The sequence below is a fragment of the Pagrus pagrus genome, assembly GCF_965226575.1.
Source record: "Pagrus pagrus genome assembly, chromosome: 9".
NCBI classification, from domain to species: Eukaryota; Metazoa; Chordata; class Actinopteri; order Spariformes; family Sparidae; genus Pagrus; species Pagrus pagrus.
In genome coordinates, this window is record NC_140193.1 from 19,660,766 (window position 1) to 19,732,854 (window position 72,089).

A 72,089-nucleotide genomic window follows, 5' to 3' on the forward strand; every position below is an offset into this window, starting at 1 on the left:
GTGCAGGAATGTGTTATTTACTGCATTATGGTGTCAGTTTCACAGAATAGACCTTTTTCACGGCAGCCATTTTGACATGAGATAGTAGGACAAATACAGGTGTTACCAATGATAGTAATTAAGTTTCCATTCCATTCAGGTCAAACAGAGTCAGGGTGCTGATATTGCACATGTTGGCTCATTAGAAAAGCTCTGCTACACTAAATGGAACAGAACCTTAATTAGTATCATTGGTAACACCTGTATTTGTCCTACTATCTCAAGTCAAAATGGCTGCCCTGAAAAAGGTCTATATGACACAAACTGAGATGAAACAATGTATAAAAGTGCATTGAGTCTTAGCGTAGTGCCCGTTTATCACACAAACACGCTGACTGCAACTTGTCCTTGTCCATGTATGTCGTCTTTCCGATGTTAAATATCCATAAACTGTAAATAAAAGGACAAACTGCCAGAAAACAGTTCTGGAGTTAAAACGTTTAAAGGAAGGTCTCAATGTCTCACTAAATTATGTTCAATCTGTGTGATTATGTGTACAGAAATTTACACTGCAAGAAGTTATGAAGTAGTGACTCCGGTAAGTCAAATTGTCAGGGGAAACTGTCTAGAGTACGTGCATGTTCTGATAAAAACATCAATATTTGGCACCAGTGTATAATGTCACAAGGGGAAGTGATACATTTTTAACACAATGAATAAGAACAGATGAATATTTCCACGCAGACAAAGAAGTGTCGCCAACAAAAACGATCAGGATATTGTTGTTCAGGAAAGGGATGCACACCTGATCTAAGCAGGTCTATTATTATTATGTACTTTTTCAAATCTTACTTTATTCAGTCTAAACTGATTTTATTTAATTTGCTATTGCTTAATGTTTCTGAATGTCATTTAATGCTTGACATATTCTGGGCCTGCGTAAAACACTTTAGTCCACTGGTGGATACCAGGCCAGTGTCAAGTTTTACCATGCCGACCTTACCTACACACGAAAAGTACACGTGTGTCAAGGTGCAGCACTGAGCGTACTATATAGAGAATGACAGAGTTTGCATAGGGACGAGGGTGAAGCAGATGGAAGGGTAATGTCACGTACATACTTACATTACTTAAAATGATGTTTCCCTTAAAGTAACCAGGTAGTTTTGGTGTCTGAACATAACCAAACTACAACAATGACCTGAATGTTTGCCAGCAAGCTTTTTTTTTTAAGTCTAAATGGATGGTGCATATTTACCATTGCCAACTTGACCGCCAATGAGAACGTACTTTTCATGTCTAGCGAGGAAATACGTGACACTGTCACAGTTACAGAAGTAATGCTGCTTTGCCTCACATGGTTGTCCATTGATCAACCAAATGACTTTTTTTCACAGCAGACATTTTGGCATGTCACACAGGAAAAGCAGGTGTTACTGATAACATTACAAAATGACTGCATTCCTTTTAGATGAGCTACTTCCAGGACCCATTGTGCATGTTGGCTCTCTGGCATGGATCACCGGGACATTTAATGGAACCACGACATCGTTAACGAAACTTGTTTCACCTGTGCTTTTCCTGCATGACAAATCAAAATGTCTGCCGATCTTCTACAGGCTCCTCATCCCTGCTCCACATGCAGTTGAATACTTTCAACCACAGTTAAATTTGAATCTACACTCAAAAACTCAGCAAAGACGCTTCATCCCAAACCTGTTCTTTTACCACTATGGCATTTTCGATCAGGACACCGACTGGATTTAAGTTTGATAACTGTCCTGAGGGCTTAGAAACAAATTGCTTACAGTCCATCAGACTCATCCATTTGTAGAGTATTGCTCATAACTAATACAGAAAAAAGAAATACAAGCTTTGACAGTAATAACTGAACTGACTGAACTCTCGGTAGTTAACAGTGGGAATTTCACACATAATGAAGAAACACATGTCCCAGGTGTACATGTTTATTAGCAACTTTCATATTGCTTAACTGCTAACACTAACAAGTCTCTCTAGCTTCAGCTCACATGAGCATAATCAGCCATGATAACTAAAGACAGAGAAAGAGATTTTAAAAACACAAACTTTCTCCAGAACATATAACTTACCTGTACACTTACCTTTATACTTTCTACACACACAACTAGTTTACTCTGATGAGGTCCTTTCACAGCTATGACTGGTGTGATTGTCTGCTGAGTGGCATCAGCTGACGTTGCTATGGTGATTGATTGGCTCAATTCAGAGTATTTGATCCACTGGGCTCACGTTAACACAGGTGTGTGTAATGTAAAGTACAAATACTTGAGTACAGTTACACCCCCGAGTCACAAGTGGTGTTGTATCTGAGGAAATTGTATCACTATGACATGGGTCATTATGGGAAACATTGATGAAATCACCGAGTTGATGAGGAAATCTGTGAGAAAGTGGCAACAACAACAATCAACACAAAGAAAAGAACACAAAACAATGCTAATATACAGGAGTCTTAGCGTGGCCGTCCTCCAGCTTCCTGCCTGTCTCCAACCATCATCTCAACTCCTCTGTAGTCATCCTCTCATGTCCAGACACACACAGCACTTACATCCTCCCTCCATTAACGCCTCCCGTCTGCCCTCCACCCAACCTTACTCCATTGTGTGCACGCCGATTCTCCTCTCCCTCCCATGGTGCCCGCCGTTGCACAGGGAGGAAGCTGCCCTTCCACTTCCTTCTTCACTGGTGAGAACAATTCATGGCTGGTCTCTCACCCTCGTCTCTCTCTCTCTGTCTCTCTCTTAAACCCAGACTTCATGAAGCTGCCAGGTTACTAAGTTTCCTGATGCAGAGTCTGGTTCTGTTCGACTCTAGAGGAATTTAATTACAGGCCTCAGGCTGTGACACGCACGTCAACTATGACTGAGAGAGAAAATAGTTCTGGGAAAGTATGTGCAAATTGTAAACCACAGCAGTTTACCAGAAACAAAGTACAATATAACATAGTAATGTGTGAGGTTGATTATAAACTAGTAAATTAATTGTTAAATCATTGGTTCAACCTGGAGGTTGACACCCCCAAGAGGGATAATTGTAGAGAAAGAAATAGAATAACACATTTACATTACACTGCCTGTAACAGTGCTACCATTTGACTCAAAGTCCCCATGAAACAGCTCATCGAGTGCTATTTGCTTTGGCATAGTTACAGGCAGCAGCCAGTTGCATGGAATGTATGTTATGCCCCATGACCCCCCCCACCTCACCCCCTAACCATCGAGCTGCCGACGCTGACTCTCCCCGGACAGTCAGCTCACGGCTTCTATGTTACTTCAATTTGGTTGCAATTTTTAAGTATTCTCAGACAGTCAATGTCAGATACTCACAGTATTATACTCCCACAATGACATTTTAGGAGATAGAGGCACCTTCATATTTTTTTGGGACTGTAGCAAACAGCATGTTTGAGGAACATACTCAGCTTTTTTTTATGGGTGTAATGCACTGGTGCTAGAGCCTCAAAACTGACACATAAGGAAACTCAAATGTGTGTACACCATGACTTGTGCTGAAAACATTTAATGCACACTAAGCCCTTCTCCAGCATACCTAATGTCAGGCATCAGACCACACACAGGTGGCAGCAATACACAGTCATTGAATTGATTAGTCAACAAGATACATCTGGGGCAGTTAGCAGCGACAGGATCAAGAAATAGGATTGAAGACTTTTACAATGAAAGCAAGTAAATAAACAAATTAGTCAAATTAACACTGGTGTCCAACTTTTTTGGCTTTTACGCTGACGCAATACTCACTGATGAACTTTCAACACTGGTTGCATCTTAAACAATCTGAACAAATTTGTCCTAACAAGGAATTGCATTTCATTACAAACTGGCTGCTGCATGAGTCACTTGATGCACTGAGTGACGGACAAACACAGACATTCCAAATAAATGTGCGTTTTGAGCAGTTCGACCAAAGAGGCCAAAATAGGATAAACATTAGAGTATGTTTTTGTTTTCTCTCGGTTTTTCCACCAGAAATAAAAGGCTATACAAGAATCATTAAATGACACTTTATACCCTTTACGACCCATAATAATGAGACTGTACCAAATGGTGTTTAAAGCATCGACAGAAACTTACTTTTGTGTTGATTCTGGCGGCCCCTGTGGAGAAACATGGTATTTTCTTTAAACACAGTTTTTTGCAGGATCCATAGCAATGATGTAATGCCTGAATTTGTGGCTATATAAGATTTGTAACTACTATAATGATGTTGACACAGTTAACTTAGCAATGGTAATTTTGTTAAGCTAAACTTATCATCATTTCTCTTAACGTTATACTGTATCTTCATAATAATAAGCCAGCAGCAAGATATAGCTTAGTAGCAAGACCAGCATAAAAGGTTACGCTATAAGCCTGTTATTCTACTGCTGTCTGGCAATACAGACGTCTCTGCTGCTGTACCACTAGACTACAGGGCAGCTTCTTTCACCAGGCTATGAGACTCCTCAATTCATCCTCAACACTCTTCCTCAAAAATAGTTTTAATTTCTTTTAAATGTGTCCTATAGCGGCTTCAGTATTAAACTGAGCCTGTTTAATAAACAGTTTAAAGTCCCTTGCAGTATGTCTAAGCTCTCCCAAAGCTAGTGTTTGGAGGTGACGGGGTATCATATCGTGCTTGTTGCAGGCTCTCAGAAAGTGTTTGAGATCTGAGCAGACTCACACACCCAAACACATGCACAAGACAATAGTGGCTGCTTTAACAACCAGAGTCCCCTCTCGGACACAGGAGGGTGCTTTGGTCTGTTGTAACAGGACATGGTAGGGGAAACCTTAAGCACAAATGCAGGTAGTGAGTCCAAACACTCAAACAATCTTCTCACCATTTAAACACACTGCTCTCTTTCGTAATCTCCCCAACGATCAATCTGTATTTAACTCTCCAACAAACTGTCATACAATAGCCGGTGGAAAATATTTACAGAGGAACAAACTTTAATTTTTTAGCAACACTTTTCCTTCGTAATGACGCATTTTACTTTCTCAGCTCGAGAAATTTTAAGTACGTGAGTGTTTTTGTGTGCTCCAGTTCCTGTAGTAAAGTTTGCTGGTTATGTACTTCCAAGTTCTAAATGACCCATGAGACTAACATCAGCACAGGAGGGACGGCGGGCTGGTCCAAATGCAACAAATCTGACCTCCTGAACACAATGGTCAAACCCAAGTCCAGCTGGACAACAAGAGCTCTGCCCTGAGACACAATGTTTTGGCCCAGGACCAGATGTGACACATGTTTTAGGGCCTTTAGTGTGTTTGTGTGCATTCATGTAGCTTATGTGAGTACATATAAGCAGGAATTTAAACTGATTCAGACTGACTGGAATACATTTTAGATCACAGGATCAAGCTCCGAATCTTTTATGAATCTTCTCAACAGTTTCCTTTGGCTTATCTTAAATCCCGGCAGTGTCACTGTGGTTGACTCAGTGAATTTTAAATGCCTTTGTGAATGGCTTCAAACTTTCTCACCGTCGCAGGAAAGAAACAAGTGCCTGGTTCTCAGAGGAAATGTGAAATTGCCAGGGAGGGATGAATGTTCACACTTGCAAGTGAGAGTGCAAGGTCAGTGCAAAAGAAAAGTAGTTGCATGACAAAGAAAGCTGCTGGTAAAGTGTTCGGATCTTGACGTCTAATAACAAAAGAAGTGGCTCTAAACAGATGACTCATGAAAAAAAAAAAAAAACTCCACAAAGAGGAAAAATGAAGGCTTTGTCAGTGAGGCAGTAGGTCACTGATACACAAAGGGAAATGATGCGACTCACACATAAGGGCACAAATATGAACAGAGTTATGTTTGCACGCTGAACAAACAAGTGTTTAGAAACAAGTGTATCTCTGTCTTTAAGCGTAAGCCTTGCGCCATTGAGGTCTTAGTGTTGTGCTATGTCATGGGACTCAGCGCTGCCCCCAGGTCATGTTGTATCTGTGGAGGGCATCGCTGATACCATCTCTTTAAACCCGCCGTGAATGCCTCCTTTCTGTGTATGTGAGACTACGTATGACATGGACGATTCATGTGAAGTCCATGAGCTTGAAATAGTGAGGGAGAAAAAAGACACTAAATCATCATGAGATTGATAAGAATTTCCTCAAAAAGCTGTTTGTTCATGTCAGTTTTCAACACTAAAATAACAAATCCATGGTTTTGTTATAATATAATATAATATAATAATCATATTTCTTTTAGGTTAAATTAGCAATATCTAAGGGCAAAAATACACCATTTTTATTAAAGGGGCACTATGTAGTTTTTGGAGAAGAAAATCAAACTGAGAATTTTAATATTTACAATATTGATAAGGACGGTTATGTTGTCCATAACTGTATAAACAAGCTGTTCTCAGAGGAAAATAAGGTCCCCATAACAGTGTTTGAAGCTACAAAGGTGGCAGGGTCCGCCAAATATAAACAAAGTAAAATTGTATAAAACTGTGTTGTCATTTGAGGTCAGTTTGTTGATTCAGTCGTGAAAACAAAGAGAGTTTGTTTATTTAGTTTGTTTAGACATAAAAAAAATCAGTCAGTGAAGATCTTTCTCTTCTGATTCCCAAAACTACATAGTATACCTTTAAAAGTCATGCATTCAAAAAGTTAATTAAGTACAAGTACAGAAGTTAAAGCAGCAACGTGTTAAGGTTTTGATGACTAAAGCTTAGTTAACTTTGCTTTTAAATGCAGAGAGGTGATGGCATTCATTTAGACCAAGCGCCAAAACTAAAAGTTAATGGTGGGCCGTAGGCCAAAAGCAAAAATGTCTTGGGCTGCATCCAAACGTCTGGACTACACCGGACTGACAGACTCTCACTCTGTAAGCACTTGTGGACTTCCTGCGAATGCGCCCGCAAAGTCTGCGAGTTCTGAGGTCTGTCCAAACCCACCAGTCATTCAGTCCACAAGTAGTGACTGTCTGCAGATTTCCAGAGAGTCCGCTCTGGGCGCAGATTTCTACAGACTTCACTGATTTAATTACCCACAGTTCACGGCAATACGGACATGACATTAAAAAACGTACTATGAACGTGTAAAACAATGCAACGTTACTTGAATCGTGTAGCGAATAACATTGTTCTACATCAGAACAGAAATATGCGGCAGTACAGACTGTAGAGGTGATCAAATGCATTTAATTATTGTAGTCTTTAAGCCTTGTGGTCTCTAAGCCTGTCTATCAGCAGCTCACAGTCTCAAGACTTGACGTGATGACAGTGAACATGTCACAGTACATTTGACTGAAGACAGAGAGAGCTCAGACTACAAGTCCGCAGGCTTCACATTTGGCTTTGGCCTACATATTTAAAAATATTTTTTATCTCACAAAAAAATAAACAGAATAAAAAATGATAATATAATAAACAGGGTTGTCTTTGTTGTCAGAATCACATGGTGAGCCAAACCAAACCTTGTAGTGGGCCCCACTTTGGGCAGACCTGATTTAGATTTTCAAACTGCTGAACTGTGAGCTGAATTTTATTTAACTCGATGGTAAAAGAACCAGTCTGTCAGAGGCGTATGCGTCGAACTTAAGTGAAATGCGTATGTGCTTTCTTCACCTTTCATTTTTAGGCCTTGGTGTCAGTGACATCCGTGACTCAAGGTTTGATGTTTTAGGGTTATCTGTCTGTCTGGTCCATTCCCATGAAGACAATATCTCAATACTGCCTAATGGAATTTCTTCAGATTTCCACTTGGACTGAACTGACTACAGTTTGGTGGTCAAAGTTCTGGAAACACGTTTTGGGCCATAACTCAGGAACTCATATACACTAATTATGAAAAAAAAAAAAAAAACTTTCTCAAGGTATACAATGATGAAGTCATGACATTTTATATCCAAGAGGTCATAGGTCAGCTTCACTGTGGCATCATGATGTTCTGCAAACACCAGAACTCAGGAACAGAACTGGAGATTGAAACCATATTTCACATTTCGCATAATGAATTGGTGATGCTAATCTTTGGTGTAATCATTTTACTGATTTGCTGCCGGGTTGAACGTGTGGATGAAGCATCCACAGTTTGTCCTCTGTAAAAAAGTCTCTAAGTGAAGACACCATATTTCTTACTGGAATCAAGTTAATATAGTGAAAAAGGCACACTCATTTTCACTGGTTGATAGTAATTCTATTTTAATCTATTTTCTATTGCATTTTTCTGCTTGTTCCTCTTCCTCTGCTATCAAAAGATTTTTAACACCATCACGTCGGCATAGCAAATATGGGACTTCAGTCAACCAGTTAGCAAGTTAGCCTAGCACAAACACTGGAAACGGGGCAGTAAGCCTGGCTTTGTGTAAAGATAACTACCAACACCTTTATTATCAGGTATCTTACCTGACTACCACATGTTCTCAATACTTCTCAAAAAACAAAAAAAAAAAGAAAGAAAGTTGGTTGGCTGTATTCATCTATAGTGGACTAACAAGATGATTTTCTTATCTAACTCTTTAAAAAAAACAAATTGGCTTGTGTCAGAGTGTTATAAATATTAACTATAACTATTATTGCTGTTAATGAGTTTTTTTTTTATCGTGTAGTTTGTTGCTAAAGCTAATAATATATAGCTGGCTGGTTTAATCTATAAAAATGCATCATATGTTACAAGCTGATGAGATGTTTTGTTTGTAGAATTTAATCTGGACAGAACTCCGAGATTAAATACTAATAGAAGAGTAAAAAGTACAATATTTCCTTCTGATCATTACATAGAAATACTCAAGTAAAAGTACCTCAAAACCTATAAAAACCTACAAAATATAGTATGTGACTGTGCTTTGTTACTTTTCACCACTGATAATATAATAATATTTGATGTTATAATAAATCATCATTTCCGTCGAAATTCAGCAATTAATTCTAAACTACCAGAGCAAAAAACAGGTAATATTTTGTGTTCTTGCCACACTGCATGCAAAAACTTAATTTTGCAATGCCACAAGAAAATGCAAGACTTAGATAAACGAAAGAGTAAAAAGTGATGATGATATTTGCCGTTACACATATATATGTTTTATTTGCACTGCTGTGCCGGCATTCATTCAGTTGCAGTTGATAGTGTGCACAGCGGGCTCCTTCTCTCAGCTCTTCCCTCTGCTCAGAGGAAGAGAGTGAATACAAACTTCATTAAAAAGCGATGAATCACTGACTTCACTCATCTCAGTCTTACAAACTAATACTAACTCTCATTTTGACAGGGCTCAAAATAATTGCTTGAAGTGAGCATCCTTTGAAATAGTCGAGAGGCTCACATCTGCCGGTTATAAGTCCTCTATTGAGTAAAGGATGCCCCCTATCAGCTTCAATAAACTATTCAAATCAAGTGTAAAGTGTGTAATGCATTAAGACTGCTTATGACTTCAGCATTTTCAGCTGACAGCAAAACCTCAAGGTCTTTAATGGTACACCCTTAAAATATACAGAAAGAACTAGACATTTTAAGACTGTGCAGTACATTAGATTAATAATATATCATTCATTAGAAAAAATGTGAGGTAATGCACAAAAACAATTGGTAACTATATGAAACCTAATTTTTAAAGACTGTACACAACATTAGTGTCAATTTAAGTTCACACGCACAAAAAAAAAAAATTCAGTCATTAAAATGTAAAAAACACAACTGTAGTCTCCAGTCTCCAAAAGCCCAGAAATCCCAAATTGATTTGAAAAGATGTTATTTACACCATTTTTAAAGCCAAAATCTTGACTGCATCCACTAAGCTAAAAGTGTTTGCGTACACCGTGACTGAAATGGGTGCACAAGATCAACTGTGTGTTGGAGGTGTATATAACTTTGTTTTTTCAAATAAATTTGGGATCTCTGGACTTCTGGAGACTTGGATCACGCCTGAGAAACTGTTTGATCCATTTTATATTGGTTTTTCTTTGTTGTTTTTTTTTACATTTTAAAACAAATCCCCTTCTACTTCAGTTGTTTGCGAGAATGAAGCAATGCTGTTTTGCTGTGGAGCCCCACAAATGTTTTGTGGACTACAAAACTTCACCAGACTTTCAATCGGCATGGGGGTGAGGAGATAATGACTGAATTTTTATTTTTGGGTGAACTTTTTTAAGTCCAACATTTAGCATTGGGCAGGTTGTGTATAGCTCACTATAAGCTACAGAACCTCTGAAGTCCTGAAAGATAATATGATTTTGTTCTGGTACACCAGAAAACTAAAGGTGATCATGCTTTTACTGGTGTTGCTCTTCCTAAAACCTACATATTTCTTTCTATCTTTCTCTTGATTTTATACAGTTACATCTGCTTACTTATTATCTATTGTCTTCTCTTTTCACCTTCTGTTTCATAAAGCTTGCTTGCTGTTTCGGGCTGTGACGGCTGCCTGTGCTGCAGTCCTCGATGCTGATAACTCCCACTGTTGTCCAGAGAAGAGGGCAGATGGAAGGAGACAGACCAACCATGTGCTGCGACCAGGACATGATCCCTTGATGTGGCCAAACCAGAGGCACTGCTGCCAAAGTTAACCATCACAAGGCGTACTTCAAAGGACGAATTACATGCTCGGTTAAAAAAAAAGGTTATTTCCAGCACAGAGACGAACTCATCCTGGAAAATGTTTTTTCCTCAGGGAGTGGTGGGAGATGTTCATTGTGTGAGGGGTAACCAGGGGGCCAAATCAAACCAACCCCCTGCCAACATGTGTCAGATCACATAATGCATATTGTTAGATGAAATACACGTCTTAAATTGCATCACATCGATAAGGTCGCTACAAAAGTAAGATTCCAGTTACTTCCTGTCTTTCAAAGGCCCTGCGTGCAGGAAGCGCGTGGCACCATCGCGCCGTAGGCAGATCGCCGTACGATATGTTTGTTAGCGTGTTAGCATTCTGATTAACGGCCAGTTGGTGCCCTGCTTCGGAGGTCTAATCTGGCCTCACGCCTCACTGCACGTGCTCAATAGGGTCCGCACCCTGCATCATGACATCATGTCTTTGTGTGAAATCCCGGTGCCATTCACGGGCCCACCGTGGGGCTTAGCATGCAAGCGTCCACTATACCAACACACAGCTCTTTAAAGGGAGTCCCCTGGTACCCCAGCTCAGTGGATACACCCTGATGCCTCCACAGAGCTCTGAACATGGCCTCCGACACAACGGGCCGAGCCCATGTGCCATCCAGAGGAGAGCGAGCATTTGAGCTTTTATTTTGTTGGGGACATTTTTTATATGAGAAGATACCACTGCTGCTGGATATGCGGAGGCTAGTTCTAGCTATCCAATCAGCTAGCATAAAACACCTCCTGGACGCCAAAGCGTGTCATTCAGAGAGAAACTGTAGCAAATGATTTGGGGACATTTGACACGGCGTGATAGTGCCTCACATTGGGTTTTTTTCTCTTAGATTACATCATCCGTTTGTGAAAAGCTGTGGGATCAGTGAAGCTCAATGCGGAGGCCAAACCTGCCACTAACCAACAGATCAGAGAGCGGGCATCAAGAGGTGGACTTTCCACTTCACCAGCCCAGTGATGTCACCTAAGACAGAGAACGTGATTGGTTGAGAGGCAGCGAGGGTGGGCCGTCATAAGATGGGCAGAGTGGAGACACTTCCACAAAAAGAGTGATGACCTGTGTTGGTTAATGATCGTTGATTTTGACCAATGATATGTGTATGTAACACATGGCCTGTAGTATGAGGTCACCTCTGTTGTCCTTCTGAGAAATAAATAAAAATATTTTGAGGATAATTAAATGGTGGTTCTTTATGTTTTTCTTTATAAATTGAAAAATGTCACTAATGCCTGTAAATTAATCATTCCTTTAAAGACAGTAATTTATCACAAACAGCATTATTTTTAATTTATAATAAAATATTAAACAGAAATAGGTTAAATATAAGCATTTTATATGAGTTTTTGTTCATTAACAGTGTTCAAACTTCATCCAGGGAATATCAAACAATTGTGGAACATGGAAATTACATTTTGTGCAAAGGGAAATGAGTTGTGTAACTGTAAACAAACTGTCTGTTTCAGACTGCCATGTAATTGTTTTGTTCCTTCCTCTAATTTGGTGCATCAGTGCGTTACCGGGGGAGCAAGTTCTCAACAGTTTAGATAACAGACAAACAAAAGCTTTCTTCAAATAAACTTTTCCACAGTCCCAACTGGGGTTCATAATGAGAGTATAACATGCTGGTGCAGAGAAATCACGATGTTGACACACAGCAGGTCTACTTCAACACAATGTGTAGTATTCGAATGTATGGAACATAAACGCCCTGTTCCCCGTTTGCTGATGGGCTGATAGACTCATATAAAGGACAAAAGAACAGTTTTGTTGAGCATTAATGAAGCTTTAACCAACAACAGTCGCTGAAAACTGTGAGTCACATTTCCAAGTTTAACAAACAAACCGGTTATGAAGGTAGCACCTGTAAACTTCCAACACACCTGTCCAAACTACTCTCAAATATTATCAGCTGTCTAATTTTTTCAATGATGCTGATGAACAGGTGTATATTAGATACTAAAAGCAGCGCCCAAAGGTCATACTTGATTAAGAGTCAGGATTTGGTGTTAAAATATTACTTTGGTAAAGTGAAAGTGTCTGAAATCAAATGTACTTATCACATATATGTATATACTGTATACTGCGGGTTGACTGACTACCAGCCTGGTCGATTATCAGATCAGATATTCAGGATTTTGCTGATAAAATAAATTAATTTAAAAAATCCTCTACTTTGGCTCTGATGCAGAATTAAATCTTCAAAATGACTACTAACTAAAGTTATTAAATAAATAAAGTGGAGCAATAAGGACAATATTTGCCTTCAGACTGTAGTGGAGTGGAAGTAGCAGAAAATGGAAAGTAAGTACAAGTACCTCAAACTTTTACTCATGTGCAGTACTTACTGACTGCAAGAGCAGTTAGCTTGATGTTGTATTGTTACTCCATTTTATATATTAGATAATACATGTTTATGTATAATTTCACTCACATTTTAGCTTACATGTACACTCACCTATTTAAATGCTCTTTAAACAATTGATCTTTTTTAAAAAAAAAGTAACAATTCAGTCATAAGTTGAAGAGGTAAACATGTGACAGTAGTAATATTTACCTAATACATTTGAATTTGCTCTAAAACATCTTAACAAAAATATTGATTTGATTATTGTTTAAATATATATTTAGTTTGAAGTAATACTTGATGATTGTAACAGGTTGATTATAATTCCAAATCAATTGTAACCCCCCCAAAAATGTAACTACTAATATAAAATCATCAAAAAATAAAATCATATTCACAAAACTTTATGTTTAAAAACATTTGTGAGGTCGAACATGCAGGTGTGACCCATCATGAAGCTGCGCTCCGTCGAGGTAGTGAATCTGAGCTACAGAGACAGAATCCAAGAAAAAAAGCATGTCAATCATTTTGTTTCTGATATTTTCAGTTCCACCGAGGCTCACAATGTTTTTGACTGTTTTTGTGCAAACCTGGAGGTCATTTCATGATCAGATATTCAAGATATTCAGGCAGTGGAAACAAGTCTCTCTGGGCTCTGCGAAGCTTTTCCTCTGTTCAAACATCTGTGGAACGATTCAGAGATCAAAGATCGCTGCTCAGTGTTTTTCTCCTCTGAGCCGGGAAAGTTTGACTAACCTCGCTAATAGAGACATTTCAGTGTGTCCTTTCACTCAATGGTTCACATACTTCACATTCCAGCTAAGTGACACAGATATGATGAGCGCACACACACACAGAGGTGGACTCGGTTATCTGCTATGTTAGAACTCACGTTTGATAACAGCGAAAACTGCACTGTTGACTAAGAACTACAGATAAAATACATGTATCTGTACATCAGGTAAACGTGACGATAAAATACAGAATACAACAGTGAGCACAGAATGTGTAAATGTGATGAAAAGAAAACAGGTTGGCCCTGATCATGTTCACTGTCCTCTTTAGTTGCACAGCTAAACGCTGGCATTCTTCATTTATTATTCTTTCCCTCTATTCAGGTTTGCAGATTCAAATATGTCAGTGTTGTAAAAAGTACCCAAAAGTCAAACTCGAGTAAAATTGAAGATATTGTGCTTAAATATAACTTTGCTAGAAATGAAAGTCACCCATACGAATAGTACTTGAGTAAAAGTCCTAAAGTATCTGATATTAAATGAACTCAGTAATTTTCTAGCAATACATGTACTTAAAGACTAACAATACTAGTAAAAGTAAATTATACAAATATTTACATGTATTGTATACCATGGGTTGTTCAGTTACACACTTGGAAAATGATCAGATCCAATATTCAGAATAACTTCAGAACTAGTAACTAAAGTTATCAAATAAATGTAGTGGAGTAAAACATGCATTATTTCTCTCCAAAATGTAGTGTAGTGGAAGTATAAAGAAGCAGAAAATGGAAATATTCAAGTAAAGTACAAGTACCTCAGAGTACCTCCATTAACATTTACATTCCACTGTTGAAAAATGACCCTAACCCCATAATGATTAAAAACAGAATATGCGAGTTGTGGGGTTTTGCAGAAGTGGAGTCCTGTTTTTATTTTTACTGAACATGGATCAACAAAACCCTCAGATTCTGGGGTAAAGAGTTGCTATTGATGTAATGATGCGCTAACTTTGTCTCAAAAGCCTGGAATAAAAATAATTTCTCCAGTATTATATAGTATTTTAAGATATTTTGTCTGGATTCATTGCTTTTGTTGTGGGTTTAAAGAAGTGTGAAATTCTGATTATGAATGACAATTATTCAGTGTGTTTTTGGACTTTTTTGTAGCACTGTTTGAAAATGTGTTTATGGCTTATTTGACTTTATAGTGTCTTGTAAAACCTGAGCAGAAGAGGAAAAGCTGTACAGATGTCAGTTAAAATAAAAAGAGAAAGAAGTGAGCACCACCTCCTTTAAGCAAAATCAGAATTATTTCCAAGGGTCAACATATTTATACCCTCAGTTGTAATGAACTCGCTGCTGCCTGCATAAACAACAATGTCCAGTGTTAATGCACGAGGAAATAACCTCTCCATCCCTGCCTCATAGCTTGTCACTGACCTGCCTCTTTGCTCTCATGTCGGGCATGGCAGCACAGCTGGAGGCCTAAAGCTGCTGTTGTTGTCTCATCTACTGTATGTGTGCTTGTACATACAGTATCTATGCGTGAGGAAGTTGCATGCATGGAGCTGAATGGCTGTGCTGTGGACTCGGTGCCCTGGCCGTACAGTGTCCATGTTGGTGTGGGAGCCTGAGGCCTGCTCCCATACATCCCCGCTCTGGCTCTGTTGATCCTATTGTCTCCTGCGTCACCACACGTCGCCCGGCAAATAAAGGCCGTCTGGCTCCAAGCTTAAATATTGCAGCAAACTAAAAACCAACCATCAGAGCCGATTCATTCACATCTGCTCAGTGGGGCGACAAGGACGGGGCTTTAGGTGGGATAGAGGGCAGAAAAAAGTTCACTTTTCCCTGCCGGGTGCCAAGAGAACGGGACAGGACTCAACTTCGCCGGAGCCGCAGCTGTGGCAAGTTGCCCATTTGATTACATTTAACCTATATCATACCTTACAGAAGAAGGGACTGTTAGTTGCTTATTGATCTCTCTTTATGGGGTTTTAGTCGAGAGGTATTGTGTGGAATTTTTTAAAGAGGTAGAGTGAGAGTTTTTTTGACTTGCAGCACTGTTAATGTTCAACACAGTTAATGGTGTTTACGTCGAGAACAAGCAGCTTTCTAAGAGACAAAATCAACACCTTGCTTAAAATGTTTATTTCATATTTGACTAAGTATGGTGTTTTTTTTATCGAACTGTAATGGACTCGATGAAAATCTTTAGAAATTTCAAAATATTCAGGTTTTCTCTTAGAATTGCATGTAGTAGCCTGAAATTTCGACTAAGGTTTGATTTTCGACGAGTTTTCCGCGTTTAATTCTTATTTTTGGCACTCTATTCCCCTCCCCCTGTCTGTCCTGCCAACCCCACCCTCCCTGTCTGCCTGCACCCTCTGTGTGCCTTCCTACCCCACCCTTCATTTTTGCAGTGCTACGGACCGATCATGGGTGACTGGAGCTTTCTGGGTAATATTTTAGAGGAAGTTAACGAGCACTCTACGGTGATCGGCCGGGTGTGGCTCACGGTGCTCTTCATCTTCCGTATCCTCATCCTGGGCACTGCGGCGGAGTTTGTGTGGGGCGATGAGCAGTCCGACTATGTCTGCAACACGCAGCAGCCCGGATGTGAGAATGTGTGCTACGACGAGGCCTTCCCCATCTCCCACATCCGCCTGTGGGTGCTGCAGATCATCTTTGTGTCCACGCCGTCTCTGGTGTACGTGGGCCACGCCGTGCACCACGTCCACATGGAGGAGAAACGCAAGGAGCGCGAGGAGGCAGAGCTCAGCCGGCAGCAGGAGCTGAGCGAGGAGCGTCTCCCTCTGGCACCCGACCAGGGGAGCGTTCGCACCACTAAGGAGACCAGCACAAAGGGAAGCAAGAAGTTCCGGCTGGAGGGCACCCTGCTGAGGACCTACATCTGCCACATCATCTTCAAGACACTGTTCGAGGTGGGCTTCGTTGTGGGCCAGTACTTCCTGTATGGCTTTCGCATCCTGCCGCTGTACAAGTGCAGCCGCTGGCCCTGCCCCAACACGGTGGACTGCTTTGTGTCCCGCCCCACGGAGAAGACTGTCTTCATCATCTTCATGTTGGCTGTGGCCTGTGTCTCGCTCTTCCTCAACTTTGTGGAGATCAGTCACCTGGGCCTGAAGAAGATTCGCTTTGTCTTTCGCAAGCCGGCCCCCGCCCCAGCCCAGGGCGAGGGCTCGGCCCCTCTGCCGCTACAAGTGAAGAGCCTGCCCTCGCTGGCTGTGCCCTCCCTGCAGAGAGCGAAAGGTTACAAGCTGCTGGAGGAGGAGAAAGCTCCCCCCATGACTCACCTCTACCCGCTGGCTGAGGTGGGCATGGAGGCTGGCAGAGGGGCCCCACCCTTCCATGGGCTGGAGGAGAAGGCGGAGGAGGTGCTGCCCATGGAGGACATCTCTAAGGTGTATGACGAGACTCTGCCCTCCTACGCCCAGACCACTGAGACAGCGGGGGTGACATTACACGAGGAGGAGCCCGAGGAGGTGCAGCCGGCAGAGGCAGAGGCAGAACCAGAACCAGAACCGGAGAAGGTGGAGGCGCCTGCGGATGAGGATGTGGAGGTAGAGGAGGCAGTGAACGGGGAGGGGGTAACTCCGGCGGAGGCAGGGATGGAGGCCGCGGATACGATAGAAGACACCAGACCGCTGAGCCGACTGAGCAAAGCCAGCAGCAGGGCCAGGTCAGACGATCTCACCGTATGAACCTGTGAGAGAGAGCACATGTACACCTGCACACACCCGACGTTCAACACATAGAGAGAGAGCACACACACACCTAACTCAAGACAACGCACACTCTTGAACAAGCAGGTCACAAAGCAAAGGATGAAAAATTAACAGGGATAGATTAAAACCTTTTAAAACAGTTCTACGAAGCGACAAAAAATCTGCGTGTTTGTGATAAAAAAAAAAAGACAAAGTAGAAGTTAAAGAGGGGAGGAGTAGTTTTTTTATTAAGCGTGTTCTTATATTTAAAAAATGTGGAAAGGACACATGCAGGGGGGAAATGTTTTTACTTGATGAAAATCCATGTTCAATTTTTAGAAACATCTTTTTCTATTGAAAGAGTTTTAATCATATACAATGGAGGATTAGACATTTTTACATGGGGTTTGAGTAGATAGGGGAAAGAGAGTTATAATATACTTGTGTGTCTGCGAATCAGTAATTTCGCTGTAGTTAGGCACTGACTTTCATTCCCATTCGGACGGCGACACACTGCAAATGCAGCATGTGGCTGCACACGCCGCGGGTGAGAGGGCTCTCGCACACATGAATCACACGACGAAGTGCCACTGCATTTACAGGTATACAGCTCTTTGAGGAGTAGAAGGAGAAAAGTCCATTTCCAGGTGGAGAAGAGCGTACCTTTTTTTCTTTTTTGCACAGTCAGAGGTTTAGACTCTGTGCAAGGCCTTTAACCCTCATAACACCTCATCTATGCATCCATTTACACAGGATTCTTTCAAGTGAAGAGAGATGTGCATCAATTTCAGAGCATTTCTCTCCTTTTCATGTTTATATACCATGTAGCACAGCCAGAGCTGAGTTAGTGAGGAAAAACAAACCAAAGAAAAAAAAAAAAAAAAGACCACATGTTGAATGTCTTTTTCAATGTGATTCTCTGCATTTTAGATTTATGTCGTGTAGCCTTTAAGTAGAGCTGTGTACTGTGACAGTCCATTGGAAGAGAGCAGGGCTCGTTTTGCCCTATCAGAGAATGAACTATAGTAGCGACCTCAGGCCAAATCCTCTCTTTTCGCGCTGTACAAACAGGCGTCCGGGCGATAAAGATCACGCACCATCAGCACAAAGCATTGTTTGAGGCGAGACAATAAAAGAAACCGCGCTCATCAATGAAAACAAGCATCCTTGACCTGGCTGTGAAAAAAAAATCTTTTTTTCGACTTGATTTTTATGCGACCACAGAGGGTTACTTACCCCACAAGAAAACACAATAGTCACGAAATTTAGAGAGAAACAAACAACAAGGGGCAACTCCCGCTGTACATAACGCCCCATCTCATGTCTGATAGTGTACATAATGTGCAGAACAGCTGTTTTTTTTGGGTTATTTCACTGTCTAGAGGAATCACACAAGTTTTAACTGTGATTACAACACTGATTTATTCTCACGAATCCAATAGAGTAAAGAGAACATTCGTACATCCATCTGAGGAAAGATGAATTTAATTGCAAATCATTAGCGAGTATTGAGATGCAAAGTGCGTTAAGCCTTAAAGTTTGCCTTCGCTTTATCACAAATCTACTACTGTATGATTTCCTGTGCCTTATCTGTAAATGTAAATTCTCAAATGTTGTAATATTGTAGCAAGTGCTTATACTGCTCTGGGACCTATGTGAACTTGATGTTTTATTTGCTTTTTTTTTTTTTTCATTTCTGTATGCAACCCCTCAGCACACCCACACCACACGTGAAATGGCTCTGTTATGCAGCACATATGGCTAAATAAATGTTTAAAGTGATAATTCAATGATTTTAAGTAGATACCAGAGCTTAAATCTGCAGGCTAACACTCATACATGTGCATTTATGTGCACACACACACCACACACACACACACACACACACACACACACACACACACAGTGTTGGTTTTGGGGGTATGATCAAACGGCTCTAGAGAAACTCAGAGAGAGAAGGCAGCTTTGACCCCTTTGTGACCCCCAACCATCCCTTCTCCTCCCATAATCCAATGCTGTGGAATCTGAATCAGAGAGCCTTCAACAAATCACCAAATTGTCGAACACATCGAAGCATTTAACAGTGTTACGATCAAAGCATGACGCTGGTCCTTGTGTACATCGATATGACTGGTAATGTATGATTTTTTGTACTTTAAGACTGTCGCATCGCCTGTATGTTTGTAAGAAGACGTGATTAATCTTTGGAAAGAAAAAAAAAATCCTTTTTACTAACTTGTAGTCTTCTTTGCTGATAGATGTGTGGCAGTATCTTCTTTTGGAATGTGAACCAACGCAATAAAAAGTCACACGTGGTCAAGAAGTGTTGTGTCGGTGTTTCTCTGCAAAGTGCACAAACACACACACACACACACACACACACACACACACACACACACACACACACACACACACGTACACACACACACACACACGTACACACACACACACACACACACACACACACACACACACACACATAAAAGTGATCAGGAGTCACTGTAGCACTGGACTTTATTATCACTCAAGGAAAAAACAAATCATTAAGGTTCACATTGCTGTATGATTATATAACTGACAGACAGAAATGTTTTGTATCAACACATTAAACTAATAAAACTTTTAAAAGAGACTTGAACAGTGTCTAAACCTGTGGCATAGAATACTACAAAGAAACCTGGGTAGTTACAGTGATTGGACACATGCAGTACGTGTAGTTGAAGTGGGAGTAGCAATTCCACATTGCACAAATACTCTGTTTCAAGAAAATGTGCTGCATTCAATGTCATACTAAAGCAAACACCAAAAAGTCACAGCATCATAAAGTACTTCAAGAACCAGAATGGCCTATTCAGGATAAATTACAGTGATGGAATGTAACTAAGTACATTTACTCAAGTACTGTGCTTAAGTACAATTTTGAGGTACTTGTACTTTACTTGAGTAATTCCATTTTCTGCTCCTTTATACTTTATACCACTCCACTACATTTTGAAGGCAAATATTGTACTCTTTACTCTTTGCTACATTTATTTGATAACTTTAGTTTCTAGTTACTGTTGCATGCTGCATCAGCCGAAGCAATGCATAGTGAAATTAATTAATTTCATCGGCAATCAGTTAAAAAGAAAAAACACTGATTCTGATCATGAGAAAAATTCAAGAAATCAGTCAACCTATGGTATACATACATGTAAATATATGTTTACTTTCACTTCTCCTTTCGATCAGATACTTTCAGACTTTTACTCAAACACTATTTGTATGAGTGACTTTCACTTTTACCAGTAATTACCAGGAATATGAAAATGTATTATCATATTACTATAATATATGATGCAATAATGTGTTCATCAGCCTTATGTTATATTTGGTCATTTTAACCACTTTATATAATTGTGGCTAACTTGTGAATTTCTCTCAAGGATCAACAAAGTCTTATCTCAACCTATAATAATAATAATAATAATAATAATAATAATAATAATAATATATGTTGTATTTCTGAATACTAAATCTGGAACAAAACTAGATACTAAAGCCATCAGATGAAGTGATTAGAAAGAACAACATTGCACTCTTGAAGTGTTGGGGGGTAGAAGTATAAAGTAGCAGATAATGGAAATCATCCATTAAAGAAGAAGCACCTAAAGATTGCACCTAACAGTACGTGAGTAAATGTACTTAGTTACTTTCCAGCACTGATTTTAGTCGAGTAGATTGTATTTGCTACGACCCGAGACACATACTGACAAAACTATTTCTGAGACAATGTGACAGAATTCAAATTCACCAGAGGCATGGAGTAACAAAATACAAATACTTTTGAACACATACTGTATACATGTACTTTTCTACTCCTTCCATTTATATAACAGGCTCATTTCTTTTGATGCATTTCAGTGGAATAATGGATTATTTCTCTTTTACTTCATTGCCAAAACCTTCCCAACATCAGTGCATATCACGCACGGCAGACACAGCAACAAGAAGCGACGTAAAAGATGTAACAAGACGGAAACAGAAGCCTATCCATGCACGGACTGGACGAGACGCTAGTACAATAACAGTCTGTCAAAGCACTAACACGCAACGACAAGCAATCACATTCACATCTGAGGGGGAAAAAGTTTACATTTGACCTAATCTGCGGGTCTTTGGACTGTGGAAGGAAGCTAATATAAGCACTGCGAGACCATGTAAACTCTACTTCAGCACTATTACACTCACGATGCATGCTGCCTCCGGACTGAAAGTCTTCAGTCAGTGTGCAGGGCTTTAATTCTTTGATTAAAAGAAATGTGTTTGGTTACAACAGGATATGCTAAAGGTGCACTATGAAGTTTGGGGGAAGAAATTTTGATCAGAAGAGAAAGATCTTCCCTGACCGATTTTTTTTTAAAGCCTAAACAAACTAAATAAACAAACTCTCATTAATATTGTAAATATCAAAATTCTGAGTTTGAGGGTTGAGAGGATTATGCTTAAATCACCACTAAGGGGCAGTGTTGTACAGGACGTGTTTACTCCTGTCCTGGACCGAGCCTCACAAGGTATCAAAGGCTGATGTGGACGAGGTTAAAAAGTAAAGAACTGAGATAATATCTATTTGAATGGACATTATTCCAACTAAAATCAATCACTTACATAAAAATAAAAATAAGAGAAGAATAAATCATGCATGCGTGCTACTATAACATCATTTCTCACATAAACCACAAGCTCGGTTTTTGAATATCCTCTGGTGGCGTCACATGATCCCTTTCTAAGCTCTCAGCCCTCACTTTACTGTACTTTGAAGCTGCTTTCAATGATTTTCAGCCACAACAGGGCAGGCGATTTCCCAAACTAGCTGGCAGTCAGAAAGCCCAAACACTTTATCCCCATTTTGCCTTCACTTCCCGGCAACAGTAACATCCTATTGGAGTTTTCCTGCCACTAATGTAAATCATTCACTGCCCTTTTTATCTCCTGCTTGATTCTGCTTTTGCACAGTTAATATTAGGTTGATGATTTAATTTGTAATCAAAATTTGATTTACTGCAAACCTTATTCATTGCGCTAATGTAACAACTAAAGCCTCGAGTTAATGGGACATAGAAGAGGACCAATCACAGACAGACAAAATGACACAGGATTCTGCAGAACTCACAGCACAAAGCACCATTTATGGCCACTTCTGAGCTCACTGCATTAAACACAGAGGAAGTTAGGAGCCAAAAATAGAAATTTAGACTGTGATGATATCTGTAACAGAAACTATGACTATTGCACACAATCCTTATCAAGTTTAGAAGTGGGGGAGGGAAGAAAGAATAAAAAGTAACATGCCACATGTACTGTATGCAAACCTCTGTTAATCCACTAACCCTGCTTAAAAGTGTAGTTACCTCGATAGATACTTGATACTTTAGAATTTAATGTTGTTGCTGATGTTGTTCTGAGCTTTACTGTCTTAGTTTTTAATGTTCAATTCACAGCCATGAGTTATGACTGCGGTCTTCCTCCATAACCCTGAAATCTTACATCAATTAACTGGTTGTAGCCTAAAAAGGCAAAACACAGGGCACAAAAAGTACTCAAGACACTCGCTGTTTGTTAAGATAATAATTGCTGAGAAGGCCAGGTAATAACTGAAGGCCACTTAGACGAGCATGTTGATATTTCTTCTCAACTACTGTCTTCTCTGATCGGAACATTGAAAGTGAGGGACACGCCCCCCCCCCCAGTGGAAGATAGACTGGTACTTACTGGTAATCATCATGGACCTATGATGAGAGCTGTTGACGAAGGTTCTCGGTCATCCAGGTCGTGGTAATTCAAAGTGCTGTATCGCAGGCAACTGGACTTGTTTCAGTGACCTCAGATGTGAATGGTTGTTAAGCTGTCTGGGGAGGGAAATCAGTACAGCATTGTAGATTGGTGATAAGTAATGTCGTATGCCGAGCTGGAAATAGTCTCCCGTCACAGTCGCCTCATTATTCCAGCAATCAAATGTTAGTTTAACAGCTCTATCAACGTATTGTTTCCTACATGCCTGCAACCTACCTTGTCTTACCTTCTATCTTATCACTGATGGCCTTTTAACAAGCTTCTGGCAGGGGGCCTTCTGAAGCCGATAGTGCTGAATAATATGCATTCAAACAAGGTTGTACACCTGCTGCTGCGCCACTTGTGTGTGGTGCCTCCACTGCCTCAGTTAAGGGAGTAAACTAGCAGGTGAGTTTGCAGATTTCTGACTTTGCCTGCTGCGGTGTGGAACCCAAAATACTTCCAAACATGCTTTTTGGATGTTTTCCTGTCGTTACTGTCCACTCAGGATGGCTCTGTTCGCTAGTGTCCTACATTTTCGTAGCTAAACAATATAACATTAACGTTAGCTTAATTTACTGACAGGTCAATAGGGCCATAGGTCAAGCCGATAGTAAACAGCGTCTTCTGCTGGATCACAGGGCAAACTACAACAAATAGTCTAATGCGCTTATAGACTGTACATTTCAAGTAGGTTATCACAGCTCAAATATGAACCCTTCACCCCACGTTTAATCGAATGTTCGGATTTCGATAAAAAGTGACCGCTCAAAAAATATATCCACTGTTTTACAGCCACGTCTTTAATAATGTAAACGTATGGGAAAATGTCTCCTTGGGCTGCATCACGTGACAGTGTAATTACACAGTTTTGGGGGTTTGGTAATCGTTGATGGTTAAAAAAATCATATGATACAGCATTAAACGCGGCAAGGCTGGTCTTCAAAGAGAAGCCTGTGGACTACAATGAATTTGGCATTGTTGGTGGAAATCCCACATCATTTGGACGAACTAAATCATCTACAGGAAGGAGCTTTGCCTGACTAGGTCGACAAATATTTGTGTTGGCAAAAAAAAACCAGGATCTAGTAAAGTAAACTGCATTCCATGTGTTTCAGATTTTAGTGGGAAAAACAGCTGACAAGCTACAAGGAATGTAAGTGGTTGTTGTGTCCACACGTGTATGTAGAAATGTGCGAGAGACCCATCAGTGGCAGATGAAGCAGAATCTCAAACAGAGATGTCTAAAGGTGACAGACTGAGATCTGTTCCCACTGAGAGGAATACTGTATCATGATGTCAAAGAGACTGCAGTGTTTTGGGTGATTGCTTTTTTCTACTGTGAAGAAAGTGAAATGAAAAGCATTAATCTGTCAAAAGTGACCCATGTGAAAGCAATCTTTCCAGTTTCTGTAACAGGACATGAAGCGGATTGCCAAATGATTGTGGAAAACATGTAACAGAAGGAGGCTGACTGAGTAGGGAGCAGCTAAATACACAAAAACACCCACAGCAATTATGTGCTAACATGCATCTTATGAAAATAGGTGTATCTGCTGGAGTATGCTGGGATGTGGCGGGGAAAGTCCAAACATGGTCACCCTTGACCTCCCATTGGTGCATTTCAGCTGCTATATATCCTGCCCTCCAGGATTTGAGTTTGTGGTGTGACTCCATAAAATAAGCTTTTGAAAATGTTGTCACTGTTAAAATGAAAATGCAGCCTGTCATTTCATTTTCATTTGATATGAGATGACATGATGGCGTCTTAAACTTAAATGCAGGCTTAGTTTGCATTTTCATTTTCAAGGTGTACGATGTCTGCCAAAATAAAGATGCAAGGTCCACCTCAAGCTTCAATTTCAAGGTTAGACTTGACATGCACACTGAAAATCATTTGTCATTGGATTTTTCAAACATGAAAAAAAAAAATGAAAACGTGTCTTGTGATTTAAGGCCTGTCACGCTCGCTCAAAAATGAGAATTCAGTCATCATCTTCTCACCCTCATGCAGATGGAAAGTTGAAGCCAAAGGTTGCAGCATTCTCCTAAACAACTGAAGTAGATGGGCACTTGTTTTAAAACATATTAAAAAAACAACCTAAAAAAGGAAATAGCTTGATACAGCTCTTACTGTAAGGTGTAATCCAAGTCTCTGGAATAGTCAAGATGGCAAAGTGATTTGAGCCATTTTTTTTGCCATTTTTTATATATTTATGTTGCTTTAAAACAAGTCCCCATTTACTTCAGTTGTTTTATGAGAATGCTGCAACACTGATTTGCTGTGAAGCTCCAGAAATGTTTTGTGGATTATGAAACTTTACCCGACTTTGCATCATCATGTGGGTGAATACATAATGATGGAATTTTCATTTTTGGGTGAATTTTTCCTTTACGGATACCGACTTTATTACGCCACTACTACCAAGTACGTGATTCTTGTTAAATCGAATCATGTCAAATTTTTTCCCCTGGGACTTCATCTGGATGAGAGAGTGACATAAAGTATAAATAGAAAGAAAGAGAATGAGACTATGGCCTGAAATAAAGTTTTCCCAAGGCCTTAGCCAGGATTTTAAGAATACTGAGGTCACGATTTCCAGCCCTGCTAGGGTGGTTCAGGGGACATGCCCCCACGGAGAAAGAGCATAAAGCTAAAAACATGTAATACTATCAAAATAAAATGCAATCTAAGTAAGTTTTAAGTAAGTTTTGTCTTTCCTGTAATATTTTTGTTTCAGTCTGCTGTGTAGTCACTATTATGCATGTTGTGCGTGCATACATCATCCATGATTAGTTTGAAGTTGCAAGCTAAACTATCAGAAGGCGAAGAGCGCAGCCAAAGGAAGATATTTTGAGGATTCCCCTGTTGACACTTCAGTTGAAACTAAAACTGAAACTTCAGTTTCAACAAGGCTGACGGCAGTAGTACTAGATATAATCTCTGTGCAAACATGAACACACAGATGAACATTTAACTACAATTCAACATAAAATAAGCCACAAATATGGCCATTTTGAAAGGACTCTTTCGATTCAGTGTCAAACACATTGAGGAGAGGAGCACAACTGCAGTATCATTCAGGTTTTGCACTCAATAACCTGACAAGTGCTCTAACAGTCACTACTCAAGTTCATCCAAACAATACGCCACAATATAAAAGTTAAACATGGCATGGCAGTGAAAAATTATGGAGTATAAGAGCATAGAGTACAAAACATAGGAGAAGAAAGGGGGAGACTTCAGCTCAATCAAGATAAATGGCTATTTAGGCCTTTCAAACCAATTACACATGAAAAAAAAGATATGTTTAAATCACAGGGTGAGCATAGTCTTGGCAATACATTGTCTCAAACCATCATCTGGGTAAAAACCTCACACAGTGCTCTGCAACATCACACACACACACACACACACACACACACACACACACACACACACACACACACACACACACACACACACACACACACACACACACACACACACACACACACACACACAAAAGCACCTTACGTGTTTGGTCGTCGACCACTGCTGTCACAACGCTCACTTCCTGTATGGAAACCATCTAGTGTGGGTGTTTTGGGCCTGGCCGGATTTAATCTTCACTCTTCACATGAATGACAGCTACAGTGTCACTACACAGAAATGTGAGTATTAATCATTAGTTATTATCATATATACGTAATTTACTTGATTTACTTGATTTTTCTGAATGATAGCAATAGTTCAGAGATAAGGAGGAAGAGAACAAGACCAAAGAGCAGAAGCAGATACTCACTACCGGTAACTAAGTGTAGTTACTATATTAATCATGCTGTATCTGGGAATAGGATGCGATCCTCTTTACGATTCTTCTGATCACTCTTCTTTCTGATTTTAGAAACCATGTTTGCATAAATTCTGATCTTGTGACTCATTTTGTGTGATCTTTTATTTTGCTTGTCTACGATCATTATCGTTGCTGCCCATCTTGGCCAGGACACTAAACTTTTAATCTTACTGAGGCTTTACTGATAAAATAATACAAATATTTTCTGACTTGACCACATTACAGTATATTCCCATGTTAAGATGTTTAAAAATAGAATTATCTTTCTTTCAAGGCGGGATGGAGTATTTTTCTAAATATCTGGGCATCAACAGGACCCTTTCTCTGATATGCTGCATGTTCTGGATGTTCTCACCAGCAGGTAACAATAATTTACAAACCTGTTACTGTGACAATGAGTATGAGTTAGAAGAATAGTTTGACACTTGGGGAAATGTGTTGATTCTAGGATTGTCAATCGATTAAATGTTAACTCACGATATATCGCAAATTAATCGCACATTTTTTTATCTGTTCTAAATGTACCTTAAAGGGATATCTTTCAAGTTTTTAATAATCTTAACATGGGAGTGGACACATATGCTTGCTTAATGCGAATGTACGTTTATTGCAACAATCCAAAACAAAGGTACTTCATGCTCAAAAAATATGCTGAAACCATAACATGGCAAACTCAAGCCCAGCAAGCAACAACTGTGAATGTAACATTCCTTAGTAATACTAACACAATGTTGTGTCTAACTTCAAACTGGTAAAGGTTCACTAATGTTAATGTTAATTGGTCTGCAAGCTGTAGCCATCCATTTAGCTATCGCTTTTTAAAGTTTGTCAGGTGTTTCCATCACAAACTATCTTGCGTGGTCTGCCTTTGGCGAGGGGGAGGAGGCCTCTCTGTATCAATCATTAAAACTGTGTGCTTGGCCAGCAAGTGGTATTTCAGACTCGATGTACTCCGGTGGTAACTCAATTCACATTGACACTAAATGTAAATAACTTTGTTGTTGTCGAGAGAACCGTCTGGCAGGGCTTTGAAGCTGAACTTGCCATTCAAAAGACCCTTTTCTTTATCCATTTCTGCTTAAGGAGGTCAGGCCACAACGTTACTGCTGCAACACTTCCTGATTTCCCAAATTACGGGGCAGGCCTAGGATCTAATCGCGCGTCAAAACAAATGACAGCATTAAGAGGAATTTGTGTTACCACGTAATTGTTGCGTTAACTTTGACAGTCCTAGTTTATTCGCTTCCTTGTCAAGAGTTAGGAGAGAAAAATGATGCCTATCTCATTTCTGTACAAGTTAATCTGCAGATGAATGTGGCGTTTTAACAGTTTGGATTTTGTACTGATTGAACAAGCAACATACTCTATAAGGTGTCAGTTGGTGATCTTAAGAAGTCAATGGAGAGATGAAGGCTAGCAGTTTACCCGTTTCCTGTCTTTATGCTAAGCTAAGCTAACCGTTAACACATAAGATATGCGAGAGGCCTCAATCTTTTCATCTAACTTTGGCAAGAAAACAAATACAAATACATTCAAATACATTCATCATCTGAAATTTCCCTCACAGACGGAGCCACTGTCTCAGAGGTGGTCGGCAACAGAGTGATCCTCACCTGTGTTAACGACACAATCAGCACGCTCACTCAGCTGACATGGAAAAAGGACGGGGTTACCCTGTTCAGTCTCAACCCACAAATGCCCATCCACGTCAGTAAGGAAGCTCAGGAGCTCAAGATAAATATGTCAGTGTCAGAGAGCCTACTGTACCCACTGATCATAGAGAGTGTCCAGACGTCTCATCGAGGAAACTACACCTGTGAGACCAACACAAAAAAAGGACCTTCAGAAGAGAAATGGGAGCTGATAATTACAGGTGTGCTGCTCGGTCCTAAATTATAAGATTAGAAAATGCAACAGATGTAATCCCCGTGGCAACAGCAAAGAAAATAGGATGTGAACAGGATGGCAGGGTTATTAAAGATTAACAGAGCCGAGATCAACTGTGCTTCTGTTGCTATAGGTACCTGCAGAATCTGTGTGTTGTTCATTATCCACAGCGTAAACACAGTTGAAACACAGCTACACAGCTATGGCTGCACTGGCTATGACTCCATAGTTGAATACTGGTCAAGAACAACAGCCTGTGAGAGTATTTTTAGCTACAATTCTTATTCTCTTTACTAATCCTTGGAGCGTCTTTAACATGATTTTGGTTTAACATATATAGCTTCTTAAAATGGTCTTACTACATCATGGAACTGAGTGAACATCGCTGTTTCCTTTATGAAACCAAGATCTCCCACCAACACAAATAAAAACTGCGTATGAGTTTAGGGGACTGCTAATTGCTCAACAGACACAAAGTTCACAGCAGCTTTTATTTAACTGTGTTTTAGACTTTGGCCTTTTGGAGTGAGTTTAATACTGTTTTTTTTTTTCTTCCCAGAACATGTGGAAGGGGAACATCAGTATATGACAGTGATTGCTGTGGCTGTGCCTTGTGTGTGTTGCCTGATCTTAATAATCACTTTGACTATTCTGCATGGAGTCCGCAAACGACGTGGGAGGTAGGTTGCAGATGCCTCTAGTCAATCTGATTCTATGCTCAGAAATATGCAAGTCTAATGGCATTATACTGCTAGAATATAATCAAAATGTCACTCTCTTTCACAGAAATAGCAGTCATGCTCCCACTGCTGAAATGGTAAATATAAAGATTCTCACCTTTTCATTTGAGATCTTACTTTAATTAAGTTAATAACAAAGTGAAGTAAATTTCTACAACAATGTTTTGCAGAGACACTGAAATCACACTGAGCTGCAGTAACTTGTCATGTGTTTCTGTTCTATTCCTTTTTCTTTCCAGTACCAGGAGAAAGAAGAAGATATTTATGAAAACTGCCTGGAAAGTCGACAACGAGGCTATAATCAGCGTGGTCATTCCAAACCCAGAGCTCACTGATATGAAGTGCAGTCCAAAAAACCGCTAAAAGTTAAGGGGACTGCTAAAAGGAAGTGAATACCGCAAGTGGGTAAATGTGTGTAACTACTCGCGAAATTTCACAACCATCTTCACTGGAAACAGACGCATCATAAAAAAAATATATCTTTTTCACATCTTCTTTCTACATTACATTATTCACCCTGAATAATGACTTCAGTCTTCTTTTAATATATTTTTGTAAAAAACTACCTTAAACTGATTTTTCAATAAATACGCTGTATGCAATGTAGAACATGATCTTTGCTTGAAGCTGCATTTTTTAATGTTTTCTGGCCACTTGGGGGCAGCAGAACAAGGTGACAACACTTGACATGACATCACTTTATTGTTGCAGTAAATGTGTTTGCAATAGTTGCACATCTATCCATTTTTTTTTAGGAGTCTCCACCAACTCTTGACTGTCTCATTATCTGCTAAATGATCTCCCTTTTTCACAAGCTAGTTGCTAACGTTATCTGTCTGGTGTCTGTCAGAGCAAAATTGCTGGCCCAAAAACAAAAGCAACTGGCTCAGAGAGAGGAGAAGAGGCTAAAATGCTCGGTAGAGCTGAGGGGAATGGTAGAGTCGGATAATAATTTTCTGTGAGTTCTACATTATACAGTAGTTTGATTCAGTCTCAAATAAAGATCAAGTCAACTGCAGCTTTAATTTTTTGTAAAGAAATGTGTTGACACAGCAGGATAGACCAAACACAAGCATTCTAAGTGCTGTTTCGTTGGCAACTGGACTTGTTCCAGTTCCTTGAAAACATTTCCTCTCATCCAAGAGGCTTCTTCAGTTCTAACTAACTGGAGGGGAATTACAGGCTTTAAACTCTGTGTGGGTGTGTTCTTACAGATTTTCAGAGTCGTTAGGGACACTTGTAGGTCGTTGACCCAACCGGCCGTCATGTGGGTTGCTAGGGCTAGGTGAGCCCAGGTGTGAATAGTTGTTAAGCTGTCTGGGGACAAACACATGCAGCAACTTAACTGAAAAATATACTGCATTGAGCAGCAGTATCAATCATATATGGCGATACATGTGAACTGTGGTCGATGCTAAACTTAAAATAAACTAACCACAGCCATATACCATATTTGATGTGCCTCTGACCCTCTGAGTAAACTGCAGTGAGGCAGCTGACAATGATAGGAGTGGCAACATGTTTGTCATCATAGGACTTTTCGTTGAGTTCCTGATTATGGACCTACTGGTTTAAGATATAAACATCTGAAAACATGTTCAAAAACACACATTAATATTTGGAATTAAACTAAAACATGAAATATGAAACAGTGAAGAGAACACTGCTGCTGCAATCAACTCACTCAGTTCATCAAAACGAACTGTTACAACATTGAAGATATAAGGAGGCTACAGGGAAAGAGAGAGCTGAGGACCAGCTAATGTTCCAGTAGAGCTTGCTAGTTAAAGGGAAGCTTTCTCAACACTTGATTTTACAAGACTGCAAATGTCCTGGTAAGTACTGTTGGTACTTTAGTACTTACCATGTAACATATTTGAAATTTCTTTGAAATGACCTCCCCAAATACAACAATAATTACCAAGAAAATGACCCAAACATAATTTCATAATATCTAACCCTTTTTCTTATAAGCAGTTAATAAACAACTTAATTTCTAACTACCTTCTATCTGACGTGCCCTCAGCAGGCCACTAAATTAAAGTCAGTTGTCACAGCTTAATTTCCAGCTAGTTTCTCAAATACTGACTTTTAAGGGCTTTTTTTTATCAACTACTATTGTTCTTCCTCATGTTCCGCATGTAAGGACACCTATGTGTGACGAAAAACTTGAGAAAAACACAAAAGGTCAACTCTTGAGTCAGTGCTTGGTTTGTTTGTTCTGGGCTATTGTAGAAAGATGGTGCAACATGGCAGACTCTGTGGTTGAGGACCTGCTCCCTCTGCTGATAAAAAAGGCTCATTCTAAAAACAAAGGTTCCTATTTTAAGGAACTACAAAAATAACTATGACTATTATATTCCATTTCTGCCAATAGACCTGGGACCTTTAAAGGCTGACTCCCCTCATTTAGTATCACACTTGCATAAAGTTCAGGGCCTGCTGAATTCAAAGCAGCGGGCGGAGACTTCCTGACTTTTAATCTCTAGTACCCTTGTGAAAAAGAAGTTTATTCAAGTGTGCTAACAAAATTATACTTGGCTTATACTGACAAGTATACAGAAAAGTCTAAGTATATTTGGCCTATACGTGTACTTAATCTTTTGATCGAGATATAAAAGTATAATTAAGTATTCTTGCCTGTGCTTACTCTTATGATAAATTAGCCTATTAAATACCTTTGCATGCATATTGGCTTCTTTGAGGTAGTAGGTACTGTTTTACATACTATCTTATAACTTACATGTTAAAGTTTATAATAACAGATCAGCTTTGGGGTGGAATAGCTTGGAGTAAATGGTACACAAGTGGAACTGAAACTGATCTCATACTGTTATGTCCCACACAGAAACAGATAAACATTTGCCTGATTTTATTGACAATTCGTAAGGTGAGAGTATTGTAGCACATTTAATTATTATCATATCAGGCCAGATGGCACTGAAGTTTACAGTCTTCCTAACCTCATGCATGAAAGTACTCTTTACATTTCATGCATTGTTTACATAAAGACCTGCTAAATTATTACCTAAACACAACTAAAACACAGCAATGTTTGGTACATGCACAATATGCAGGACTTTGCTGTGCACACTTTTGTAAGTCATTAAATACAATGTATCATCTTTCAAGCATACAGCACTGTTTCTTTTCTTTACAGACCTGCCAACCTTGAAGAAATTTCCTCCCTTATTTTGACACTTCCTGTTAAACCGATTTATTTTATTTTGAAAGGTTTTGGTAAACGGAAAAGGAGCGAATGGACGGTAAATTGATTGCGGAAGGTAAACAAGCGTCACACGCATAGAAGGAAATTCACGGACAAAGGAAAATAACTTCGGTGTTGAACTAAACTACAAGAGTGATTTATTAGCCCGGTTGAAAGTGGCAACAATGCAAAGGCTTATGGTACATTTATGTTTGTGTTGAAATTTAAGTTCGTTTTATGTAAAGTAAAGCTAAATGCCACAAGCTAATTATAGATGTAGCTATGGACTAATGTTGTTGTTGGTCATAAAGAATTGCTTCGCGGAATAAAATACTTAAGACCTCCACCAGTAAAAGCTTCATTCATTTTAACTGGCGCTACACTATTTGCAACACACACACACACACACAGTAACTTTGACGAGTGGTTGACAACGTCTTAATTTTACCTTTTCAATGCGGTTATCATTGGCTGAGAACTATACACGTGGACTAGAAGTATATAACTAGTGAACTAACAGTATACATATAAGTTCATTTGCAGTATACTTCAAAGTATACTTTCATAGATAAAGTTTTCTTGGGAAATATACTTGAACTTTACTTAAGTTTACTTTATAAAATAATGCATTATGCAAATAAAAATAATCTTTTAAAAGACCCTTCCTAATTCAATGCCAATTTCTTTCAAACATCCCAACTCCAGGATTTCAGAGCAGCGGTTGTAATGGTAAGTCCCTGTTATATTTATAGTGCACACTCATCCACAGGCGGAAGCAGGTGGGCAGTACCGCTTTGTTTCCAATGAGCTGGTGACTGACAGTTAGAAACAGGGTGAAACAAAGCAGAGTTGAAAATGAAAAACTTGACAGATCCTGTTGATCAACCTGAAGAGAGAACTGGTCTGTGAGTAACCAGAGTAACCAGAATAAACAAACATAATTGCTTCACTTGTAGTGAACACACCACAAATAACCACCAATGCTTATAAAAATCTATATGTGTTACTCAGGCACAAATGTTCACGGACGAGGTAATGTTTTAAAGTATTATTTATGTTATGTTTAGTCTCATTTGCTGATTTCCCTATACTGGAAGTTACGGCAGCGACAAAGTGAAACACACAGTTATCTTCAGTAAACTTGTTGATTTCCCTGGATTTGAACATTGTTGGAAACAACTGTTGTAATGTATCTCAACAAAATATATAACAAAGATCTTGTCATTTTAAGATATTTTAATACAGGATTCATATATATTATATTTTTGATTCTCAATCCAGAGCAAAGATAACCTTGACTACATTAATGTTCTTAAAACTTCGGAGAAAGGTCCAAACAAGAGCCACATTATGCAACTGTTTTGATGGACTGAGTACAAGTAAAGTGAACAGATTTTCTATCTAACCACAGTACTCACATGATGTATGAGAGTTATGGCTCACTGTAAGCAATCTTCCTGTTTTAAATCCAGTTTTCTTTCCCGTTTTAAAACTTGATATTTTTGATTTCACGGGACTGACCTTGTGACAGCTACTTCTGCCATCCACATGGCCGTGAAAATTGAGTCATGAGGCTGCGGTACGTTCTGCCTAGGGCTGTATGTTTGTTTTGTCTGCTGAGTGAAAAGGGGCGTTGTATGTGACTCAATCCTGCATCCTTGAAATTCTGTGTGAGACTGTGTAAACTCTTAAACTAACCAAAACAACAGATAAGGTATCAAGGATAATATGGACATACTTGAGGCAATTGCAAATGCTTTATTTAAGATACACTACAAGAAAAAAGCAAATATCTAGATCAACATTAAATCTCCCAGCAAAAAAACAAACAGTCAAAATAATATTATTATTAAATTATTATAAAATAATAAAAGTATGGCAAAACTACTGCACTGCTTATCTTTTTTTAGTCTAAATTCTAAAAATCATCCTTATGAAAAATAAGAGAAAAATTGCAAGAAATGTGCACCATGCACATGAACTAAAACGATACATACTAGTATAGTACAGATAGATTAGTACATACTATAAAACACTGCACACATAAGAGTTCAAAAGAAGAAGCTGCCGTTCTAAAACAAAACTTTTGTACAGATTTTAAAAATACCAGTAGCGCAGCCTCAGGCAGCAGATCGTCTCCCTTGGCTTGTATAAACACCATAGAAGTAAAATAGAACTACATAGTGAAAGCAAACCTGTCTCCCATTCAGTCAATTAAAATCTGCTCGCCTAGTGTATATGCCAACAAAGTTTACTTTCTGGTCATGTGGCCAGCTAAATATTATCAGTAGTGTAGGCCAAAAAAACAAAAATAAATTTTTTATTATCAATCTGAAAGGCCAGGATAACTTATAGTTATCAACAACAATTTTCAAGCGAGAGAAATCCCCCAGACTCCCTTATGAAATCATTCCATTCATTTTGTGAGTTTCTGACTGAGGACAAACTTTTTAATCTGTGTGAAACGCTGTCTATGGAAAAATTCTTAATAAATAATATATAGTGAATTTACAAGAAGGCCCAAATAATTAAGTTATTTCTCTCTTTGTGTAAAAAACATCATGCCCGTTTGTCCCAGCTAAGCATACAAGTGAGATCCAATCACCTAATGCCAGGTGTGTACTGACGAGCTGTCTCCTTGTGATCAGATAACCAAAGACACATGTTAATACAAGGGATAAACAGCCTGATAGCTCGCAATAAGGCAGCGCGGTGAGGAAACAGAGGAGCGTATATAACACGGCTCTAACCTGTTTTGGTTAGACTACAGCCTGTAGTATAGTACTTACACCAGATTGATAAACCAATTGGGGAGTAACTTCAGGCTGAAAGTTAGGCAAGAAAGTATTTTTCATGTGGACACTCCTGTTCATATTCTGACGTTTCCTTCCTCGCTCGTCTACATAAGCACCCTCTCCCTCTCTCTTACTTTTTTAAGCAATTGGTGTGTGAGCCCTGAGAGGGTTAGCTTGTTGATTTGAGTTTTGAGTTTATTGCTTTGCCATGTTGCTTTGATTAAAGATTTTCCCCAGAGAATCACTAATTCTTATCATCCACGATACAAAGGTAACGGAGAAAACTAAACACACAGATTTCAAGTTTACAGTTGTTAAAATACACATCGGTGTACAAATGTAACTACAGCTTAGAATGTCGAACCATTTTGTGGTTGGATTACCATGTTTTGTGCACCAACTCATGGTCTCCAGAGGATGACACCTAGATTTACAGTGATCCTTTGATTTTTCTCTAGTGTCCATGTTAGGTTGTGCATTTTTGGTTTTGTTTGAAATGTCTCGACAACAATTACATAGATTGCAAAACAAATTTGGTACAGATGTTCAAGGTCCCCAGAGGATGAATCCTAATAACTTTTCATTAAGCGCAATCTGCAGGTCTCAAGTTTAAACAAGGCAGTGAAATATTGCTACATCTGCTTCATGGATCAACACACATTTTGATGAAGACAGTCATGGTCCCCAGATTATGTATCTTACTAACTTTACTGGTCCCAAAATGTTTCCTCTAGTGCTATTAGCAGATTGATGGTGACAGTAATGAGACTGATTTATATATCAAGACCTACAGGAACATACTTCATAAGACAAGACTTCATATTCATTATGGAATGTTATTCTACAGAACTTATAACTCAGAACTTCATTTGACCTTCAGTGAACTTGAACATGTCATAAAATCCCACTTTTGCTGACTCTAGTTCAGTCTGAGTTTACACAAAAACAAATACCCAGGTGAGTAACACTGACGTCTGCAAGATAAAAGCCTGTTCCACACACCGCTTTAGTGATATTATTACAGAAAACAACTTAAGTAAGGAACCCAAACAAAAACAACATGATTGGCAAATACACTGCTGACTTTCAAAACTGCGCATACACATTTTTTCTTCCAATTTTTGGGTCGCCTTTATATGATAAAATGACTTAAATAGTAGAAGTATAATATTACATTTAATGCTTTATGGTTTCAGACGTTCAGCAGCTCACTGCATTGATTGTGCTTATTGATTTTAATGGTACCTTCAGAGCATTGTGCAGTGTCATGCACTTGAACAGATTAATGAAGTTGCCTAAGTGCTGATATACAGTAAACTAAGTCTGTTGGGGACTTGAAAAAGTGAACTACATATATAGCAGTATGTGACATATATGCTTTATATGTGTGTGTGTGCCAATATAAGGGGTGTTAACGGTACAACGGTACATATATTCACGTCACAGTTTGGTGCATGCAGCACAGAACAGAATATTTTTTTTATCAGCCCTGTATATAAATATGACAGAGTGTATGTATGTATGAGTGTATGTTCACTGTTCAATGCTTAATGCACTACTGGCTGTACCAACTATCTCAGGTGGAACTAGATGGACCAGCGGGAACAAACTGTAACTTTCACTGGACTACTGTCGGTTGAAAATAAATGAAACTATAGATCATCCCACACGATGGGATCAGACCGGCCGTGAAATCCTGTCAACGTGTTCATGTTCCGACCCATGAGTACTCAGTAGTCATTACTACATGACCACAGGAGTACTCAGTACTCACGAGTAGGACCACACCCATTTTTGAACTTCAATTTGATCTCAGCTACACACTTGCAAAGCTTTCTGACTAAAAGACTCAAAAACATTGTTTTGGTAGCGGGAACTGCCATTATTGTAGCCAATAATAGGTGTTTCCAGGACTATGAATGTAGGCAAGTGGTTTCAAGTAGTAATCTTCCGGCTCCCTCACGCAGACCACTCCCATTTTGGGACTCGGCTTTCATTTTGATCTCAACTACCCATCTGTAAAGTTTCCTGTCTGTATCCTACCTAATAACAGCTACGCCAGAGTGGAAAGGAATATGGGTTACAGTGATCCTCAAATTAAAACTCAAATTAAAAATGTTGGACAGGGCCGTAGAGAACAGGGCAAATGGTCCCTTTCCAACCCCTACCTCCCTAGTTCTGGTCCACTTGCTTGGACTACACCCATCTTCGAAGTCAACCTTTTGCCATTCACAGAGCAACTCAAACAATGAAGAATGGAGTGAGTGTGTGTCAAGGTTATTATGGTTTTTAAATTGTATTAGTTTTTATTTTAATTTGTTTTTTCAGTTTGCTTTTTATTTCAGTCGAGTTTTAATTAATTAAAGAAGTGATTCATAGTTTTAGTTTAGTTTTTATCTAGGAATTTAACCTTATTTAGTTAACTCTAATAACCCACACTTTTTAAAAAAAACTGCGCATGCATGCGTGCACACACAAACACACACACACACACACACACACACACAAACACACACACACAAACACAGTGTTCCAAATCCAAAGCACCTCCGCTTTCAACGTCGGAGTTGAAACGAAGATGGTTTGCATGTTGCTCGACTGCAGAGGCGGCGCAGAGTTCTTATATATCACTTATACATGAATTTAAGACTTTTTAAGGATGCGTGGACACCCTGCCACAACTGCTTCTGTGTCAGTCCCCGCCACCATTGGATCTCTCCAGGACCTTATTTTGTCACAATGACACACACACACACACACACACACACACACAAAGTAAAACCATTATCACCCGATGCTGTCGCAGCTGGTAAAGCTCAGCTTCTTTGGGAATTTTTTCCCCATTGTACCAAACTCGTACCGTTACACCCCTAATATACAAATGCACACACATATTCTATACACAGTATACATACTCACATTTACACCGGGCAGCCAGATCATTAAAACCACTTACAAGTAAAGTGAATAACATCACATATAACATAATATAACATGATCATCTCACGACAAAGCAAAATTGAGCAAAAGTTCTAGTGCCATTAGGGTGTGGTACTTGTTCAGCAATGGTGTTTGGGTGGGTGGTGCGAGTCAAGTAGCATCTCCATGAACGCCAGTACCCAAAGTTTCTCTGGAAGAACATTTGATTGTAATGAGATGATCAATGTTATTCACTTCCCCTGTCAGCGGTTTAAATGTGATGGCCGATATATACAGCATGTGTGTATGTATGTATGTGTATCAGTATGGTTATACACACATTACTAATTAAGTTACGGCCATCTTTCGTCAGTAATCTGGTGAGGTGAAGTAGTTTTCCTGCTAGAGTATCCTGAAAAACACTGAACAACACTGAACACTTAAAGCAACACTAGGTAGTTTTTCGACCTTAAAATAATATTTCTAAACTCAGTTAAGTGGTAGAATGACGGTTAATAGGATGAACGGTGACGCCTCTGCAGCCTGAGGGGGGTCGCGCCGGCAGAAACCGCACTGTGTAACTTCTCAGAGCAGGTAGCTACATACCTGACATAAAGGCATCTAGTGCGACCTGCTTTACGACACGTTTATTCATCGGTGGATTTAGCCAGCAGCTACTTGGATTTTTTGTAAACCAACGCCATGGCCAAGCCAGCTAAAAAAGCCAAGAAGGTTTTGTCTGAGGAGGCAAAGAAAAGAAAAAGAGAAAGTGATATATCATGAGCCAGACATGGATAAATATTGGACCAGCTTACACTCGGTGGTGCGAGCTAAAAGAACTGATGGCGACCTACCCTCGATACTACTGGATTTGTAAGTCATATATACATATTTATTATCTTACCGACTTTTACTTTGAGTTGATTTGTTGTTATGTGGTGTTCATTGGGGCTCTATTTGTCCCCAGTTTATAACCGTAATAAAGCCGGGAGATAATGGTGTCCATTTCGATAGCTTGCTTGTTTTTATGTAGTGACTGTAAACGATGACTAACTTACTAAAACACTATGAACGTCTTGTCTTGTAAAGTTGCAGATTCCTTAGTTCATGCAGATAATCAACATAATTGTTGAACAGTGTGGTCGGAAGGTAACGTCAGGCTATTGTTGTTATTGGAAAACGTTAGCATGCTACTTAGCTACTGTTGTCGTACCGAGTTGGTTGTAGTTATTGCACCAAACACAACGTCAGCTTGCACGTTTTCATGTAGTGACTGTAAACGATGACTAACTTACTAAAACACTTTAAACGTCTTGTCTTGAAAAGTTGCAGATTCCTTAGTTCAGGCAGATAATCAACGTAATTGTTGAACAGTGTGATCGGGATCGGGAGGTAACGTTAGCATGCTACTTACTGTTGTCATACTGAGTTGGTTGTAGTTATTACGCCGAACACAACGTCAACTTGCGATTGTGTTCAGTAACTCCCGAAAATGTAGTTATATTTTCAGACGTTACTAAACACATTCACTACCAAGCGTTGTGTTTTGGAAGTAACTTAGTTCTAACTTAGTGCAATCACTACAACCAACTCAGTATGAGAATAATTCTAGTAAGCTAATGTGCTGTGCAGCCTATATGCTAACAAACTACCAACTGCTATCTCTGAATCTAGCTTGTTGTTGGCACTCGATTGAGGTTTTTTCAGACGATTTCGTGATTCACCGGCTCCATCAACAAATTTACGCGTATTCATTTTCCCCAGGGATGCTCATACAGCGACAGAATTTACGACTCTAGTAAGAGATAATTGCGCTTCTCAACCAGCCGGGGGTAGTAATGAGTCCAAACTACCTAGTGTTGCTTTAATAACAGGAGAGGGGAAAATTTTGCTGCTTGTAAATGCTGTTTTACAGTAACCACATTACTACAGTGCATGCACATGAGTACTTCAATTTTTGTTGCCCGATTTGGCAGAGTAACCTGGTTCTTTCTTGTGTGCGTGTAAACAAGCTTCATAGTCATCTGCCATTATCAGAAATTAATGCTGTCAGTGGGAAAAAACGTGTGGCTTTCAATGATAGCGCCAGTTGGAGCTGTTGCTGATAAAGCAATTAGACTGTTAAAAGCCACACCATAAAGATAACTGACACAGAGTGACACTTAGTTAGTCTGACTTCGCATTCAGTTCAAGTTTTTCTATTTTTCCTTGAATGCTCTACTTACAGTTTGCAATTTTCAGTCCTGTTGTCTTCTGCTTCTCTTGATAGATTTATATTACTGTTTTTGCTTCTAGCAGTAGACATTACTATTAGAGAAGTTATCAAAAAGGTTTTGTTTTTAGTCTCTGCCAATTGGAAAAGTTATTTGAACCCAAGAAACTGATATGAATGGATACTCAGGACCTGGGTTGCTGCATCTGCTCACTAACCAGCTGAGTCAGGGATGATACATGAGTAGACGTTGGAGAAGTTATGAAAAAAGGTTTTGTTTTTAGTCTCTGCCAATTGGAAAAGTTATTTGAACCCAAGAAACTGATATGAATGGATACTCAGGACCTGGGTTGCTGCATCTGCTCACTAACCAGCTGAGTCAGGGATGATACATGATTGCGGCGAAGCCTGCAAATCAGCACCTGTCCAACTCTGCTCCATCTGTTTGCTTCATGGAAAGAGATCCCTAAGGCACACAAAAAAAAAAATCATGTGAAAGAGGGTGTCTGTAGATTTCTGAAAGAACATCTTTTTTTTTTTTACTGAAAAAAACAAGAAACAGCAGTAATACTGTTAACAAACATTGTAGGAAGATAGATAATGAAAATGCTTATCCGTCCAGCTGTTTCTAAAATTTAAATTTTTTTTTAATCAAATACGTTGTACTATTACATAAATAAAACTACAGTATAGCTGTAATTTAGAGCACACATGTAACGACTCTATCAGAAACAGTTGTTTTACTTTTTAAGTACTTAATTAAGTCATCATCCAAAAAGTTTTAGGCACACAGATTTAACAGAAATAGAAACGCGGTCTATAACAAACTGAATATTTTACATAATTCCTCTACCTCTGCCTCTGCCTGTAGTCTTCATAATCCACTGTCAGATGTGGTGGGAATTCGTTGGACTCCCGGCCTAACCCCACTGTCAGATGCACTGGGACTCTGTTGGACCGGCTCCATATCCCCAGATATCAACTCCCTAATCCTGGATAATGAACCAACAATTAATTTTAAGCCAATGTTTAACACAGTGCATACAACATGTTCTTATATACTTCCCAGCAGCACTGTAATTTTCCATTTATGTGCATATAGTACTACTGTACCTGTTACCTTTGCAATTTTCCAGACTTATAAAGGTACCAGAGTGCAGCAGCAGCAACATTCAGGATAAGCAAAAGACTAAATAAGGTCCAACCAACAGCGCAGCCTCCTGTAGAGAGACAGGACACAAGAAAGAAGAGATTTTAACAGGAAATTGATATACACAGTCATTGTATGAGGTACACTTACACAAGTTTGATATTGCCCAGTATAACAGCACTGCAGTTAATCGTAACTTAAAGGAGACGTACAGTACTATGCTTTTCCCCCTTTCCTTCAGTGTGTTATATAGGTTCTTGTGCTTGTACAGAACAGAAGCTCCTCTCTCCCACAGAAAACACTGCTCCTGAGACGCCTCGTCAGTAGTCCTGCCTTTAATCATGTGTCTTAATGACATCACACTATGTCATCATGTCACACATTACATAATTAAATGCCGAGCAGCTAGTTTGTTACGTAATAATCATTTTATTGAAGTGGCTCTGTTGTTGGCGTTACTGGCACAGGCATGTATGAGCTGACCAATCAGAGGAGACTGGGTATTCAGGAGGGGGGGCCCTAAAGAGACAGGAGTTAAAACAGAGCGTTTCAGGTAGAGGGGGAATACAGAGCAGCGGCACTGGACAGTGTGTTTCTGACTGGTTTAAGATAAACTCTGTTATCAGTGATTTCCTGATCAATGAGTGCACATCCAGCCTTGTAGAGTTTCACTGTGCAACTAAGTGACAGCTGTGACCAGAGGACTGTACACTGTAGTCTTCTAGTCACAGTGTGGGCAGTTTTTCTTACAGTTGTCTGGGTTGTGGTGGGAAAAGGCTAAGCAGCATGCCTCTCAGCTTAAGGAATTCCCCAGTGTGTCCTGGGTCGACCTGTCAGTTGTACATAGCTGGAATATCTTCAAAGGGAGGCGTCCGAGATTAATCCTGACCACATTCAGCATGTTTAGGCCAGGTCTAGATGTCCAAGCTTCTCATCATGTCCTTAAGAATGGGTCAATGAGTAAAACTTGTAACAGAAAACATTTTTTTTTTTTAAATTAAGAGATATAAAAGAATAACAAATTCAAACAATCGCAACACACTGAAATTTAAAAACAGAGGGAAAAAAATGAAAAAACACAAAGTCAAACCTGTCCTCACCTGAATGAACATGCAGATAGAGGTGACCCTGTTTTGTTCCATAAGGGTTCGAAGCTTCACACTGGTAGAGTCCATTCAGGTCAGAGGTCATGCTTAGAAACTGTAACGTTGCACCTTCTACTTTGACAGCAGACTGAGGCCACGGGTTGTTAAACCTAAAACAAACGAACAAGGCCAAGCACTGAAATGTTCAGCTTGATATACATGTACGAGAAACTGTAGAGACATTTAAATGAATTACAAATATCAGAACTTGTTTTCTTAAATGACACAGATGTTACTGTGGGTTTTTAACCACAAAATCTGTGTATAAACTTTAATTCACAGTTTCTACACAGGGTTATGTGCTATGGAGGCTTGGATCTACATTGCCCAGCTCATGAATTTGGAAATGTCCATTTTTGAGCATTTTAAGGACTTCTCCTCCATGTTGGTTTAAAACACTGAGGTGCACTGTTCATTCATAACCTTGGAAACTGTAGTTGAACAAATGGTCCCATTACCATGTAGTCCATATAGAAGCTAAAGCTTTCAATTTATCACGTGATCTTTGATCACCAGATGGAATCCCAAGTGGACCAATCCCTTCTTCCCAATTATTCTGTTTACCAGGACAAGAAGTTCAGCCATATTTCTGAGATCAAGAGAGATTATCAACCAACTCTGCAGTACCCCTAATCCCAGTTCTTCAGTTAATTTTTGGGGGTTTGCTGGTTCGCAATTTTACACTGTTGGTTTATTCTCATACTGTTTTTTTTTAAGCGCCAAAAAGCTCTAAAAACTAAAAACTCACTATTCACTACATGCCCAGAACCAAACAACAGACAAATTAGCAACTAGCTGGAGAACATAGAGGAGCATTTAGCTGTTTCTCTATGTTCACCAGCTCCAGCAGTTGGTAGAAACTAAAAGTAAAACCAATAACTACTGTATGATGTTACGATTGAAAATTGCGATTTAATGTATTTAACTGTATGATCTTATTTAAGATATAATAGGTAACATTACCACATTACCACAAAATGTGTAAAAGCAACCAGACCTTTGGTAAATATTTTTGTTGAGTTGCGTACTTACATTATCCCAAATGTTTCCAACAATGTTCAAAGCCGTTGCTCAAGGTAATGGTGCGTTTCATTTAGGTGCCTGTTGCTATAACTTCTGGGGAAGCACCAGAAAGATTTTTTCTCAGCAACAGTAGTTGTGGATCAATGAAGAAATAAATTGAACCATGATCTCACGTACTTTACAATATCATCAAAGTTAGTCCTTTTGTTTTTATGGTTTTGATTGAAAGACCCTGAACTGTACATTTAGAAAAGCAAGTTTGTTTATTTAGTTTGTTTAGGCATAAAAAAAATTGTGCACATTTAAACAACTCTTTACCATAATGCTATTAGAAGTTGGAATTTAACTAAGTAGAGTTAATCAAATACTGCACCAAAGTACAAATTTAAGGTACTTGTACTTGAGGGCTTTAATTGTATGCTACTTTACACCACTTCACTACAATTCAGCTGGAATTATTGTACTATTTTCTCCATTACATTTATTTAACAGCTAGAGTTGCACGTTAATTCACAAATAAGGATTTTATGTCAACAAAGGATGATCTTACAAAATTTAACGCTCTATTAAGTTATAATAGTAAACGAAATCAGCTCAGCTTCAACCTATTACAACAATAAAATGCCATTTATATATTAATGCCTCAGAAATAACTAATTGGATAATCTTATAACACTGAATGGGGACATTGCTCTGCATTCTCTTCCTTTTACTTGTAATACTTTACGAACCTTTTGCTAATAATAATTGTATACTTTTAACTAACAACATTTTTTTTAATGCAGGACTTTCATTTTTCAGTATTTGTTCATTGTGGTGTTGATACTTTTACTTCAGTAAAAAGGATCTGAATACTCCATTCACTATTGGCTCATTCATAGTATAGTAGTACAGTATATCATTATTAAGTTAACCATCTACTGATTTTCATTTTGAACTAAAGAAATGTTACCAAACTACCTTTTACCTGACTAGGCAATAAACTTTGAGTGCCTTCTCCTTTTATCAACATTATTATCTGAAGGTGTCAAAAAACACAATTTTATAAGATAGTCCAACAACACCCCTTTGAATCCAGTTTTAATTGAGTGACAGCCTCTGTCAGTCTTTTTGGCTCCAGCACAAGGCTTCTCCAGTTGACTTCACAACCACAATGCCGTTCCAATGGTAGGTATTAATCAACATGTCTTGTGTTTTCACGCTCAAATGACTTGTTTTGTTTGTTTAGAACGTTTTCTAAAGGCTACTGCACCATTTATCTTTCTTGATTTCTTAGGGAGTAACCACTTTGATTGTAAAGAGCTACTCTGGTTATTCAGGGTTTATCGATGTTGAGTACCTCTCTTTGTCTCATCCGATTCACAATTTCACAGTTTTACAGTTATGTCTTTTGTGAGGGTTTAGTGTGTCGATTCATGTGTTGTCTTTAGTCTTTGCTCTTCTGTTGTTTAGTTGTTTTATATACACAAATGAATGTGTAATAATGACATTTTTTTGCTTTTTATACGTCTAATATGACTATTAGATAGCTTGCCACTGAGAGGACTTTCCCCTGGTCATTGTACAAACTCCAATAAAAAAACTGATTGATTAGTGGTCTGTAATAATTCTCACATCATAACATTGAGATGCATTTTCCATCTCAGAAATACTCAGAAAAGCAATGCCACTTTTCTGGTCAGTTGTTAATGGCTTTAAAAACAGCTTAAATCTACTTTTTTTCCAAACAGTCAGACATGTTTAAATGTTCAAAAATAAACAGACCACCCAATGCGTTTGTGTGCAAAGGATTACAGAAAAAAGAATACATAGATAATTAATAATTACAAAAAATAATTAATTAATAAATACAAATAAAAAGAAGAAAGGAAAGTCTGTGTGTGTGTGGATGTTGGTGGTATATATATGATATATACAATAAATAAATAAATAATTAAGAATTAAACAATTAAGTTTCTCAGGTTCCACTGGCTGTCCTTAGGTCATGACAAGAGGTGATGAATTTAACTGCAATGCTCTCACTTTTGGGCATTTCCCCAAGTAAATATGGGAGTTTCTCTGTGTCTGTTAAGTTTTCGAATTCAGGGTGTATTTTTATTATATTGGGAAAATATTCATTTCTCAGAGCTTGGTATTTGGGTCATGAGGTGAGGAAGCGTAGCTCTGACTCTACCTCTTGTCTGTCACAGTGGGAGCAGAGTCTCTCCTCCTCTGGCAGCCAGCTCTGTCTATGCCAACCCTCCTCTATAGCTAGGCTGTGTTCACATAGTCTGTACATAGTCAAGGCTTTTCTTAATTTAGGATCTTTTACTGTGCTTAGATAATTTGTTAATGTGAAGTTTCTTTTTAGGGTCAGATAACATTTTAATTTACTCTGTGTTTTGGTTGTTTCCTTCCAGTATGTGATATAGATTCTAAATTTGGTTTGGTCTGATTGGCTTGGTGTTGTGGTCCCGAGGCTGTCTGGGGCATGTTAGGTTGTCTGGACAGAGCTGGCTGAGGGGACTCTTCTTTGGCTTCAGCTCTTGGCGGGTTAGGGCTTTGTGATGGTATGTCTGGGGTGTCTTTGTCTGGACATGCATGATGAGGCCATAGGGCCACAACTACTACAGAAGCAGAACTTGGCATAATACATCACTTACTGTGAAGATTTTAGAAGGTACCAAACTTTTTATTTTACGCTCCATTTGATGTGAAAAAGCCCTACATTTTCAAAATGGGTGTGTCTTTGATACAGCAATTTTGTAGTTTGGTGTCTAAAATATTGTTTGGTGACAAAAGAAGAAAAGTCATAGCCATTTTTCAGTGCGTTTTGGCATAGGCAAAGATATTCACAATAGCAACCAGAAAATGTTATTGTGAACGTTTTTTCCTATAGACCGAATCACAATGTTTGTTTACAATAACTTCCGGGTAAAAACCCCTACATCACGCATTAACTTACATACATCCTAGTTGTCTTTTTCATGATGTTATTTCAAAGTGTACATCTTATTTATCTAAAATGCATGTTTGATTCTATATGTTATTAATAACACCGACTTCTGGTTGGTCTTAGCCGAAAGTGACTGTTGTTGTTAGCGCGACATCACAGTAATTTGGTATACAGTATATTACAATTTTTTTGAGAAAACTAGCCAGCTAATGTTTAGTCCTTGACTTCCTCCGGCTGACCTCCATGTTACATCGAGGATCGACACATCTCGACTGGCAGGACGGCTAAGCTAACTTAAAAGTGGCTTTTTCGTCGTAATTATGCTTTTACACAAAGGTTTGACTCGTGTTCATTCACGAAATAAGCTGAGGTTGCATTTTGGCAACAGTTACACATGAACATACCGGTAGCCTACCTACACACACAGCCAAACAAGACAAAAACGATTTTTTTTTTTTTTTTTTTTAAACACCGAATATACCGACATGGGCAAAATGACGTTGGTTATCGTCGTAAATTCCGGTATCGGTAAATTTTCGGTTTATCGCCCAAGCCTAATAACTACTAATTCACTTTTTCAGAGCTTTTCATCAGAATAACATCAGTGCATTTAGAAATGGTGGTTTATTGCAGCTACAGTCATTTCAATTTCAGAACGGACATTTCAAAGCATACAAATTGATTTGGCTGATGACACAACTCTTTCACTACTGTAAAAGGCTTATGACAACAAAGTAAAAGTTAAACATAATAGTGTTTGATTAAAAGTGTTTACACTGAAACCGGTTAATTCAGCTACTTTACCTGCTCCATGTGAACTTTGCATCTGGATTAGCTTCAGTCACACATTCAAACAAGTCAAAAGGCTGTTCACTAATGTTCACTTTAGTGGGGGGGACTGCAAGAGAAAAGAGAATGAGCTGTTATTGCTGTAACTGAGAAAATGTTAGTTTCAGTACATCAGAATAATACTGACCAACCATATTTGCTTCCCATCCCCCTCCCCTCTTTTTATGACACCTGACGCACCTGATTTTTCTGTAGTGTCAAGGTCATTTTGGATTAGAGAACTTGAAAAACAGTTTTTTAGTTGTATCCTGACACTGCTCATGTGTGGACATCACTGAGGTTTTATTTGATACTTGGGATCTTGTTAAAACATGATAAAGTCACAGATTTCTTAACTGCTGCTACAGGAATGACAGATTCTGGTGCTTGTATAACAAACAAATTACTCCATTCATTTAAAAAAAAATCTTTCAAAGCTTGTATTCTTAAATTCACACATTTGTACAACTCCTACAGGACCTTTAACATTACACCTGGCAGGAGCAGAAGACCATGTTTACAGGTTCCTGCAGTTTCTGGGCATTACAACAGAGTCAGTAAGGAAGGAAGGTTGCTGTTATACACACATACCACGCATCAATAACTGACAACAGATACTCCAGCCTGTTTCCTGGCTCCAACCTGTTTTATGGCGGTGCTAGCAGACAATGATGTCAGTGTTAACTATCTAAGTCAAATAGGCGGTTGGAAACAAATGAGGAGTGTTCAGTGTGAACTGTGAGTAGGCAGCGGAATGCCACTAGCAACAAGACCAGTTTTCCATGTAGACTGGAATGGGCTCATAGCACAAAAGAGGCTCTATTTTGCTTATCTTGACTACTTTCTGCACTTGAATTGGTAACCATTGGTGCCTGCCCTTTATGGTGAGCCTAATACCACTCTTACACCAAAATTAGCATGTGTATGGAGGTTTTCATATGCAGGTAAACCTGATCAAATTAGATGATTGACTACTTTCTCTCATTGTCAGAGGACAGGTTTACCTTTCCATACTGTTTTTCCTTGTGTGTGACATTTGTCAGCAAGTAGGTGCCAGAAAAACATGGAACAGTCGTGAGCAGCAGGCCTTATACCTCATCAGACTACATTCAGAAAAATCTGAATCAATGATATTCTCAATTAGACACATCGGTTTTTCCTGGAGATCATAATGGAAGGAGTGAGACAGACATCTTCTAAGTGTGACATTTTGGTCACGTGATATTAGTCAAATTAACTAAAATTACAGATTATTACAATTATTATAAAATATTATGATAGAAAGATTAATACCCTCAAGAGCACCAATAGAGCCTGGGTCACCAAAATGTGCCTGGGCCTCTTGATCAATCTCTGAATATCCACTGATTCCTGGTAGACGACTCTGATACCTTCCAAGTTGAAGATGAGACTGGTTACTTAACTTCTGCACTAAAGTAGGGTAATCCCACTTTATGTGGAGTTCACACTACAGGATTGTAGCCCTAATTTTAGCCCCCAGATTAAGAGACAAATTGGTGCATGGTCACTGGGTGTGAATTGTTCAAAGACGGGATCTGAAAGCTCCCCAATGCCTCACAGATGCTCAAAAGCTTCGCAGTTATGTAGTGTGCAAACCACAATGACTTCGAGATTCCAAGTCATGTGCGGTGACCAGGGCGTTGTTTAGCTGTTACTTGTCTTTAGGCGTTTTCACATTGAGTGGTTTGAAATGGAATCCATTAAATGTTTTCGTCAAAAGAAATGTAGGTGTGACTTAGAAAAATGATCCCATAGTGGTTTGGGGTTTTACATTCAGTGAGCTCAGTATGTTGCCTGCAGCCTGGGCCAGATGTGAAAAAGAAGCACTGCCACTGTACTGCAAGAAGCCTTGCATGATAAAAATACTCTTCACTAGGACTGATTACAGGTTGATGCTAGAATGAATAAGCTTGAGGGAAACTCTGCTGTGATTGGTTGTTGCGTCATAAATTCCCAGACAGTGAAACAACCCATTACAGCAGCGTAGAGGAAGAGATTCTAATTGTATTTGAAAGGCTCCAGAAACTGGTGCAGCTGCTCCTGCATGGGTTGCTAGATGCCCAATCACTCTCACAGACCCCACTGTGAGCTGGCAGAGGTTCCACCAATAGACCTGCCTCATAGAAAAGAGACTTGTATTTCTCTGTCGACTGATGGTTTGTTTAAATTTCACCACTATTATGGCTGCCAACACTTAAGACATGGAGCTGAGCTGTAGGGCGAGGTTCTTTGAGTTTGGCAAGACCAGATTTGTTAGGGTAGGGAATTAGAAATGTGACAGCCGTTTCACCATTTGTGTAGAGGTGGGGCACGATCATGTGAACAGCATCCAGCCCCAGCAACACTTGCACACCCAGAACTTGTGTGGAGTTGCATGTGTGTACCGAAATGTCTGTATCAGCAAGGGCAGATATTTCACTTCACTGTTGGGGAGGACAGCATACAGAAAATATTTTCAAAGGCAATTTCTGAAGGGGACACCAAAGGTCCTGTCAAAACACTGTTGTACTAAAACTATAAACTATACTGTATACTGAAAGATAAATGACTTCAGGGTTGTACCAGCATGTTAATAGACGCAATTGCCAAGTACCAATATTTTGGCCACTGGAAACACAAGATTCAACTGTGAGGTATTAGGCAGAACAAAATCCAGTCATAGCTGTTATTGTCTTTTGTTCTATTAATGTGGAAGTAAACAAAAATGTCAGACATGTCTTTCAGCCAAGTTGCCAGGATAAAATGTATGCAGTTATATTTCTGCACATCATGGGATACGTATTGTATTTACTTTTCCACAAAACGTGTCATCTCACATTCACATTACACATTTATTAACTGACTTTCAAGTTGGGAGGTGGACGGGACGGTGGATTTTTTTGACAAGGGACAAGGGAAGAGAAATACCATGTCACACTCCTAGCGTGGTTTATCAACATTTATATGATTAAATAAGTTGCTAAATTGCTCTATTCTTACAGAAGTTGCACATGTTGACAGATGTGTTGTAACACTCACTGTGGCAGCATGAATACATGTTATGAAATTAAAAAAACAAAAACCACCCATAAAATCCAACATCAAAGGTCTAATGAAATGTCCACTACTGTCTGACTATGCTAAACGTCCTGTGGTGTTAGCTGGCTAGCAAGATAACTAGCTAGCTTCTAATGCTGTCTAAGACCCGTTCTGCCCTTTGTCTCTATTCTAGTTGCTGTCCTCATCTGTCTTGACTCTTGTCTTTCTTATCTTTTCACAGCCTATTTGTGCAAACATTAAGCAACGCTAATGGAGACTGACAAAAACCAGGAGACAAGGGGAAAGGGCACAGCTGTAAAATGTCACTGGTGACACTTCTAAGATCACTGTAATACATTTAGAATCTCAATCATCATGTCTGAAGCACAAAATCAGATTAGCTGGAAAAGAGCCATGAAGAAAAAAAACATATTTTTCTCCTCGCATTCTGATGTAAGAGAGTTTAAAAATATACTCATACACAAAAAGTAATCTGACCAAGAGTCTTTCCTTATAATTAGATTTAGCTTTCATACGCGTTTCCACTTCTCCAGGAGATGCCATCTTGCCATCTTTGGAGTCAGAGTCTGTGTAGCATTGATCAGGGGCTGGAGCCGCTGTATCGAGGTCCCCCATATACACCCACCTGATTAAATCCCAAGCAGGGCTCATCTGTCAGTTATGACGTCAAACCCGTTGTATAGCATCAAATAACTAAATCTAAACCAAGCATATCGGTAAAATGTACTTAACTTGAACATTCATCGGCATGATACCGTGATGTTAGAAACCGTCTTCGGCAAAATCTGACAGGAATTTTAGTGTGGCCAATGTCCCATCTGCTAAAATGGAGGGGTGGGGTACGTGACCTATATTGCAGCCAGCCACCAGGGTGTGATCTACACAGTGGAGGAGCTGATGGTCATCTACTGCAGGTACAGTAATACACTGACTAGGGATAAGTAACTCATACAACCCCACGTCAAAATACCCCAACTATCACTTAAACTATTAGACTTAGAAAACTTTATTTTCCCCCTGGGGGGCAATTTGGCGTGCAGCCAGCAAAGCACACAAAAATGGGGTACAAACAAAAACAACAACAACACACATTCAATCATACATTACGTACAACGTTGAAGCTCCAGACAACAATGTCCTGGGGAAACAGGCTCACAACAGTTCATTAATGAGGCCAATTGTGGTTGGTACAAAGGAATTTTTGAATCTATTGCTTCTGAGCCTAGGTACCATGTACCGACGACCAGACAGCAGGGGCCTATACAGGGAGGCCAGCGGGTGAGCGGGGTCAGACAGAATCATTTTTGCCTTCCTGGTAGCCCTGGTTCTGTACAAAACAGGAAGCTCTTCAAAGTTTGTCCCCGCTATCCTGCCACACATTCTCACTACCTTATTGAGCCTATTCTTGTCTTTCACAGTGAGGGACCCAAACCAGCAGATAAAAGAGAAGGTTAAAATGGACTCGATAAAACAAGAGTAAAACATCCTCATAAAACTGGTGTCTACATTAAAACTTCTCAACTTTCGATAACAATACATGCGCTGGTGGGCTTTTGTGCAAATTGCATCTATGTTGGGCTCAAATGTGAGGTTACTGTCAATGATCGTGCATTACATAGTTAATGTGAAACTTTGTTTAGGTTTAGATAGGAGAAATACTTGGATAGGTTTAGGAAATGATCATGGTCTTGGCTAAAATATGTACACTAATTTCATTATTGCATGGACCCCTGTTGAATACTTAGAGATGAAGCTACCCAGAAGTATAAAGTAACACAAATGAGCCCCACCTTTAACAGCCGTAACATCGAAGTGATGAACAGATTAATGTATCAATAAATGTAATCTGGTATTGGGATACAGTATTCTGAAATTGGCCATTATGCACATTTACTTTTGGTACTGATGCTATTACTCCTGTACTTTTATTTAAGTAGGATTTGGAATGACTTGGATTTTGCAATGCATTTTCAGTGGTTTGACTGCGAAAACTGTGCAAGCACGTTGCAAGACTGTTATGTTGTGCAACTTCAGCTTAGATCAGATTAGGTTTAATTTTGTCAGTGTGCACAGTACAAGTACAGAGACAACGAAATGCAGAAGTGCAAAAAGCAGTAAAGTGCAAAGTATGTACAGTATAAATAGTGCAGAAAAGACAGATATTACAGTATGTAGCTGTAGTAGTATAGTAGTATTACAGTAGGTCTAGGTACAGTATGTGCAGTATATTAATATTACTGGCAGTACTAAAGAAAGATATAGAAAGAAACTTGGGCAGTTTTCACAGCTTAGCAGTATCTGCTGCCTATCTTTGCAACAGCTTTGCTCGCTCACAATGCAAATGCAAACGTTGTGTCTCTCTCCATGAAGGCCTGTGGCACGGGTGTAATGATAAGCAGGCGCAGTTAATTCTGAATTTGCATCCTCTGATAAACCTACGCTACATGATGTCGGTGTTTTTAAGGGGGCAGGCCTCAAATCTTGACCAGCACATGAATTGTTTGATTTGTTGCTACTACACTCTGAAACTCTCTCTTTGAACTTTCTATGCTTACTGACAAGTTTTAAAAGCAGTTCTTGAAAGGTGCTACATAAATAAACTTAAGACGTTACTGAAAGAGGGGTCATTGTTGAGGCATGGATGGCAGGAGCATTATACCATTATTTTCCACCAAAATTAACAGGTCTGCACAGGTTTCTTAAACCTGGGTCAACCCGCTAAAGATCGCCTATTGACCCCAATCCCACTTCCTGCAGGCAAGGCAGCCCAGTGATTTTTTTATCTGAAGCATTATGTTACTGAAGTCACGTTTCACGTTCCTACACTGTGTCCAGTAATAAAACATCCTTGAATAGACTACATCCCAAATTCCTTCCTTGTTTACAGGCCACCACCGGATGTTGATAATACGTCATCACTTCTCGCAGCAGAATTTAGCACGTTTGTTCACTGTGCCTATATTTTGGTCAACAGCCCGTTCGATGACCCTGATGCGTGTGCATTAGTGTGATATGTTAAAAAAAAAGGCACGAGAGGAACTTCTTGAGATAGATCATAATCATAATAGTGTGGGGTTACAGTTTCTCTGTTATGCAGTGGGGGACATTTCACGGCCACGGTTGAAACTTAGGTGTGCCTTTGTGAAACTTTTCTATCCAGATGGGAGTGGTCTCTTCCAGAATGACAATATCCCTATCCATAGGGGGACGAGGGCTCACTGAGTGGTTTGATCAGTATGAAAAGGATATGAATCATGTGCTAGGACCTATGGTGTCACCAGATCTCAACTCAATTGAACGTCTAAAGGAGATTTTGGACTGATGTGTCATACAGCTCTCCACTACCATCATTAAAACACCAAATGAGGGAATATCGCTGAGGAGAACTCCTTACTTAGGCATTTTATGTTGGTTCTTCCTTTAATTTGTCACCCATCTGTAGGTATTGGATGCATAATTAACTGATGTATGGAAGTATTTGTATACTCACAGTAGATCTCAATGGTGAAGGGCAGAGTTTGTTCTCTCTCCATGGCTGCATTGTTGACGACACACTGGACCAAATGATTGTTGATTTCTCTGCTTGGTATTCCAAACAGCGAGCTGATTGTGGTAGTTGTACCATTGTCATGCTGGTTGAAGTTGGTTGTTGGCCTCAGTTTATCTGCCAGATCACCAGTTTGCCACCTCACCTCTGCAGGAGGCTTGGAACCAGCAGCCGTACAGGTAACGAGTGAAACTTCCTTATCACCCAAAACAGGAGGATTAGCTTCCAGGCTCGAGACTGGAGGCACTACGAGAGTCACAGTACACAAGAAATGTATTATGAATAATCAAATAATAAATAAACAAAGAAATATTTTTATAAACAGAGCATCATACCAAGCACATTTAGAGGTATTTCTGTCTTGTGGTTACCGCTGGGAAACAGGGTGAAGATGCACGTGTAGGTGCCTTCATCCATCAGCGTGACGTTGGATAACTGGAGAGATCCATTGCTGTCATTAAAGCTCCCAATAAATTTAAATCGCTCATCACCTCCATTGACAAACTTTGGTCCATCTTTAGGTAAGATGGTGAAGAAATTTTCATTCCGAGGTTTACCTCGCGTCATCCTCTGCCATGAAATCTGACTGAGGGTCTCTGTGGTGTCAATGAGTTTGCACGGTAAGACAACGATCCCTCCTTGGGTCACTGTCTTGTTTCCTCCAATCACCTGGAGAGCTGTAAGGGGTGTAAAATCTCATCAGGATTCAGATCTCAAGTCAGAAGGCACAGAAACAAGTATGGAAATACATGGTATCTAGGAAGATGTAAGTTAGCATCCTCCATGTAGAAAAGACACATCTTTTTTGTCTCAGTATCAGTGCTCCGTCCACACGAAGAAAACAGTCTAGAATTGCTGGTGTGGGCGTTTAAAAAATGAACTGAGTTAGTTTAGGCGTCTCAGGCGTAGTCTAAATATTGCCATTTCCGTCATTCCTGATTCATCTTAAAAGGTATAGTTGGTAATGTTAGAGAGCTAGCAAGATTTGAAAGTGGCACCACGTCTAAACTCCATCCCCTTCTCCCCTCCCGTCAGTGCTCCGCCCAAAGCCCCGCCCCCACAAACTTGAACGTGCATTAGACAGTCCATCAGCGGGGCAGAGGAGAGCCGTTAGCATTGGGCTAATAGAAGCTACAAAAGTAGCTAAGTTGGCTAACGTTACATATTTCATGAAAATGACAAATCCCCCCGAAGCAAAACAAATAATTACCTGTCCAACAGAAAGACAGCAACCTCTGCATCACTTCTGGAAGTGCTACTTTTGGCTGCATTTTCTCTGCCATTGTTCTCTCCTGCTAAGTGTGCTAGACCATTTCACCCAGTATAACAAAAAGTGTTTCTGAACAGGATTACCAACTATACCTTTAATGAGACCACCAAGCTGCAACTGCAGGAGTTGAAGTTGAACCTGACTCAACTCGTCCAACAACGCAAAACAACACCATCCCTCAACAGGCCGTGTTGTCAAACCATATACTGTAAACAAACATTAGTATAATCTGCTTGGCTTTTGACCATGTTATTGTAGACACAAAGGATAAAATGAATGTCAGTGTGATAACCTTGTGTTTTGCAGCATCATAGCAGCTGAGCAGCGTTTTTAAACATTTTAGAAACCTTTAAAGTCACAAACCTAAAGTTTAGAAGCATAGTGTAGAAGTGTAGGAGCTTAACAAACAGTTCCTTTGAATGGACTTATAATATAATATATATAAACATAGCACAAAAAGTAAGGAAATTTGTGTTGGGTAGATTATTTCTTTGTTGTAACAATGCTTCTTGGCAATAAATCTCATACCGTTGGAAAGCCGTTTATTTCCCTTTAAATGGTGCTACATTTGTAAGGAACATGCATTGCTTGCAGTAGAGTACAGGGTATGTTTTTAATGTGTGGGGAGAATTTTTGAGTGTTCATTTACCCAAACAAAAGTCCATTGTATGATCCTCAAAGCCGGAGAGCTAACACATGCTCAACATCTGCATCAACAGTGAATGAAGGAACAAAGCAGAGGAGGAAGTGACAGTTGGTCATCACACAGGACAACAGACCAACTTCTCCATCCTTAATTATTTTTTCTAATAGCCTATATATACCAGAATACAAATAATAATAAAAAAATACTGTAAGTATGTTCATTTAGTGTAACTCAAATGTGGTTATTAAACTTACATACATACATATATTACATATATATATATTACATTAGAAGGAATGAATAGAGTTAACAGTTAGGGTTGGGTCAGATTACTTTGAAATGTAGTTAGTTACTGAAGAGCCGGACCGATATATTGGTTGGCCTATATTATTGGTATCATGTTATCTAATGTATGATGATATCATGGGCGAGCGGTCATAATAAGCTATAAAAGCAGTGCATGCCCAAGCCCTTCAATAAAAATAATTGAAAATATTAATCTGGCAGTGTGTTCAATTATCCAATACCTTAGTTCTACTGTTTTGGTCTTAAATCCGTGCCTAATCTGTCCCGTTTTGCTTGCGAAAAGCTGGAAAGCTGACAGCTTGTTTTGCGCATGCGCACTGTGACACCGAGTAGTACAGTTACTGCTAGAGGCTGTGTTTACTGTAGATGAGCATTTTGAATGGCAAAAAAGCTGTCAGTGAAGCAGCTTATCTGCCAACGCGCATGCGCAAAACTGACTTGTTTGAATTGTTCAGCGGGAAACTGTCAGTGGTTCATTTCATCGTGTAGCCTGGTCAAAATGAGTGAAACTCATACGGCCCGACCCCCCCTCCCGTCAAACGATCCGGTCTGACAGTGACATATTGCCTGTTCATTCATGAAAACCATCTCGAAACACTCTCAGTCAAACAAGGTGGGGAATGAGAAATCTGCGGCGCTACTAGCCTAGTTCGCTCATTTTAAAAACACACCGGCAGCAGCGCCTACTGATCTGAGATGTGTCACAGATGGGTGAGTTTGGAGAGGATCGCGCTGACGACCGTTTCGTTACATTTTTCTCATTGAAAAACTATACAACTAGCATTGAGATGTTGTTCTGCATAAAAAAACAAGTGAAATAATAACAATTCGGTTTTAGTAATCAACCGCTTATAGTGATCAAATGTAGGGGAGACTGGGGACAGTTGCAACAAGCCTTATTTCTCCAATGAGAAACATGCTAGAGTGATGTCACTCACACTGCGCATGCTCAGTTGCTCGCGGTCCACGAGGGCCGGGTCCTTCGGACAGGTCTTTGAAGGCCTCGTCCACCGTTGTTAAATGGGACGGTCTAGCCTTCGGAGTATTTCCTGGTTGCCTCACCAGATGTTCCCGCCCCTTACCCTTACGTCACGATTGTGAATGAAGAGATGCATTAAAGTCTGTTTTGGTTCAAATCTATCAAACGTGTACATTTATTCGTGTGTGTATAAAAATTAACAACAAAATGTGTCAAATCTGAATTGAATCATCAACATTACAAAATAAACATTAACCCATTGGTGAATAACAACTATATTTACCATAGCATTACCAGCGTCACATATTTTAACTGAAAGTTGAAATTTGGAGGTTTTGAAGTTTAACATATCTGGTGTTGGATGTTCAAATTACTAAAAACCGAGTATAAACCCATTACTTAAATTTAAATGTCAGCGCCACTTGATGTCGCCATTTTCTCTTGCTTCCTCTTCTGTTTCGGGACTGAGCAGCGGTGCGCAAAGGATCTTGGGATATAGCAGGCCGCGAAGGATAGTAGCGGTGCGTCTTCCGAAAAGAGGGAAGGCCAGACTGCATTTGTGGGCTGCGTTTGGAGGAGCCTCTGAATTTGGACAGCCTTCGCGCAGTGTTGTGACGTAATTGGCCTTCAAATGCGCACTTCGTGGGCTGCAGCCCCTGAATTTGGACACAGCCCATATTGAGCATCTGGTCCTGCTTCTACTAAGACAAAGTTGTTTTGGAGGTATGAAAGTAGCTTTTTTCATGAGCTGTATTTTTGTCATACTGTCCTGATCTTATGTATGAATTAATCCAAACCTACCTAGTTTGAATCACTGTTTTGTTGACTATTAAATTACATGGTTTACATGTGTCAATGTCAATGTGGCTAGCTAGCACATGGTGTTTTGTCATGACTGATACCATGGGTACGGTTGCAACTGTTGCAACTGTCCCCCTGCTAATTAGGCTAGTCATATCAAAACAGACCACACAACCGTATTTTTGAAGATTTTTAGTTCAAAATAGGCACAATTAATATATTTCATTGCTCATGATGAACAGAACAGGCAATAGCTGGTGGAATTGTTCACAAGGCAGCAGATTTGTTGGGGCGAGGCAAGTGTTGCTCTCTTATTTTTTAAACATTTGTGTGCCTTTAATAAAACTTAAAAGTCAAAGTTTATATTCACTGGAGTTTTAAAACAATGTGAATTTTGTTCACTAAAACAGTTCACTGCTCGTTCACATGTTTAATAAATGTTTTTTGTATTGCAAATGTTTCCATTCTTTTTGTCCCAAAATGAAATATTGAGTTTTTATAGCTTTAATGTTTTTTTGATATGTTGCAACCGTCCCTGATCCGTGTTGCAACTGTCCCCAGGTTTGGGGTCAGTTGCAACGTCTGAATTCCTCTATTCAAATAAATATTGTGATTGATATGTTATATGTAGCCATTTTTAAATGGTATGGGCATTTAGCAGACAGATGTAGGTTTAATATGTAAAGATTTGGTGAGCCTAGTCCAAATAGTCTCTGAGTATCTGAGAGTAATGTAAAAAGTGTTGCAACTGTCCCCAGTCTCCCCTACTCTGGACCAACGTGATCACTATAAGCAGTTTCCACTGTAGTAGTTAAAAACCATTTTATGTGCTGCCTGAAATGAAAAAAAAGAAAAGAAATCAAACACTGTAAATCAGAATTTTGTTTGGGCTGCCTATTTAAGTGTGAAGCATCGATACATATTTTCTGTGCTCCCGTATATGGAGCACATGTGCTCGTTAGCGTAGAGCCCCTGCTAAGGATGGAGAAGTTGGTCTGCTGTCCTGTGTGATGACCCACAGTCACTTCCTCCTCTGTTCCTTTGTCTCTTCATTCACTGTTGATGCAGGATGCAGGTGTTGAACACGTGTAAGTTTTCCGGCTTTGAGGATCACTCAATAATTCTCCCCACACATTAAACACATGCCCTGTACTCCGCTGCTCCTTATCTTCAGCTTTTAATCAGTTCATTGGCTTACTTTTTTTTTTTTTTATTACTTTTGGCATTGTGACTCCTGAGCTTCCTCCATTGTTACCTGGGACAGGTGATAATTACGTTATTCTTACATAAAAGATGAAGTGAACCACCTTTTTGTGCGTCTGCCAAGAAATGACGACATAGAGCTTGTTGTATGAGCTAACTCCCGTATACACTCCGGAAAATGTGCAGAATATCATCCCATGTCTCTGTATTGTAGTTTTACCAACTGTTTTTACTTCAGCATCCTCGGCTTTGCTAGCTTACCATGAAACGGCAAATCTGCTGTCCTCGTAGGCTAAATAAAGACACATTCAGCTCACAAACCTTCTGTAACTGTGCTCAGGATCATCGCGGACACCAGCATAAACATCGTATTGGTCCTGAAGAAACACGGTGTCCATAATTTGTCGTAGAAAACGCACAAAGAAACCGACTCCATCCATCCAGAAGCACTTCTGCTAGTGTCACGTCATCGAGGCTGTGTACGTCACGTGATCAGAGTAAAATGGATGGGAGTTTCCAAACGCTGCCTGAAGCAGGTCAGAGGAATATTTAGGAAAAGGAGGATCAGTACAGCTTAGTTGTAACAGGATGTAGTCTTTCTTTCCAAAAGTCTCTGTTCCTGGGTTATGCTGGTGTTGGCAGACATATTATTTAATCCTGGTAATAAAGTTTATACATACTTGAATGTTATTGTCCAACCTGGAACAGAGCAAGAAACACTAAAGAGTTAAATATTGATGTAAGGGAAAGATACAAGGGAAACAATTTGTGATTTACATTTGGAGGAAGAAATGTGTTTGTTTTGCTATTCAGGCCTGAAAATAATGTTCACCGGAAGTTTCAACACAGCACCAATAAACACAGAGGAATAGCATGCTGGGTATTCTCTGTAATCAAAAGTTTCCAATTCTGATTTGGCTCAAAATATTCATTTCAGTCATTGAACCCATTCTCCTCTGTGATACTGTGTGTGGGGCCAACAGACAAATCCAAACTGATCAGTGGTATTTTGTAAAAGCATCCTGCAGGTCCATATGATAGTGACCAATAACACCAGCAGAGCTTTTTCTAATTGTTGTCTAGTTAATAAGCAATGTCAAAAAGCCATCAGAGTTAATGAATGACTGTGCTTCCAAAGTGGAGCAGCTGCTGAGGGAGCATACCCGACTACAGAACAGCTATTTATTGTTGAGATCGGGGAAAAAAACCTCATACAAAGAAATCTCTGTTCTTGAAGGACAGTTCATTTAAAGGGAAACTGAAAGGCCTGCCACCTCACATGTTTGACCTTGGCTTTTGTTATTGCTTCCCTTCCCAAAAAGTACTGAACAAGTCGTTGCAGTTGTGTATCAAAAGCCCTTTCCTAATTTTCCTTTAATTCTACATGATTAAACATTACCCATCATATGACCAGGTTAATGAAAAGTTTCTCAGGAGGGTTGGGAGGGACTGAGAGAAATGTAGAAAATCTGAACTACTTTTAATTAAGTTGATGTTTCATGGGTATAATCTTGATCCTCAAGGTAACTAGTAACTATACTGTAGCAGTCAGATAAATGTAATGGAGTAAAAAGTACAATATTTGCCTCTGGAGCAGAATTATGAAGTAGCATGAAAAAAAGTGCCATAGACCTGAAAATCCAACTGTTTAATAAATTATGACTGTAGATTTTCCAAAGAATGATTCATTTAATTTCCTTGAAAAATGTTCATATAATATAATAATATATACTCTTCACATCATTATATAATATTGCTTTGTAAATATGTATTGAGTTCAGGAAATGTGCAAGTTACAGCTTGTAATGGCATACTAACACATTTTTTCTTTTAAAAAATATTCATGGAATGAACTGAGTTGAGTGCGTCAAGTAAAATTACCTCAAGAAGCAGGAAGCAGATCTCTGTTTGAACAGATGTTCTCCGACTTTGAGGATCATAAAGGGGACTTTTGTTTGGGTAACTGAACCCTCAATAAATCTCCCCACACATTACAGCCCTGTACTCTGCAGCTCCTTATCTTGGCGTAATAAATTACTTTTTGCATTGTGACTCTTTAGCTTCCTCTTTTGTTGCCTGGATCAGGTGATAATTCAGTTAATGTTATTAACGGTAATTTTATTATTTTTCATTGAGTTCAGGAAATGTGCAAGTTACAGCTTGTAGTGACATACTAACATATTTTACATGATTTCTTTAAAAACATTAAGTAAAATTACCTCAATATTATACTTAAGTGCAGTACTTTGGTCAACATTATTTCCACCATAAAATTGATTCAATCTCAAGATTAAATACTCTTAAAGACTCTTTTAGATTGCTTTTAACTGTGAAGTAAAGAAGTACAATATTTACTTCTCAAGTAAATCGTAAGCACATCAAAACTGTGTTTGGATAGATGTACTGTGTACTCTCCACTGCAGAAATGGAGAGGAAGGAAGGAAGGAAGGGGGGAGGAAGAGACAGTGGGGGAGGAAAGTTCAGCAACACTTGACAGAAAAATCGAAAAACTTATTTTCTGTCTGTTTTGGCCTTTTGTCCACAGAGGGACAGAGGAAAAGTGTTTTGGCCTCAGAAGTCAGTCATTAGTGAGGTATTTTAAAAACTATTCCCCTTATAAACACATGCTATGGGAAGAGAAATGTCCTTGTGATCTGCTTCTCTTTTTCCTCTGTGTTCGATCCTAAAGTAGTAGCTGACTGGGACTTTATTTATCCTGTCTTTCTGGCAGTCTGACCACTTTCTCTGTGTACTTTACTCTGTATCCTTACAGATTGCTTCTCCATGAAAAAACTGCCTGCACCCTTTAAAACTTGCCCAGTTTGTGTGAACTATTCATCACCCTACCTCAGGCTTGATTTTTAGCATTAATGTCCTCCTTTGCATGACAGCCAACAACTATGAACCTCTAATATAGCAAATCATACACAACATACACACATACATAACAAAGCATGAATATGAATGATATGAACATGAATAAAAGTTCACAAACACAGCTACACAAATAGGCAAATGCCTCAATTGATCATTGCAAAGCTTAGATTCTTGTGATTCTATTCATGCAAAGCATTTCAAGATAAAACTATGTCAGCAAAGTACAACAAACAAACAAACAAGCTAACAAAGTAGCACTAGCATGTACAAAGTTTTGTCAACTTACCAATAAATGGTCTGGGTGTTTCAGTAGTGAATCAAAATCCAACAGAAACTGTCCTCTCTTATTTCAGAATGTCCACTAGCTCCATTTCACTAACATATTTAGTTAAAAACACAGTAAATGGTGACAAAATTGCAAAAAACAATCACAGATGCTTTTCATGCTTTCATCAATCAAAAAACTCCTCATTTCACAGCAGACACCATCACACCTCTACACCAGAGATCCTGAGATGGCAGCCATTTGATTGACAGCTCATTTGATGCCCACCCTAGAGCCTACAACAGCCAATGAATGATTGTGTCGACAGGTGACTCTCTCTCTCGTTTCGTCTCTCTCCTGAGCAACTTAGACATCAAGCCTCTGGATGATTGATGCATCATGTTGCCAATGAGAGCCATGAACCTGGAAATGATGCAAGTTTATGTAGTTTTATGTATTTTGCTCTCTGAGTAGGCTGTTTTTCCACCTACACACTTGTTTTGACTGTTTTATTACAAAAAGTTAGTGTAAATAAGTAAATAAAGAACTATAATGTGTATTTGCCTGTTTCTTTCGAGGTCATTAAACAGCATTTCTTTGCAGGTGCCTGGATAATTTCCTCAGAAAACCAAGTGTTAATTTTCAGTGATGTTGTTATTAAAATTGAACTTGGACCATATGAGACTAAATGATGTGGACCCTTTGTGTTTTCCAGCTAATAGGGGCAGATACAGGTCATCTGCAGACTTATTTTTGCATCAAAAAAAGCTGGCGAGAAAAAATAAATAGGTAACTCAGTGTGTTAAAACTGCCATAATATAATGCTAGAAGCACTTACAGAGCTTCTGACAGTTTATAAAGTTAGTTTATATAGGAACCCAAACCATGCCTGTACTCCAATTGGTTCAACAACAGCTCGGGATTTACTTTTTGCTTGACTGGGATAGGCCTTTAAGGATAATTTTACATACATTTCCAGGACTAAGAAGGAGGGTATTAGCAGGAGAATATAAGAACCTATTTCCCCATCTGCTGGCCGATTTACACACTTCCATCCAGCATTTACTTTAATGTCGAATGTGCATTCAAACCTAAAGTATGCTTCTTTGTATGCTTGAACATCTATAAATTCTACCTGAATTGTAGAAATCAAAGAAACACGATGAGACATCATCATCAGTAACTATGTATTTGTATGCATGTAACTCAGGATAAAAACTCAGAATGTAATAAGCAGATGCATGATTTATTACAGAAGGTGGAATAACCAATTCAAATGTATTACTTGTATAAAGATTGAATAATAAACACTTTAAAAACACCTTAAATAAACACATAGAATTTTTGTATGTCTGAATTATTTTAATTTCAACAGATGACTCAGCAAGATAGAAAAACTTTGCATTAATGTGAATTAGATTGAAAATTTACCTGCAATTAAAACACTTAAAGCAACATTATGTATAAATTGGCATTTTGTGCTATTTGGCGAAGGAGTTTTACAATTACCCCCGTTTTTATAACAAGAACATGTATTTATGTCTTACCCTCCATCTCACAAAATTACAAAGCAAAGCAAGTCAAGTTTATTTGTATGGCACCTTTCAACAACAAGGCAATTCAAAGTGCTTCTCATAAAACATACATGGCATCAATACAAAATATAAAAGACATGAATGAAATACAATTTAAAAAACTAAGTTCAAATAGAATACGATAGAATAAACAGGGAACAGAGTTTACAGTGTAGTGCAGGAGCAGATTGAATGGACCCAACTTCAACGTAACAGAAAGCTGTGAACAGAAAGCTGAAAGAACCTCAAGATTTCTGGGAGTTAGTTAAATAAATGATGTATGAAAAGCTCAATGCTGCCTCTCAATTTTTAGTTTTCTACAGGCTGGATTCATACCATTTTAATTTTTATACATCATCAAATGTGTCCTCTCTCTTGTTCTTCCTGTGTAACACATCGCTTGTTTCTTCATTAACAGGAAACATGAAACTGCTCATCACTAAGTCCTGGTTTGGGGTCTTGGTCCGACTTTTTCTACAGAGATGACTGATAATGAGGCTCCACTTTCCAGTTGTTTCAGACATATGTCAACCAGCACAGTCCAAAACGGCTTCTTTCTGGATAGCAACACCAGCGGTTAACGGCACACATTCTTTGGCAAGCTGTTACCACACAGTGCACCTCGTAATGCATGAGGGGAAGATTACACTTGAACAACAAACAGATACGTATCACACATCTTCTACATATAGTGCAAAGGATTCATTAATTCCACAGTAACTCTCTTGAATGTTTTAATATAATCTCTTAAATATAATATTTATATTTTTGTTTTCCATGTTTAACATTAAAAGACATTAATCCTCTGTTTTACTCAATAACGTCAACAAAACATATGAAAGTGCAAAAATTTGATCAATATAGGCTCATTTCTCTCTTGATCTATCAACAATGTGTCACTGTATAATTTCAAAATACCATTTTTTTTATTTTTTATTTTTTTACCACAATTGGAATAGTAAAGTAAAAAAGTTATTCAGCTCCTCTGAGGAACTGTTTCAGACACCGAATGGCCCTCGGGGGCTGAATAAAGGGCCAGTATAAGATAAATAACACATTTTTAATTTGATTAAAATCCTGCAAATTGATTTGTAAATCATGCAAAGCTACTCTAGTGGAAACAGAGACAAAACATAAATTAGAATAATAGGTTCCCCTTAAAGCTTTTTTGTAATACCTTCTGTTCTGGATGAGCTCTTCAATGTAGCTGTTACTACACCCTTTTTACTTCACTGATGCAACTCACAACGTCCCCATCAGTAATGAAACTTCCACTGGATTTTCCTTAAACTACCTAGGACCCACTTTCATTTCTTCCTTTCCAGATTAGTTGTGGGTTTTTGTATAGTAATTGTTCCAGCATTAATGCTTCTTCTGATTCAGGATTTGATTTGAGTCCTTGAACTTTTGGAGACAATGTCAAGTGGATGTTTTTAATTATTAATATGATCCTATGGCTGCAGGGCTTTCTCCTATCGGGCCCCCTTCCTCTGGAATTACCTCCCAGCTGATATCAGACAATCTGGCTCTATTGACACCTTTAAATGTAAACTCAAAACTCACTTTTTTGACTTAGCCTTTAATTAGTCCTTGACATCGACTGCTAGCTTTCCTCAGTGGGTCGGTCTCAGTCTCAATGAGTAAACTATAGTATTAGACTCCACATTGTCCTGCCAACTTTCTGTACATGTGTGCCATCTATTGCATGACTGTCCGTCCTGGAAGAGGGATCCCTCCTCTGTGGCTCTTCCTGAGGTTTCTTCCATCGTCTTTTTTTTCCCTGTTAAAAGGGTCTCTCTTTTTTTCCATCAAGATGGCAAGTTTTTCCTCACTTGAATCGAGGGTCTAAGGACAGAGGATGTCGTTTACTGTACAGACTGTAAAGCCAATTGAGACAATGTGATTGTGATTTTGGGCTATATAAATCAAATTTGATTTGATTTGATTTGAAAAGCCTAATAATAAAAATGTATTATCATTGTTCATTTGGGTGATTGAGGAGGATCCTGCTGAGAACCTGCAAAACAGAAATGTACATATTATATAAAGTCAACTGTTACTGTATGTCATACAGAAATTAGTCAAATTGATTTAGAAATGAAATTAAATGCTTGCGTCTGTCTTCCATTAAGAATCATTAGGCCTCATTTAAAATACGCATTTATTTATTTATTTATTTTCACCTTCACTGTAAGGTTGATCAAGACAGGCCACAATGATGGTTAAAATATTGTTTTATTAGAAACACAAATGCACTCTCATTCATCAAAAATACGATTATTTAAGGAGGAACATGTTTGTAATCCAATGTCTTATTTGTTTTACTGACGTATTGGCTTTAAATTGAATTATTTATAAATTAAATTCCATACATATTGAATGTTAGTAAAATGTTAAATAAAAGTTAACTTCAATAGTTTCCAGTCTGTCAGATATTTCCCATCAGTCCTGTTCAACTCCTCCTGGTGAGACAGACATGAACCCCCAGCTCAGCTTTAGTGATACAGCATGCACTTTATTTTCAGATACAGTTGTCCAATAAGGCAAGTGAAAAAATACTGTAATGTCTGATTTAACATCATCTGAAAATAAACTGTATCGCTGAAGCAGAGTTTTTTCAGCTCAGCTGCATGCCCAATTCTGTCTCACCAACCACATGTAAGAGGCATTTCACTTGTTTGCAGACGTTTAAAAGTTGCGTTAATTTAGTAGATTTGCATTATTTGTGTCAAGTGATTTATGAGTTATTTCACCAACAGCAGTAGTGCATTTTCAAGCCTGTTCAGCACCTAAAATATGCAATTCATTTGAGAATATAATAATAATTCCTTGCATTACAGTAGAGCCTTTGCTGGTGTTTGGGCCTATTATTCTTACAATAATTTACAAATGGGTTGGTAAACTCATTCAGTTATCTCATCAAGATAAAAATTGTTTACATAATGTTCCTTCCGTCGACACTGTGAATTATTGATATTTGGAAATTGACTCGCGGGTCACATTGAGTGAGGACGAGGGCTGAATGTGGCCCGGGGGCCGGATAAAGGATAAAGTTGATACTGCCCAATGTAACAGTCCTGCGTTGAAGAATATCCTCATCCTTTGGCTCAATGCATTACTGTGTTTGTATAATGTGTTTTTAACACTTAATGAGTGCACATCAAGCTTTTGAGCATTTCAGTATACAACCTGGTGACAGCTGTCAATTGTGCGTTCATAATTCAGTTTTTTATGGTGGAGCCAAATTCTTAAAAGATCATAAATTGTAATATGAATGACCTCTAGTGGTGTGTAAATGGTATAGCCGACTGAAAGCCACAACCACAGAACGGAAGCAAATGCAAAAAAAAAACAAAAAAAACCCCAACACATTTGACAAAAACCCAAAGCCAAGTCAAACCTGACCTCACCTGAATGAACAGGCAGATAGAGGTGACCGCGTTTTGGTCCATAAGGGTTCCAGGCCTCACGCTGGTAGAGTCCACTCAGGTCAGAGGTCATGCTTAGAAACTGTAACGTTGCAGCTTCTACTCTGACAGCAGACTGAGGCCATGATTTGACATTTGACCTGAAACAAATGAAGAAGGCCAAGCACTGAAATGTTCAGCTTGAATAAAGAGTCACAACATAAGGCCAGAAATATTGTGAACTGTAGAGATTATTGAATTTAAATTATTAGTTCTGTAACAAACTGAATATTTGACATAATTCCTCTACCTCTGCCTCTGCCTCTGCCTGTAGTCTTCATAATCCACTGTCAGATGTGCTGGGAATTCGTTAGACCCCCGCCTAACCCCACTGTCAGATGTGCTGGGAATTCGTTGGACTCGCGGCCTAACCCCACTGTCAGATGCGCTGGGACATCGTTGGACCCGTTGGAGTGCAGCAGCAGCAACATTCAGGATAAGCAAAAGACTAAATAAGGTCCAACCAACAGCGCAGCCTCCTGTAGAGAGACAGGACACAAGAAAGAGATATTAACAGGAAATTGATATACACAGTCATTGTATGAGATACACTTACATAAGTTTGATATCGCCCAATACAACAGCACTGCAGTTAATCGTAACTTAAAGGAGACGTACAGTACTATGCTTTTTCCCCTTTCCTTCAGTGTGTTATATAGGTTCTTGTGCTTGTACAGAACAGAAGCTCCTCTCTCCCACAGAAAACACTGCTCCTGAAATGCCTCGTCAGCAGTCCTGCCTTTAATCATGTGTCTCAGTGACATCACACTACGTCATCATGTCACACATTTGCATAATTAAATGCCGAGCAGCTAGTTTGTTATGTAATAATCATTATACTGAAGTGGCTCTGTTGTTGGCCTTAGTGGCACAGGCATGTATGAGCTGACCAATCAGAGGAGACTGGGTATTCAGGAGGGGGGGCCCTAAAGAGATGGGAGCTAAAACAGAGCGTTTCAGACAGAGGGGGAATACAGCGCAGCAGCACTGGACAGAATAAGAAAATGTATGCAAATGTACTTTTTGAACATTAAAGCATGTAAATCGATTCTAGTAGTAACCCAACATAAAATGATGAACCTGAAAATGAGGACAATATGTCTCCATTACAGCATATCCTTCTCCTTTGCTCAGCTGTGTGTTTCTGACTGGTTTAAGGGAATCTCTGTTATCAGTGATTTCCTGATCAATGAGTGCGCGTCCAGCCTTGTAGAGTTTCACTGTGCAACTAAGTGACAGCTGTGACTAAAGGACTGTACACTGTTGTCATCTAGTCACAGTGTGGGCAGTTTTTCTTACAGTTGTCTGGGTTGTGATGGGAAATGGCTAAGCAGCATGCCTCTCAGCTTAAGGAATCAGAAATCATCATTTTTTTAAAAAAAGAATAACAAATTCAAACAATCACAGCACACTGAAATCTAAAAACAGAGGGAAAAAAATGAAAAAACACAAAGTCAAACCTGTCCTCACCTGAATGAACATGCAGATAGAAGTGACCACGTTTTGTTCCATAAGGGTTCGAAGCTTCACACTGGTAGAGTCCATTCAGGTCAGACGTCATGCTTAGAAACTGTAATGTTGCACCTTCTACTCTGACAGCAGACTGAGGCCACGGGTTGTTAAACCTAAAACAAACGAACAAGGCCAAGCACTGAAATGTTCAGCTTGATTAGGCCACAAATATGTTGTGAACTGTAGAGAGTTGTGCCAAAGTTTAATTAATTTAAATTATTAGTTCTTTATTTATGTCCTTAACGGATAGGTTTACTGCCTTTTCTGACTTAGACCTTCTCCAGGTAAAGTTTATTGTTAGACTGTAAAATATCCTCCTCCATTACATATTTTGTCACAACATCTGAGGGATCTTTTGGGCGATATATCAATTTCTAAATCTTTTACTTCCTAATATTGGTATTGGCATTAGTCCCAAAAATCAAGTATTGGTCAAACTCGAATTTCTATTTTAGAGAATTTGTTTATTTCTTTAAACTAAATACATTTTTGCAGCTACTGTTTGCGTCCTTTGTTAATGCTGCTACAAGGAACTTTCATTTTTGTTGATTCTGGTAGCCTTTTTGGACAAATGACGGAGATAGTGAAACATAGTAAACTTTGTTTTAGTGCTGTACCACCAGACTAATGGATTTATATTATTATGTTTCTGACCTGGAGAGGTCATAATCTGACCTGGTGACAGGCATTAAGACTTAATATAACAACTAAACAGAAATAGCCAATAAAATCAGGCACTGAGTTTCAGAAACAGTTAAAAGCTCCTTGTAGTACGTTTAAAATATGTATACTGGTAGACTAATTGTCCTGTTTTTGCTTTATTTGTAGTTTGATTGATAGTGTTTGTGTATTAGATGCTGTATACACCCCTTTGTTCAGTTTATTAGGCAGTTTTCTTTTAATTTGGTCAGTTACCTAAGCCTATTCAGTTCAAGTTAAAGGTGTGATATGTTGGATTTGGTGATGGCGGTTTGTAAACACACGAGATAGTTGATTTTCTAATTTCATTCCTACAGTGAGAGGTCAGATACCTATGCCCAGAAAGGTCCTGAATACAGCAAAATATCAATAAAATAAGACCACACAGGCAGATGGTAGAGTCGTAGCAGATATAGACAACACCAGACATTTCTAGTGGCTCATAATACTTAAGAGGGGTTACTTCTATATGGGTCCAAACATTGCTTCTTTTGTTTCCCTCCAGAGTGTACACCTTTATATGATTACACTTTAGCAGTGATTGAGTACAGTTGCTCAAATACTTTAACATACAGTATAGTTGATGACCTTACAAAATATTGCTTTTTTAAGTTACATAATAGATAAAATCAGCTCCACTTTGACCCATTACAATGATCATATGCCATTTACACATTAACACACCAGTAATAATTTAATAATCCAAGCTATCTACGTAACAATTGCAGGGGACACTGTTCCCATTTATTTACTTTTACTTTTGGTACTTAAGTACATTTTGCTAATCATGCTTTGGGTCTAGTCCCACCACTGTACAGAGGTTGTGACAATGACGTTGAGGTTAAACATAATACTGTTTTATAAAAAAATCCACTGAAACCAGTTAATTCGAACTAGTTTACCTGCTCCACGTAAACTTTGCATCTGGATTGGCTTCAGTCGCACATTCAAACAAGCCAGAAGGTTGTCCATGAATGTTCACTTCAGTGGGGGCAACTGCAAAAAACAGAGAGAATGGGCAGAGAGAATGGGCTGGGTTATTGCTGTGAGTGAGAAAATACCAGCTCAGGACACCATCCTACAGCCCAGCTACATGTCTTCACCACTGGACGCCTTAACCAGCATGTGAATGGCAGCCACCACAGCAATGACTGCTCAGTGTTGTGCTGTGGTGGGTGCCGTTCACATGCCGGTTAAGGCGCTAACACATACAAACATGGAGATGCTACCTAAATTAAAATAAATACAGAAATAAATCTGCATACTGTCAGCACCTAGTGGGTGAAAAAGAGGTCTTGATCTTTGTAGAATGTAGTCTGTATTCCTTAACAAAACGCTACATTCAGCTTTTTCAGGAGTTGTGGTTAAAGGTATAGTTGGTAATCCTGTTCAGAAACACTTTTTGTTATACTGGGTGAAATGGTCTTTCCACCCTGAGGGTAGTCCATACATATTGTATTTAGAAAAAAGGAACAAAATAAATCAGACCTCTGTGGCAGCTGCAGGCCTGTAAAAACTCTGACCAATCCCTCCCTCTCGGTCCGAGTTGAAAGAACCAATCAGATGCCTTCATGTCTCGTCCTGCCTGCACCCCCCTCTGCCCCCCCCCCCCCCCCCTCCCCCCCCCCCTCCTCCCTGCGCGCACTCATCACGTGTCACGTGTTGCCGGATATATTCAGCACACTGCATATGGAGTTAGCATGAGATACACACTCCAGGTCAGAAGGTGGCGGTAATGCACACCTAACAGCTGTTTGCCAACAGAGCCAACAAAGTAGCAGAAGAAGAAGAGTTAGCGCAGTTAGCAGGAGAGAACGATGGCAGAGAAAATGCAGCCAAAGGTAGCACTTCCAGAAGTGATGCAGAGGTTGCTGTCTTTCTGTTGGACAGTTAATTATTTATTTTGCTTCGGGGGGATTTGTTATTTTCATGAAATATGTAACGTTAGCCAACTTAGCTACTTTTGTAGCTTGTATTAGCCCAATGCTAACAGCTCTCCTCTGCCCTGCTGCTG

The 72,089-nt window shown here is 39.1% G+C and overlaps 4 protein-coding genes across 7 annotated transcripts in view; 2 read left to right on the forward strand and 2 right to left on the reverse strand.

Annotated features, from left to right (window-relative positions):
• Window positions 1-16,081: 16,081 nt before the first annotated feature.
• LOC311262212 (gap junction alpha-8 protein-like) lies at window positions 16,082-17,377 on the forward strand (the record flags this gene model as incomplete). Its single annotated transcript, XM_084361462.1, has 1 exon — window positions 16,082-17,377. The coding sequence occupies exon 1, from the start codon at window positions 16,091-16,093 to the stop codon at window positions 17,375-17,377; it is 1,287 nt and encodes a 428-aa protein (XP_084217588.1). The 5' UTR covers window positions 16,082-16,090.
• A 9,398-nt stretch (window positions 17,378-26,775) lies between these two features.
• Window positions 26,776-30,231, forward strand: LOC311262269 (uncharacterized protein). The gene is made up of 6 exons (XM_084361541.1): window positions 26,776-26,845; window positions 27,302-27,388; window positions 28,595-28,900; window positions 29,474-29,594; window positions 29,701-29,731; window positions 29,894-30,231. The coding sequence occupies exons 1-6, from the start codon at window positions 26,812-26,814 to the stop codon at window positions 29,987-29,989; spliced, it is 675 nt and encodes a 224-aa protein (XP_084217667.1). The 5' UTR covers window positions 26,776-26,811; the 3' UTR covers window positions 29,990-30,231.
• A 9,930-nt stretch (window positions 30,232-40,161) lies between these two features.
• On the reverse strand, window positions 40,162-60,120 carry LOC311262379 (nectin-1). 2 transcript variants are annotated; one of them, XM_084361715.1, is made up of 8 exons: window positions 60,003-60,120; window positions 54,812-55,153; window positions 54,420-54,722; window positions 47,846-47,939; window positions 43,039-43,193; window positions 41,909-42,008; window positions 41,642-41,780; window positions 40,162-41,254 (listed from the first exon to the last, which is right to left on the reverse strand). In XM_084361715.1, the coding sequence occupies exons 1-7, from the start codon at window positions 60,115-60,117 to the stop codon at window positions 41,663-41,665; spliced, it is 1,227 nt and encodes a 408-aa protein (XP_084217841.1). In that variant the 5' UTR covers window positions 60,118-60,120; the 3' UTR covers window positions 40,162-41,254; window positions 41,642-41,662. The 2 variants fall into 2 exon arrangements, with proteins under 2 accessions (XP_084217841.1, XP_084217842.1); XM_084361716.1 differs by lacking the exon at window positions 60,003-60,120 and adding an exon at window positions 59,943-59,998.
• A 4,024-nt stretch (window positions 60,121-64,144) lies between these two features.
• Window positions 64,145-72,089, reverse strand: part of LOC311262741 (nectin-1-like) — a 10,966-nt gene continuing 3,021 nt past the window's right edge. For all 3 annotated transcript variants that reach the window (XM_084362399.1, XM_084362397.1, XM_084362398.1), the window contains exons 4-8: window positions 70,978-71,071; window positions 69,335-69,489; window positions 68,115-68,343; window positions 67,808-67,965; window positions 64,145-66,414 (exon numbers count right to left, since the gene is read on the reverse strand). In XM_084362399.1, coding sequence (XP_084218525.1) covers window positions 66,380-66,414; window positions 67,808-67,965; window positions 68,115-68,343; window positions 69,335-69,489; window positions 70,978-71,071 — 671 coding nt within the window. In that variant the 3' untranslated portion in view covers window positions 64,145-66,379. The remainder of the gene's footprint in view (window positions 66,415-67,807; window positions 67,966-68,114; window positions 68,344-69,334; window positions 69,490-70,977; window positions 71,072-72,089) is intronic.

Coding starts and splice junctions, on each gene's coding strand:
- LOC311262269 (XM_084361541.1), top strand. CDS start 26,812: ATGAATGACAGCTACAGTGTCACTACACAGAAAT. Junction 29,595..29,700: donor GTCCGCAAACGACGTGGGAG/GTAGGTTGCAGA, acceptor TCTCTTTCACAG/AAATAGCAGTCATGCTCCCA. Junction 29,732..29,893: donor ATGCTCCCACTGCTGAAATG/GTAAATATAAAG, acceptor TTTTCTTTCCAG/TACCAGGAGAAAGAAGAAGA.
- LOC311262379 (XM_084361715.1), bottom strand. CDS start 60,117: ATGGAGTCGGTTTCTTTGTGCGTTTTCTACGACAAATTATGGACACCG. Junction 55,154..60,002: donor CCTGAGCACAGTTACAGAAG/GTTTGTGAGCTG, acceptor CACCCCTTACAG/CTCTCCAGGTGATTGGAGGA. Junction 42,009..43,038: donor CTATCTGCATGTTCATTCAG/GTGAGGACAGGT, acceptor GTCTCTCTACAG/GAGGCTGCGCTGTTGGTTGG.